This window comes from Saccoglossus kowalevskii, chromosome 4 (assembly GCF_978046115.1).
Source record: "Saccoglossus kowalevskii chromosome 4, keSacKowa6.1, whole genome shotgun sequence".
Taxonomy (NCBI): domain Eukaryota; kingdom Metazoa; phylum Hemichordata; class Enteropneusta; family Harrimaniidae; genus Saccoglossus; species Saccoglossus kowalevskii.
The window spans coordinates 37,828,227-37,900,315 of record NC_140644.1 but is presented as its reverse complement, the minus strand read 5'-3'; the positions used below and the strand labels follow the sequence as shown (position 1 = coordinate 37,900,315).

The following is a 72,089-nucleotide window of genomic DNA, read 5'->3' as shown; positions in this document are numbered from 1 at the left end:
ACTGACAACGAGAACTGCACGGAAATCGTCGAAAATATACTGATTGGTGTTTTCAAGATGGCGCCCGGTGTTCCTCGTGTCGAAAATGCACATCGTGCTCGCAGTAAGAAAAATAAGAAGACACCAAACCATATAATTGCTAAATTCTACAGCAGACCAATAAAAGAATCCGTGATTAGAAACGCAAGATCGGCGCTAAAGGAATCTCATGTTTATGTTACTCGCGATCTCATCAAAGAAAATTTTGAAGCAAAACAATCGTTCAAAGACGTAATGAAAACCGCGTATGAAGAAGGGAAGAAGCCGTCCTTCCGTGAAGGTAAATTATATATAGATGGATCGCTTTATAAACCCCCTGACATTATATAATTATTAGACTTTTGTCTTGCACCACTTCTCAATGTGGGTAGTTTTGTGCATGTTACTTTGCTTTAGGTTATAGAATGTTTAAAGGTGAGCCGGGAAATTTATATTTATAAAAACAAAAACAAAAAGTTGTACGTGTGAGACGTGAACTTTAATTCTGGAAAAAAGGGATAAAAGCTGCACGTGTGAAACGTGGATTTTTTTTTTATTTTTTTTTAAATATATATAAAAAAAGGCAAATTCCATAGCGGCCTTTACCACTCATGTTCCGCACCTGTTAGTAGGTGAACATTGTCACCGTGTATTATTTAGGTTACATATGAGTGAAAGGGTGCTGTGTGTGGTATTGGAAATTGCTTCCATGAGCACGTGCACTTTGTTTAATTACGTTGGGGTGCAACTTATTCTTTTTTCTGATAAACATGGCATTTATTGACTGTTTTTTACCTTTAAAATAGCATATTGTGAATCGTAAATATTTACTTTTTTTTGGATTTTTTGGAGCAGCAGCTTTTATTTACTGTTATCCAGGTATGTGGGTAGTTTTGTGCATGTTACTTTGCTTTAGGTTATAGAATGTTTAAAGGTGAGCCGGGAAATTTATATTTATAAAAACAAAAACAAAAAGTTGTACGTGTGAGACGTGAAATTTAATTCTGGAAAAAAGGGAAAAAAGCTGCACGTGTGAAACGTGGATTTTTTTTTTTTATTTTTTTTTTAAATATATATATATAAAAAGGCAAATTCCATAGCGGCCTTTACCACTCATGTTCCGCACCTGTTAGTAGGTGAACATTGTCACCGTGTATTATTTAGGTTACATATGAGTGAAAGGGTGCTGTGTGTGGTATTGGAAATTGCTTCCATGTGCACGTGCACTTTGTTTAATTACGTTGGGGTGCAACTTATTCTTTTTTCTGATAAACATGGCATTTATTGACTGTTTTTACCTTTAAAATAGCATATTGTGAATCGTAAATATTTACTTTTTTTTGGATTTTTTGGAGCAGCAGCTTTTGTTTACTGTTATCCAGGTATTTTTTTCTTTTTTTGAACTTGAGCTTTTATGTATGCGTGTTTTATACGTTTTGTGTTTGTAGTACATGTATTCATTAAATGTTATTAGTTTAAATGTAAGAGATGCACAGAAGCGTAAGGCTATTTTTCATTTTTGTAGGAGGCAGAAAGCTGATATAATTTTACTGCAAGAAATCCACAGTAGTTCAGAGGATGAATACAAATGGAAGGTTGACTGGGGAGGGGACATTTTCTTTTCGCATGGAACCCGGGAAAGCTGTGGGACAGCAGTTTTATTACACAAAAATACAACTATAAAACACTCTTAAATTGTCAAAGATGCATCTGGTAGATTTATTTTTCTGGAAATATATATTGATAGCTTTAAGGCAGTGATTGCAAATAAATATATCCCGAATAGAGAAGAAGAACAGATTCTTTTTTTAAAAGTTGTTAAGACATCAATCAATTGTAATTTTCCTTACAGTATATTGATTATGGGAGGTGATTTTAATATACCAATAAATCCAGTAATGGATAAACGAGGTGAAAATATTGATCCAAGATCAACTTTCAGAAAGGAAATGTTATCTTTTATGAAATGTTATAATCTTATTGATATTTATAGAGAACTCAATCCTAATACATAAAGGTTTACATGGAGAAGGGGAAATGCTGCAACGCGTTTGGATTACTTTTTGATTTCTAAACATCTGAATAATCAGGTAAAACTTTGTGATATTCGTCCTTGTACAAAATCAGACCATGATGCAATTGTGATTTCGATTTCTGTTGGAGGTGGTTCCCGTAGAGGCCCTGGTTTTTGGAAATTCAACTGTAGCCTGTTAGAGGACAATACTTATACGGAAAGTATTAATAAAACCATTGACGATATACTGCGTGATACTTTATACCTTGACCACCAAACTCGTTTTGAATTCTTGAAGTACAAGATTCGTCAGGCTACTGTTGAATTCTCAAAGCGACAAGCAAAAGAAAGAAGGGATAGAGAAATTGAATTGGAAAAAGAGTTGTATAATTTAGAAAAAGAAATCGATGACAATTTGGATGAGGATGTTTTGATGCAGTATGAAGCTTTGAAAAAAGAACTTGATGGCATTATTTATCACAAGATTCAGGTCTCTGCTATCCGTTCACGCATACAATGGTATCAGGAGGGTGAAAAATCTACCAAATATTTTTTGAACTTGGAAAAACGTAATTTTAAAAAGAAAACTGTAACCAAATTGATGGTCGATCATAACGAAATTACTGGTGAACGGGACATTCTTATGCAAATCAGAAATTATTATACTGCGTTTATGCATCGACCTCTACAAATTTGAATTCAAATGATAAATATGGGTTCTTTAATAATAATAATATCCCACATGTTGACCCACGAAAAATGAACAAATGTGAAGGTATTCTGACTAAAGAGGAAGTATTTTCTGCCTTAAAAAAATCCCCAAAAAATAAATCACCCCCTGAATTTTATTTATTTTTCTGGGAAAAAAAATGGGGATGCATTGGTGGCCTCACTAAATTACAGTCTCAATCATGGTTTCATGTCTACCACACAAAAACAAGCAGTTATAACTTTATTTCCAAAACCTGATAAAGCATTGACTGATTTGCATAATTGGAGACCAGTATCGCTGCTCAATGCAGATTACAAAATTGCAAGTAGATGCATGGCTAAACTTCTTGAAAATATTTTACCCTCCATTCATGAAAACCAGTCTGCTTTTATACCAGGTAGAAAAATTGTTGACAATATCAGACTTATTACAGATATTATTGATTACTGTGAAAATAGTGGTCAACCGGGAGCACTTTTGTTTGTTGACTTTACAAAAGCTTTTGATACCCTAGAATGGGATTTCTTGCATAAAGCTCTTGACTTGTTCAATTTGGGCGATTCTTTTAAGAAATGGGTTTCTGTATTTTATAACAACATTGAAAACTGTGTACTTAATAATGGGCATTCATCAGGTTGGTTCAAGTTATATCGGGGCATCTGACAGGGCTGTCCGTTGTCCACAGCTCTCTTTGTAATTGCCATAGAGTTGTTGGCTATTGTCATTCGATCATGTGACCAAATAGATGGTATTATGTTGCCATATGAGCATGAACAAAAAATATCTGGTTTTGCAGATGATACAACCCTTTGCATGAGAAACCAAAATTCTGTTCATACTGCTCTATCCATTCTAAAACAGTTTCATGATTTTTCTGGTCTAGAAATCAATATGGGTAAAACAGAACTACTTGTGTTGGGTAAACTTAAACATAATTGGCAAAAGATGGATGTAATAGCCCCCACCCAAAAAACAATCCGTTACTTGGGAATTTATATAGGTCACGATGTTAAGAAAAATTTAGAGCTTAACTTCCACCAAAAAATTGAAAAAATGAATATAAAACTTGGCATATGGAAGTCACGTGACTTGACTATTGGTGGCAGAGTTACACTTGCAAATGTTTTTGGGGCTACTAATCTGCTCTTTGTAATGAACTTCATTTCTATTCCGCCAAAATATGTGTCCGAAGCCCGGGCTAGGTTATTTGATTTTCTGTGGAACGGGAAAAGACACCATATAAAAAACAACACTTTAATTGGGGATGTTGAATATGGTGGTTTGCGCATGACTGATTTGGAGTTGTTAAACAAAGCATTCAAATTAGCTTGGGCTATAAGGATAATGGAAACAAATGCATCATGGGGAGTTATTCCAAGGAGCTATTTTAGCAGATATGGGGGTTTGAATTTTTTATTGAGCTGTAATTATGACCCTGACAAAATGCATTTTTCTTTACCAGCTTTTTATTCTGACATTTTAAGTTTTTGGTATGAACTATTCTGTCATGGCCCACCCATTAATTCAAATGAGGTCAAATCAGAAATACTGTGGAATAATAGATACATTTTAATTGGTGGAAAAACAGTGTGTTATTTACACTGGCTAAATAATGGGGTAAAGTGCATACAACATTTATTAAATACAGATGGTACTTTTATGTCATATGAACAATTTATAGAGAAATACACAATTAAGACAGATTTTGTAACTTTTAATGGTATTCTGCACGCAATTCAAGTTTATTGGAAGTCCAAATTAGTTGCTGAAAATATCAATGCGAATTTAACTAAAAAAAATAAATGATACAGTTGTTAGTGGTAAAACAAGAGATTTTTATAAGTTATTAGTTGAAAAACGTTATGAAACGCCAACATCCATGTCTAAATATGAAGCAACTGTATATGTGAGTGATGCAATTGATTGGAGATGTATCTGGAAATTGGCGTACGTTACCACAATGGAAGAAAAACTGCGCATTTTTCAGTTCAAAATATTGCATCGAATTTTGGAAACCAACAATTATCTTTTCCAAAATAAATAATGTGTGAAATGGAACCCTCGCTCACTTAAATTACACTCGTACAGTAGAAAACTACATGTAATTGTACAAATGTCTAAATGTCTAAATGGCCACATTTCCCTGTGCATTATCACTTAATTATTTCATAAGTAGTTTTTTTGGATGTGCCAAATATACTTATGAGGTAATAAGAACCAATTGAATAATAATCTTTGCATTGCATTGTTCTGTCCTTCCCTACACTATGTGGATTACCCCACACACTATTTTGGGAAAAGTGAAATAACCCCAATATCCAGAGAAAGGTCATCTTTGTCTGATTTCCTGGGTGTCTGTTATACGCGGCTTTAATTGTAGTGCAAATGTTTCTGTACTGTATTGGTCATCAGCAAAACTACAAATCAAGCCATGCCAACCCTACTCCCAGATATCTGAAACCGCACAAAATATGATTCTCTTATAAAAATGTATGACATATTTTTAAATCTTTCCCCTTACCATTTCTGACACAGGAATCATGTTCTCATTCGCCATGATGCATAGACAGCCTTGTCCTTTAAGGGAAATCACATCAGGTGCATTCCTTTTGAAATGTCTGTAATTTCTTCCTTCCATGAATAAGGCTGGAATTTCAAGAGAGATAACTTTTTTTTACATAAAAGGCAAAGATTATAATGCAAATGTAGAAGTTGAAAGATGAGAAACAAATGAATGAATGATAAAACAAGCATTGAAAATCAGTCTCTGTTCTGCATTTAAGGCAAAATCCCATCATTAGCAGTGAGGTATATATTTGGCTAAATAGTGATGTGATATGATCAGTCGTTGCTGGCAATGTAACTGAGCATATTTGCTTGAATTTCATAAAATGTAATGTGCAACCAAAATTCAATGTGTAAAATCATTGTAAAGAATTTTGAATGAAATCATCCAATCTCAGTGAAATATTTGTTAAAATTTGTTTCCATCTGTAACCCAGTATTTATGAACCTGATACAATGTAGAAGTTGAAGGATGGGAAACAAATGAATGAATGATAAAACAAGCATTGACAATCAGACTTTGTTGTGCATTTAAGGCAAAATTCTATCACTAGCAGTGATCTATATGTGGAGGTATACATTTGGCTAAATAGTGATGTGATATAATCAGTCGTTGCCGGCAATGTAACTGAGCATATTTGCTTGAATTTCAAAAAATATAATGTACAACCAAAATTCAGTATGTAAAATCATTGTAAAGAGTTTGAATGAAATCATCTAATCTCAGTGAAATATTTGTTAAAATTGTTTTCCATCTGTAACCCAGTATTTATGAACCTGATACAAGTAAAGCCCTGTTCATATCTGAGAAACTGTTCTGAACTGATTTCAAATGGCAGTCATTTTGACAAATTTGATTGAATCACAAAATAACAAGTGCAGTAGTTGTATGCAAACTTCGTACTGAATCGCGCAATATGTTAGTGAGGAATCTTCATGGACATTAAAACAAAGCATTATGATTTGTCTTTGTACCAACTTGAACAACATTGGTTCAGGCATCCCAGCATACCGCCGGTAAAGCGAAACAATTCAGCCAGACTTTCCTGACTTTTTTGTCCTGTGTTTATTTTTTACTGACTGTGAATTCAATACTTCATTTTGCTTTTCATTAAAACAATGACCCATCCTCACATTTGGGGGGGCTGTTTTGGGGGCCAGGGGCATATTTGCAGGTCAAATAGTGCAAAAAACATTACTTTAGGGGAAATTACTTTGCATCAAGAGTACAGTTTTCATACAATCTAATGATAAAGCTCTTGACTTGACAATATTTCACCAGCCTCTGATATGTTTTACACCATTAATTCTGACGGTAAGTAAATATTATTGTAATAACATAGATTTTCGTGTGATAATTTCTGTTTCGTCATTATAAAAGTGATTTGGAAATGACAACCTAACTCACCTCACAGTTTAGTTTAAATCTGGCACATGGTGAATGAAAATTGTCTCTTGGACAATTATGTGGGGGAAGGATATTGCGAAATAGAATCGTGTGCATCAGTAACCTTATATGACAATCACTGTGCCAAATTTTAATGACATCAGTCAAATGTGCAAGTTCCTTGCTTACCCATATGACTTTAAGTAATGCATATCGGTACTTTCCCGATTAAGCCCAGGCGAGCCAATGATCCTCTTTTATCCCCCCCCCCTTGGGATTGCTAATATAGGTTTGGTTGAGAAGGAAGACATAAAATATCTTTAGTAAACTACTTGCCTTTAGTAGTACGAGTCCTCCGTCTCGAATGAAAAGAAGGCATTCGGGGTCTCTGTTGAAAAAAAAACACGCATGCAATCCTCGTTGAGATAGCAATCCTCGTTAAGATTTCTGAACTTCAGAAGCTAAAAAAATATGAATATGCAAGTTACATGTAGCTAATGACACAGTTCCAGAAGCCGATATGGTACCTACACACTAATTGGTGACGTCACAAAATTCATGACCTTCAATCGGGGTCGTTTGTTCGGTATATACTAATTGGTATATACAAATTACAATAAAGATACTTAAGACGTTACACATTAGGTGGAACAAATCACATGATAATATAGTAGTAACATTAATAAATAATAGCTTAACGGATGAACAGAACGATCATATAGTCAGTTCAACTAATTGGAACATTGAAGTAGTTAGCAAAATGAACACTACTCAACGACCAGCCTCGTGGCGTGGTACACAAGCTTGTCATCGATATAAAACAAAATTAGCTTGAAAAGCCAGTTGGTTCGAGTCCCGCTCAGAGCTACCGAATTCTATCAAACCGTAACAAGTAAAAAGAAAACATAGCGAAAAAAATATAAAGGTCAAAAAACTCCACAATGCAAAACTGAACGATTAATTAATTAATAAAATAACTTGCCTCTCAAACTGAACAACGCGCAATTTGTTCAACAGTTACATGATCGTGACAAGAGATAAACAGAATGCGCAATTAAAGGTAAGTTTTGCTAAATATTAGTGTCATGATGGCGTTTTCTATATTACGAAAACAATTCAAGCAACAAATGAATATCTTCTGTGGTGTTGTGGTATTTATACGGAGTATGTGGAATTGTTGATTGAGGGTTCGAATTTAGCAGTTAAATCAGAGATCCAATAAAACCAGTATATTTTCTTCCTTATTTAAACAACCTGTAATGGTGGAAGTTGATCAAACACGAGTTCTTTACACCTAAATAAGTAACAAATATTTGTCTATACATTTTTTCTCTCAATTTAACAAATTGTAATGGTGGGAAATTATCAAACGCGAGTGGTTTACACCAAAAAAGTATTAAATATTTGTTGAGACATTTGTTCTCTCAATTTAACAATTTGTAATAGTGGAAAATAATTAAACGAAAGTTGTTTACACTAAAAAAAGTATTAAATATTTGTTGAGACATTTGTTCGCTCAATTTAACAATTTGTAATAGTGGAAAATAAGTAAACGAGAGATGTTTACACCAAAATTTGTCTCGAATATTTGTTGAAACATTTGTTCTCTCAATTAACAACTGGTAATGGTGGAAAATAATTAAATGAGAGTTGTTTACACCAAAATAAGTATCACATATTCGCCCATACATTTGTTTTTCACAACAACTTGGAAATAATAAAAACACAACTTGTCTACACCAAAATAAGTCTTAAATCCTTGTCTCCAAAAATAATATATCGCCCCTGAATTGACCCTCAAAGAACTTAGTCTGGTAATGAACTGACCACAAACTACAATGCGTATAAAGGTTCAACATGACTTAACATAGTTGGGGCACGAACTAGTCTTTTCTGGCTACATGCCCCGGGGTCATCGCCGTTTACGTCTGCAAGAGCTGATTTACGTCGGAGATGGCGCATTGATCGGTTACTGTCCCCAGGAAATGAGAACGATGCATTTAAGGCTCTGGCGATTACCTGTGACACAACTTCCGCTATTTCAGAACTCGAACGTTCCATCACTATTCGATATTGGTTCAGCCAGTCACCTGGGTCGCTGTCGTTTAGGTTATCAACTTCCGGTTCACGACGGGTCAGAGGGCGTCATGGCGTTGAAGTCGTCGTGTTTTTTATGTGAATAATAATCGCGCGCACGTTGTTTTATTATATAATTCACGGACGAAATAATGGCGGAACAATAATAATGAACGGAACAATTAGCAATTGCAAAAGGGTTTCAGCGCTTAGGGCTCGAAACCTTAATGAAGTACTATTTAGTTAGTAAAATGAACACATATTGTATGAGTATGACGGAATCAACATGTGCGTTAATGGTAAAATAGTGAGATGTGTGGAGTAGGGGTGCTTATTATTTATCTTTATCTATATATCTTGACCACCCAGTTTGCATTTCACAGTGACCACTCTATATATGCAAATTGTCCTGCAAATATCATACTTAATTCTTATATCTATAGTGCGACACTTGGAAATAACGAAATAACTTGTGAGGCATACACTGCATGAAAATTCAAATTTCCTTGTTGTTCTACGTTCAACCTATTTAACGGAAACTATGCAACGTGAACTGCAGGCTCCCGGTTTAACATGTTAGATATCATTCACTTTTCATATGAACCTGCTTCTGTGGCCTGGTTTAAAGACTAACCAGTTTAATTTACTAGTCTATGGTCATCGTCTCAACACCAAATGATATATGTTAATGCGTCCTCACCGAACACATGTCTTGTTACACTTTACAATTAATTCGAAGCTAAAGTAGCTGCTTATCATGGCTTACACGAGCAAATGGTTTTACGCATTCTACATTCCTTATCTCTTTATATGTAAATTGTGTATGTTTGTCTATTTAATTAACACTTTAGCAACTATTGACATTTTGTAAAGTGGCCTTGGATATTTATTGGGTTTACTCCTATGACAACTAAATATGTCTTGAGGGTTATCTGAATTTGAGATTTACTGGATCGATCCATGTCAACCCGCTGCCGACGTCTGTGGACGAAATCTCAGGAGAGCAAGAACACTGCGGACATTATCTCAGGAAAAATGTGTTTATTTTATGTATCTATTTTTAACAGACTTACTGCCAACATATTACAATAGAACAGGGACGATAAGGAACGTTGATGTAGATCTTAAAGTCACATATTTCAATCTTTGTTTGGAAATACGACATGACTTCATAAAGCACGGAACATAAAAAGTAGTATATAGCAAAAATATATATGGTTGAACTATATTTTATATGAACGTGATAATCTCATATTAAACGACGTTGTCTGGATGCGATTGTGTGGGAGTTTGTTCTACCCAGATTTGTTTTACCGGGAATGGTTTTTGCCTGAGTTTGTTCGTAGGGAATTTGCCTCTGAGATTTTGTTCTACATCCTGTGCATGAGAGACCTTTATACAATTATCACATAATCTGGAAGGACAAGACGGACACGGGTTATAGATATATATCATTGTGAAAGAATTGCTTTCGAAACATCAGTTTATATTCAATAAATTTATATAGTATATGAGATCATGGAGGTAAAAAGAGACTCTTTTTAACTCCATGAAAACCGTATTTTGGGATAGGTGTTGTGACTCTCGTGAACAGTGTATACAATATTATCCCTGCACATGCAACATATAAATTTGGTAGAATGATCGTACATAGAGGGACTGTGTATAAAAAAACATGGGTTTCATTTTACTCTCGTGAATATGAAACTGTTTCTTTTGTTACACAAATAGCGAGAAACGCCATAACCATCTCAAATAGGTCTAAGAAGGTCTAAGCAGGCAGAGTGAATGAGCATGGTCTTATTGCAGTATTACCGACACGTTCGCGCAAAGGACACCGGAACCAGTGAAGGTCAAAAAACAGATCCACAAATAAGGACGTGATTATTACGAGCCGAGTGGCTCATTCAAAACTCGTATGATACCTAAAATATCATCAGTTTAATAAAGAATAGAACATTCTTCTGCAAAATATTTACGTTGATGTTAATTATAGATTAAAACTATGCATAATGACTTTATTAACTGTTCATCAACTTGACATTGCTATTAAGTTACTGTTTGTTTGGGGGGGGATTCGGAATGTAAATTTACTACATTTGGGCTAACAACATATTCAACATTTGACATTATTTTCGCATGGCACATTCAAAACACAACTTTTGGCTGAAAAGAAAAAAATAGCCCTTGAAATACTTCTCCAATAATACTACATCACGGTGCATGCGTCATGATAGCATGCTTGCACTGAAACCGATTGCGGGTGTTAGATTTTATTGAACGATCTTCGCAGAAATACATTTGGGAACAGAAAGTTTTTCAGCGTGACAATATAAATAGTGTTCACGCTATATATTGGTATATCGGATAGATAAATTGGCGCCCACGCACAGAAGGGAGCAGTGGTTAGCACGGAAACGACGAACGAAATGAATAGATATGAATATAGTAGTAAATCGTCCAAATAAAAATTTAATATACATGTTAGACCGTGCTAAGTGTTGGGCCAGGTTTAATCTATACTAGCATTACTTAGCATTTGTTAATATTATGTTAATGTATATTGCTGACCGTATAGCAAAACGGGAACGTAACCAACGTATGATGTATCTGGTACTTGTATTTTAGTTGGCAGAGAAAGGACACACTTCGTACGTATGATGAAACATAGTATCTACACGGGAATATATCTCTAGATTTATAGTACTGCAAAAGGTGTCACAATAATATTATGTTTTTTGAATCTGTCTTTCTATAATAAAAGGACCAATTGTCAATGCAAATCCGCAGGTTCTTGGTACGTATTCTTGTATGACTCAATAGGACCTTTGGACCTACACTAACTAGATCATTTAGTTTTATGACCAAATCCATCGGACTCTGACTTTGATAGCAGCTATCTTAGAAGACGATTATTGAATAACAAACGCTCTCCAGCGTTTTGAACTCGGTGAACAACGGTACAATCTTTCAGAAAACTGTTCATTTGAAGGTCAATGAATGAGCTGTTGAACATATTCCACGCCTGCCGAAACGTCGGATCTGGTTCAACAACTATGTATTTAAATTTTAATAAAACATAAATAAGCTAGTTTTCCATCCTTCCTATCACAGTACTCTCTTACATAACCATAGCTACCAATCGACAGCTTATTATGCAAGTGGTTTATCTTTACTATCAAAATAATACAAGGGTCAAATCACCACTTCAATCACAGTCTCCATAGAGGGACTGTGCTTCAACAAAGTATATCACGAAATGAGTACCCATATGATTTTTTACTACAACCATGGAGGACAAAAAAGGTTTCATGCAACAACTCCGTAGCTGAAACTAATAATGAAGGATTTATCCCAGCCACAAGAGTTTAAAAATACGTATTCGATGGCCACAGTATTAGGTCGCCCTGAATATTATCGGACGGAAGTAGAATTATTAAAACATATTGAGGAAATAAACAAATTCCCCCAAAGTCTGGCAACAACTGACTTTCTTAGATGTTTCACACTTTAATAGAATAGCTTGTCAACAGTTGGCTGCACCTAAGATTAATCTACTATTATTAATAATAAAAATTGTGTATAAACGCAATAGGCGTGGATAAATAACTCGAGTGAAATTATTTAACAAAAAATATTTTTCTTTTCTTTTTTTACCATATTTCCACGATAGCCCTCATCACGAAACTGTTACCTAACTTAGACAAGTTGTCAGCAGTTTATTTGATGTGTTCGTTTCAGTTTCACAACTCCTTGAATTACCAAAGTTACTCGATATAGAAACGGTTATTGTCCAAAGTGTGAATTTACTCCAGTGCTCGGACAGCCCTTGAAATAGTATTCCGAGAAGCATAGTCTCTTGATAGCACAGCATTCCACAGAAACGATCGATTTATTGTTCCCTGTATATTCTAGTTTTCACAACCAAAAAGACCATATATTTAGTGCACGGTCACTGAATAGTTACTGTGTATAGTAGCATATTGACAATATTATCTGTAAATATCGCACTTAAATTTGAGGATCGCAAATTCGAACATTCCAACAAACTTGAAAGATCGATGTGTTTTTTTTCATTTATTGGTTAGCTTAAAACTAGTTATAGTTGGTGGATTGGTTTATTGTGCTTGTTTTATTTTATTACATATAGTATACGTATCATATTTAGTCATTCACTTTTTCCGCTGAAAATAAAGAACGCACACACCTTTTTACTATGATTACAAAGTTCAGCAATGTCCTAACGCAAGCTGGGCTACAATATTCTAATCGTTTTATTATTAAATGCCCCTTTTACGAAAAATCGCGGAATGCAAAATTTGAAAAGACTACTAAACAATTTCTAAACTTCATGAATATGAGCGACTATACAAAAATTTTCAAAATTTATAGGGGATACTTGAACTTGAAGGTAGTTGCCAGTTGCCAAGGTTATCAAAAAAACAAACCTTCAGGCAATTGTTACTCTTTTAATACATTTTTTTCATTCCTTTTCGATGTTTCATTGATTTAGTGTATATTGTGCTTATATGTTTTATTATTATCACCATTTTTATTTGTATTTTTTTAAATCGTTATGCTTTAGATATTATTTTGTTGTAAAATGTTTATTTTTAAATTTGTGTTCTAATAGTATAACCATCTGAAGAAGTTCTAAGTGTTTCAATAAACGGTCTAATGAGCAGTAAACAATAACGGCATATTAGCTTGATGCGATGTCACTACTTTCGTATTGAACTACAAGTTTCCATAAACGAGTCGTTTTCTGTCCGGAATACGCATTATTCAAACACGCAATTATTCTCGAGACCGTGGTTCACTAGAAAATATTCTTATTAATATATATTTTCAAGTTTAATTGAATAAATTTTTTCTCTGACTCGCATTTTTTTAGTTTAAATATAGTTTGAATCTGTCGTTCGTTTTAACATATGTCGCCATCTCAACGACACGATCAGTCTTTCAATCAGAACACACGTTTGTACCACGCTTTCATTAATAATTTCGAAAAAAACGAATACTGGTGTTTAAATGAGACAAGATTTTCTTTATTTAGATATTTTTACTGATGCTATATTCGTTTTTTGTTTGTTAGAATTTTTTGTTTCAAAGGGTTTCTTTTAAGTGACGATCAAGAAAACGCAAATCTCTTACTTTCCAGGTTGATGCTCGGGCTCTGAATTAAACATAGGGTTAACATGAATGAATGTGCCAACTGCGTTTGGATCTCCTTCACTATCATTTTCCCCGTCATCAAAATCCGAAAATAAACATCGAGCAAAACAACAACCGCCATTTTGCAATATATTCGCAAAGACTTCTGGAATACCTTAGGCGACTCTCGTCAACGAAATCATGCATTTCGCGAGAAGTCACGGCTCTCGTCGCTTAAAAACACGCATTTAACGAGAGATCGAAATAAATATTTATTTTATGTTAACGGTTAGTTTAAATCAGCTCAACTATTTCCAAGCCCATCCTGTTACAAGTTGTTGTCCATAATTTAACTGTGTATAATTTACCTGAAGATAAGTAAACAAATGTCGAACTCGCATGATCAACTTGAATCATGATGCTTCATCGGCCAATCCGGATTTTATTAGGATGTTTCGTTTGATTTTAGTCACTTACAACGTTTTTTTGGGGGGCGCACATTTGCAATTTTTGGATTTAAATTAGAAAACATAAATTCCTACATTGTTGAATTTGTTCATGGAACTTACTGCATAAAAACAGAAACAAATATGCAGACCAATCTCTAAACCATAGGCCTTTTTTTGCTCTATGCAACAACAAAACACAAATATGTATTTGAATTCTAACCGAAATTAAATATATTCGACGTCTATTCTGTGTCAGCGGGCCGTCTACGTGCATAGGTGTAAATCAACCTCCAGGGGAGGTATAGTGTTTAGTAAAAAAGCGGCGGTGAGTGAATAAACAAACATTTACCGCATTTGTTTCAAACCACAGTCTATCTATCACGCGATAGAAGGACTGCAGTCAAACATGTTGTATCATGACAAATACTTCAGAAAAGCACTCATTCGTTGCGAATGGACTGCAGTCAAACATGTTAAATCATGAAAATACTTCAGAAAACCACTCATTGGTTGCACATTTAATATATTAACACTAGATATGAACTTCGAACTTCAGAACCGAACAGAACAGCGCTGCAAAATAATAAAAAAACATGGCTGAAAACTATTTTTATGTCGTATTTGTGTTTCTGATTCCTTATATGGCTCGATGTTCTTGAGCTAGAAGTCTGAGACAAAATGCGTTAAATGCTACAGCCCCTTCACACAAGTTGTCATGCAAAATTGCCATATCGTTATGGTGAACTTATGTGATATGTGTGTAACGCAGAAAATATGACACCAGGCAGATGTGAAGTCACCATGCGTTCTTTTAATTTCCAATATGAGCAACTATGAAAGTTAACACGACTGGAACCTATATAAATACAATAAATAGTCAAGATTAATACAATGTCATAGGAGGTATGGAGATCATAATTCCAAGTAGAAACCATGATATCAAAATGGAATAGTTTAGCCACTATGTAAGTACTGAATGTACGAAATACACAATAAACTGAATCATGCCTCTCAATAGACTTAAGTCGACGCATAGAGACTTTTACTTTTCATGAATATAAATAAACAACATAATGCGAGTCAAAAGAAATAATATTGCAATAGAGTAGCGTATATAAACTCACCCCAACCAGTACAATTCAGTGACGCCCTATATGATTACATAGTTTCTTTTTACACGCAAACACACCTACAATAATTTATAACAAATAAACGAGTCGTGATAACTGCTAAACTTAAATCCTAACAATTCGCACATTTAAACAGTGCCACAAACTCTGACAGTTCTCATTTAGAAAAAAAACTACGATTCCACAAATATATACATAAATATTACATAAATATTACATAAATATTACGCAAATACAATAGAAAAATGAACAATTCATAATAAGTTTATGTATCCCGAATAACTAATTACCACTATGAACAAGTGTAATGGGCTTTCAACGTTGTTCCGTGCAAACAACGGGTACACGTGGCATACACGCTCCTACTCGTGTTTTACAAGTTAACGAAATATACAATGTTTACACTAAATTTGCTACAAAATACGTTTGAAATATTAGCTATCCTCTTACCGAAAGTGAATTCATAAACGTGGAAAGTAGATGGGAAAGTACTGCACGGGTTGTCGTCCCTCAGTGGTTTCAAAGCGATGTTCACGCCGCAAATCTCAGTGACCAACTGACTGGATGTCAAGTTGAGCACCACTGCGCATGCGCAAAGTAAATTACAAGGCTAATTAGAATGTGAATACATTTGACCTGTCACATGTGTAACAGTTATCAACCTAAATCTTGTAAGAGCAGGTGGCCGAGGTGACCGCTACGGTTTATATCCTCGATGTCTTTAAAAAGTTTCCTCAATTTCCATTGGATGAGTTCTTTCGTTCTTTCAAGTTTTTGTCGCATAATTCCGTACGCCATTTTTTGTGTTTCCCGTTGAGCTATCTTTCTATCACAGTAATTATTTACTCTGTCAAATAGATATTAGGGCTAAATACCTCGTTGTCAAGCAAAAAATACGCGACATTACAAACGATGTTGTCTTCGCCATTGATGAAATGAGTGGGTAATTGGAGAAGATGATTAAGAACGTGATTTCGGCCAGTTCGGCCTAATCATATGGGACGTCAACTCAAAGATTTTATTCAAAATGAACTTTGCTTGAGCAGAACGCGCATAAACGGCAATTTTTGCTGGCTCGAGCCGTAGCACCGTGATAAAATGCTGTCGTGAAAACGTAGCAAGATTCTCAACAGAGAGAGACTGTAAATCTGATAGGAGATGTCAGTGAAATTATCAAAACATGTAAACATCGATGTGTACTTAAAAGTGACTTAGCTGAGAAGGGATTACGTACAACACAAACTAACACACAACCATCAAACACTGACATTCTTTTTCAAACTTCCATTGTTTGTTTTGAACACAGGTTAATCAACAGTGTGTTTATAAGTTCAGTCACTCAGAGGAAACAAATCTCATTTGGCGCAACAGTCGTAACACCTCTTTTGTTATAGAAATAATGAACAAGATTAAAAACATTATATCAACAATAAAGTTTGAAAAGTTCAAGTGTCCCTTACGAAATTTTTCGAAAACGTAAAATATTGTTCTATAGCCCAACTAGATTTTACACGTAAAATGTCACAATATTTATCTTACAAAGATAGAAGTTATTAGATCTAAGCCCGTCTGTGGTACACGACATCTTCAAACATTGACACTGTTTTTGTCGTTGGTGGCGGTATTTAGAAGCTTGAGTAATGGTACTCAACGGACGATTTAGAAAACGTACTGGAAAAAGGGCGCTATATACGATTTATTTATTGCTCCATTCCTAAATTTGGGTTTAATTACTTATAATCATAGTTTCCAGACAACGTCAAAATAAATGTAATTTCTGTTCATTTACGTTGAACTTAATGGACGACAAAGGAAGTCATTCCGCCGATGGTTACACGATGGTTAATCCATTGAATAATCTGACGGTTTCACAGTGGTTACACACGGGTATTCTTCATAACCGCCATGTAGCTATTGTGTAACCGGACCAGAAACACGTGACTTCAAGCAGTGAGATATGAACATGCAACCACTGGTATGATAAAGGTAAGGGACAATTAATGTGTCTGAAATATCATATGACCATATACGGTCATGTGACCTCCTTAATATGCATAACTGTCATATGTCAAGCACTGTTGCAGATAGGAACATGCAACCACTGTTACAGTAATGGAAAGGAAAAAGTGATACGTCTAAAATACCAGACGACAATATATGGTCATGTGACTTTATTAATATGCATAACAGTCATATATCAAGCACTGTTGCAGATAGGGACATATAGCCCAGTGTTATGGTAATGGAAAGAGACAAGTGATATGTCTGAAAGACCAGACGACCAAATATGGTCATGTAACCTCATTAATAGGCATGACTGTCACACCTGAAGCACTGTTGCACATAGGTACATGCAAGTAATGTTATAGAACCGAGAATGGACGTGAGATGACCATATATGTTTATGTGACCTCACTAATATACATTACCGTCATATATCAAGCACAGCTTCTGATATAGACTTGCAACCAACACTACAATGAAGGCATTGGACAACAACTTTGATTAATATATTGGATGACCATATATGGTCATGTAACCTCAGTATTATGTCTCAGTAGAATAACTCAAGCACTGCTGTAGATATGGACATGCAAACAGTGCTATAGTGAAGTAAAGGGTAATGGGATCTGACTGAAATATCAGATGATCATATATGTTCATGTGACCTCCTTAAGGTAGCAGGATAGTTTTTTGGCATGAAAAATGTAAACACCTATAATCGGAATAATTTTTACAAGAAACTATACAACCTGTATATGTTTAGAAAGCCTTTGACTTTTACTTTTCTAATGTCACTATTTTGTGAATATTGTGTTTGTTTTAGCATGATTCTGAAAATAAGTGGTACTGATAATTGACTAGCGTGAATAATATTTTAAATGTCTTCTCTACAGTCATTCATACCATCAAAAACTTTACACTGTAAAGCAAAGGTCATGAAATTTAAATCCGTATTTCCATTTTTTTACATTAAGTTTGTTTTTCCTTTCTGAAAATAACAAATTTCTACCACGTTTTTTGGTGTTAAAACTAGTGTATACCTGTGGTTTGCTTGAGGTTTGTGAAAAAACGAAATAGAATTTCGCAAAAACGTAAATACGTACATGAAGCCAACATATTCGAGAGTAAATAAAGCCAAACAGCGACATCGTAACGCTACTCACTGAAACGCCATTTAAAATTAGGTCAACGATAATTTCCAGAAACCGAACACTGAGAAATCGGGGCACATTTATGATTTTAAACGTCAATCAACGTTGACTCCCGGTTTAGCAGCAGAATTTACATGGGCTACTAGTAAATGAATTACTTTAAAAGTTGTTCTCGAGAAAAATTATGAACCGACATTTATATCTATAAAAAAACTTTTTTCTGGCCGTTTTCTTTCACGAGTTTTGTGACGGCCTGTGCTGATAATAAACGGTGACGTCATTCGTTACCGCTTGGATTATGCAAAGTGGGCGGTTGCTGTTTGCAAGCAACAAACAACACAGAAACTACACTTGGCAGTTGAAGTGTTTGCAAATACAATGTAGTTATGTTTGGGCCGTTTTATTTGCAAACTTATTATTTAAAGCATGCCACGAGTTTCGAAGTCTTCTAAAGGCAGAAGAACACCTTCCGACACCAATTGCCAGACTTTGGCGAGAAAAATTGTGATTGATTTAGTGGATGTGTTCTGCGATTCAATTTGTGCATAGACATTTTGCCTTTTTATTTTAAATTACCGAACAACCAATTTCACTGTAACGCATAAATGGTTTTCAGTATTTTTAAAGTGTGTTTCAATTTGAGTTAGTTTTTTTGTTCTAGCTTTAAGGGCTTCTTGAGTTACGATGAAATTTTGTGATTTGTGTGTTTTAATTCCGATGAATGTATAGGTTTTTGTATTTTCAAGTTCTCCCCCATCAACAAAAAATTTCACTTCATAAAAATGGAATTTGCACGAGAGGGAACATAAAAAAAATCTGTCTACACAGATCTGTCTAGACCAATGGAAAATGTGAAAATATATTACTGCAGATACCTTCTAAAAGTGAATAGCAAAACAATTGCAATGTAATTTGCAAGCCTGCTAGAAAACATCCTTCTCAGCAACTAGGTTGAAATATGTGATCAAATATTGAATCAAAATAAATAATTTTACCTCAACTCGCTAGTTCACAAGGCTCACAAACTTGGATTAAATCTTGTCGAAAAGGGAAAAGATAACTGGGTAACAGACATGAATCAGATTTTAGAAAATGTGACTATAAACAAATATTTGGAATACACATAAATCCCAGGATGACAAAAAGAGATCATTGAAACAGTGACAGGTAAATTAGAACAATCCTTTGAAATCCATGGCACAGAAACATTACATTATGCCAATAAAAGTACAAACCATAAAACAAGTTACGAACCTACAGAAAAATTAAAACATAATTTGCATATGAAAAATATCCCACCACAATCAAAAATCAAAATCATAGTGCTGCTAAGACGAAACTAAGAATAAGGGCTCATACCCTTCAAATCGAAAGGGGCAGATATAATAACCATATAGCTGAAGACTAAATTTGCCCAGTTTCTGACAACTAGAAAATTGAGACCGAAAAAAAACAATTTCTTCTCAATTGTAATCTATACAAGGAGGAACGAAAAAAATCATGATTAAAATATTAAATAAAATAATTTTCTCGTTGTTACATTTGCTTATTTTTGTTGCTTTATTGTATATAACCTCAAATCTGAAGACAGAATTTGCCCATTTTGGGCTCAGACTAGTAGTCTGAGGTTTGGGACAACCAGGAAATTGAAAAGGAACAACAATTTCTTCTCGCTTGTAATATATACAGGGAAGAACTGGAATTCATGATTTAAAATATTACATTAAATAAAATATATAAAACAGATATACTAAGAGGTAAAGAATAAAAACACTATCATTGAACTAGGAAAATTCATTCATACTTGTTTCAAGTTACGACAAGAAAAATTCTGAAATGGCTGTTGCCTAAACCAACCACCATATAATTTGTGTTTGCTTTACATTCAAATGTTTGTGATTTTCTTGTTGTTACATTTTGCTTGTTTCTTGTTACTTTAATGTAATTCCAACCAAGATTCCACGAAGGAATAAGGTCTCAATTTTAATTATTATTAAGATTGTGCAAATTAGGTTGTTGAATATTGAAAGCATGGTTAGTTTACCACCTCGGTTATCACATAGTTCTTTGTTAATATTTTGACAAGCTCAGTGGTCAAAGACAGTGTTGCTAAAGCAACACACGCGCGCATTCGAAGGAAAACAACCCATGTTGTGTACGGCCGCAGAGAGTTGAATTGAAAAACCTGCTGCAAATTGTGTACGCGGAGGAATGATTATAATACTTAGAGATAATCGCAATCAAGAAGCAGATTTTTCCTCACCGATACAAAAGCTACTTATAAATATCTTGCTTATTATGTAGCTGATTAGATAACTATATAGTTGAGTCATCAATTATTATGTCAAAGTCGAATCTCATTTACGTACACACTATAAACTTTACATTCGGTAACATCGGTGTAAAAGTATTTATTTCGAGAGCACTGTTCATAATGTAAGAATCGACAAAATAGCAAAATAAAAGTATTATCATTCGATCTACAAGATGCATACATACAGTATTCTGAGAATCGTCGATTGATATTATAGTGTAGGCTCATTTGTCATGAACTAAACATTCGTGTATTAAGTTTGGTAAAAGCAAAATCTCACCCGATTATGTTAGAATATTATATAGACATACGAAAAAAATAGGGTGTCATTTTTTTTCCTCTTTCTGACACCCTGGAATCCAAGATGGCTTCCACACTACAAAAAGGCGGTAAATTGGACATTACGAGCGAACTAAATCTGATTCTAATATGTTTTTCACCATCTATTTCTTGTAAAAGAGCAGGTAGAGATTCCCACATGGATGTCAACTTCCATATAACTACTAATCTTATATTTTGTGAAGATTGAGCCAGACCTACCATCTAAAATTAAATATGGCATCCTGAAAATCAATGTTTAAGTTAGTTTGCTACCATTTCTAAAGGTCAAAATCTTATCACAATATTTTATTTGCAAATTAATATAAAATTATTAATTACGGCACTAGTGATCAATAAATTATTTTTTTTAGTGCAGAGAAGAAATATTTTCATAGATAAACTACATAAAATATAAAAAAAAAATTAAATTTTAAATTTTAAAAATATCTCCATAGGAAACCATTGTAAAGCATTATTTGATAAAAAAAACAACATATTTTGAATCTAGAAATTGTTTTAATATTTCATGACAATAATTCGTATACCCAAGGTTATTATATATGATTTTTTCATCCCATGTCACCGTGCAAATCTTGAGATATGATGAAATATCATTTCCATAGGATTCAATGGTAAATTTTTCTTTATGAATTCATAAGTACTGTAGGAAATGTAATGGAAATCTGACATTAAATTCAAATGGTAGCAAACTACCTTCAATGCAGTTGCTGGATGCAGTTGTTCCATATTAGATATATAAGGTTGTTTCATATATGCATATAAAATATATTTTCATTGTATTTGCAGGAAAAATGTGTCCACAGGAAACACAATGTAACTTAGAATCCATAATTAACCAACATGGCAGAATGTTCATCTAAAAAGAAGTCGAAAACTGTGGATTTTAAACTTTGCTTCATTTGTCAAGTGAGCAGCAGACAAACAGATTATACAAACTATGTGCTTCATCCTTTTTTGTCCTCAGTAGAAAAACTAATTAATACAACTGATGTTCGATGCTCATATGGGGAAACAGAATTCTCTGCATTAAAGGATCGCTTAAGTGGTTTGTCTGTTGATGATCTGCTACAGAAAAGTGTTTCGTACCACAAGACTTGTTACAAAGATCTCACAAATAAAACATATATTAAACGAGCAAAAATCAGATATGAAAAAGGACAATCAACAGGAAATGCAAGTGCTGTAAAACAAAAGAAAAGAGGACGACCATCAAAATCTACACCTACATGTACTTCCAAGTCACAACCTACATGTACCAGGAGTAGCACTTTTGACAAGGAGATGTGTGTTATTTGCCAAGAAGACAAATCAGACAAATTGCATGATGTCTCAACTGAAAACATGGGAGCTCAGCTCAAGGCAATTGGCCAACAGACAGTTGAAATGAACAGTTGACAGTCAGAATGAGCAATGTTGTTGCATCATCCGATCTTTTAACAGCAGTTGCAGAGGACATGAAGTATCACCTGCTGTGCTTAAGCCATGCAAAGCGAGACATAGAAAAAGGCAACTATCAAAAGATCCTATTCAGTTTGCACAGTTAGTGTCCGATCTTGAGATGCTTGACATGGTAGAAACGGAAATTAACAACGCAACTCATGAATCTGTTTTGAATATGAATGACATTGAAAAATCATATGTGCTTTTGCTAGATGCAAACAGGTTTCCTTTGCCTGATCATCCATGATACAAACCATACCTAAAGCAACTAATTTTGGACAATATCCCTGACGTGCATTTCACCAGTACTCCAGACAAAACCAAACCAGAACAAGTACTTTCAACAAAGTCCAAGGAAACCCTGTTAGCCGGTGCTCTTGACAATGACCCGAATAACCTAAGGGAAGATGTGAAGGTCCTTATGGAAGCAGCTAAAATTCTAAAAAGAGACATTGCAACTGCAACTCCGTGGACATTTCAAGGAACATTATATAATTATGAACCACCTGCTTTGCTCCAACTATTCTGCAAACATGCTATCCAAGGCTTGCATGAAGTTAAAACTACCATCAGGGCAGAGTCTATGAACCAAAGTGTATCTGTGCTGGCACAGCATTTCGTGAGTGTATACAAAAGTGAGCGGCAGGTTACATATGAAACACAACACGAACACAGCACTTTCAAACAACGAACTGAAACTCCCCTCAATGTTGGATTAGCTCTAGATATACACAAAAGCACCAGATCAAAGTCTCCTGTAGAGAAACTGCACCTACTAGATCTAGCTATCCCATACAAAAAAGTTATGGAAATAGAGACTGCCATCGCAAATGCTGTTCTTGGGCGAATGAAATCCATGGGGTAGTTTATCATCCACCTTGGTTGGTCCATAAAATGTTTGTTTGGTTTGCCCTGGACAACATAGATTTTCTTGAATCCACACCTTCTGGCATGAATACACTCCATGGCACTGCCACTGCAGTGTATCAGACTGGTAAATGCTCAACAACAGCAATTGATATTGACTGTTCATCACGCTCTCAAACGCTTCAGGATGTAGTTCCCTGTGAAATCTTACCATGTGACAAACCCATACCAACAAGCAAAAAGTGTGCTTGCACATTGAGTTCTGGTACATCTCGTACAGATATGAACAAGAAGGACCTTGCTTGGATTATTGGATGCTTGGACTTCAAAGAAAGTGAAGTACAGGTCAAACCTACCTCTTGTACAGGAACATGGGGGGCTTTCAACTTTTTGTTGTCTCCCTCTGGTCCAAAGACAAACATTGCTCTCATACCGCCACTGATACGCTTACCTCCAACTGAGTATAGTACCCTCTATACAGGGCTGATGAGAGCACGTTCTATCGCCACTCATGTCATGGGACCAGAATCAATCACAGTCGTGACTCTTGATCTTCAGATATACGACATGGCCATGAAGTTGTGGATGGAGCGTGCGGACATCAAGAAGCAGTTCCTGTTTCGGCCTGGTGAGCTGCACATCATCTTCTGGGCACTATCTGCCCTGGGTAAATATGTGGAAGGGAGTGGTATTGACCAAGCATGGGTCGAAGCTGGACTATACTCACCAACAACAGTAACACAGATCTTCAATGGCAAACACATGTATCGGGCATTGGAAGCTCATACAGTTACCTTGCTCGCTTTGTACAGCTTATACTTCCGAAATTTCCTACAACTTCAGCCGGAGGAAGAAGTCTTCTTGAAAGAAAACTCCACCTCAATCTGGGACCAGGAAGCAGACATAACCTTAGCGATGCTGTTACAAAAACAATTGAAATGTTTGAATCTAGGGAAATCTTCAAAAAAATAAAACAATTTGAAGGTAGTGCAAACAAGATTCAGCGTTTCATAAGCAACTACATGAAGCAGTTTGTGACCATTTCTCAATTTGTTCGAGCAACCAGGCAATGAGACATATTGCTACATATGCAGAGTCTTGAAGCACTCATAAAGTACTTCTTTGCCCATGATCATTTAAATTATACACGTCTGCTGCCACTGTACATATTTACAATGCAAGATACAGAAAAAGATCATCCCGAAATATGGGCAGAGTTTGTAAAAGGCAACTTCAGTGTCACCAAAGGCATTGCTGGATTCACATCCATAGGTCCAGACCATGGGATCGAACAAGAGAATCGTGAACTCAAAGTTGTTGGTGGGATAGTAGGAATCACGCAAAATGAAAAATCACTGGACAAATATTTTCTCATTGCACCCAAACTGTCAAATTTACAACGGGAGTTTGAAAAAACATACTGCACTGACAACAATGAGAAAAGAACACGGCATCATGAACTCACAGGCGGAAAACTCTCTCGTGTAACACAAAACGCCATCAAACTCAGTGCTGTATTTCATCAACATGGAAATCCATTTGAATCAACTAATGAGGATGAAATTTACAACCTGCTCACCAAGGAAGTTATGAATGAAACTGCTTCCAATGACATCATTTGCCGTGACCACATTGGTCAACATATGTTTGAAGGTTTTGTCACAGAACGCCTGACAGAAGGTAAACTTGCTGTGTGGGACAAAATGACTAAAAGAAAACTTGGAACATACAAAAGCGCTAATGCATCAACAGAAATCAGAGTAGGAGATAAGATAGTCAAGATCAAGGAAGAGCGAGGACTCTTGCAACGCTTCATCATTATCCCCAGAAGTCGACCAGAACTTGACCTGAAGGAGTGCATTGGAACTTATGAGTTTGGTGTGATACCACGATCATTATTTGGGTCTCTTCTGCTAGCCTATGATAAGGTTTCAATACTGCATCATCTTGAGAAACTCATTAGTAATGCACAACAGGCTGAAACTGACAGCAACGAGGCAACTGAAAGTGAGTCATCAGGCAATCAAGCAACACATCTACCACAAACAGTATCAGCTACAACAGTAGAACATACAGATGTGGTGACGTCAGCATACCGAGTAGTCATAATCGACGGAATGGCTGTAGTAAACTCAGTTTCCAAGACTGACCAAATGAAGAGACATGTCAAGGATTTGCAGACTCCTTTCTTGCGATAATCTGTAACATAGCTGAAAACTATGATGAGGTTAGATTGGTGTTCGACAGATACATGAACACATCACTCAAGGAACAGATGAGGACAAAGAGAACCAAGGGAAAGTCAACATATTACCATGTGAAGGACACCACTTTAATCAAGAACATTTTCCTGTAGGACTTTCTGTCGGATATCCGAACCAAAGCAGAGCTCACAGAGTATTTGGCTGACAAGGTTGTATGCCACAGTCGCAGCCCAAACAACAGACTAAAAACATTTATGGTGACCTCAGGAACACAAACCAGAGGCAATGTTTATATTCAAGATTCGCTTCTTAGTCACAGCCAAGAAGAGGCAGACACATTGCTGATATTGCATGCTGTAAGTGTTTCCCATGAGGCAGAGCTTGTGGTAAGTTCTCCGGACACGGACGTCTTATTGCTACTTGTCTACATGTATCCAAACTTGCCAGTTTCTACATTATTCCTCACTGGAAAGGGCAGGATGAAGAGGAACAATTCTGTGCGTGACATATACAACAAGTTGGGACAAAAGCGTGCTTCTGCACTGTTGGGTTTTCACGCTCTGACAGGCTCTGACATGTCTGGTAGATTTGCTGGCAGAACCAAAGACTGGTGCTTCAAGGCATTCATGTCTTGTGAAGATCAAATCTTGGAATCATTATCAATGCTAGGAAATGACAATAATCTTTCCCCTGATGCATGCTCCCAACTAGAACGCTTTGTTTGTGTGCTGTATCGATCAAAATTCCACACAAAAGTAAATGAGCTTCGTTGGTTCCTCTACTCAAATCGTGCAGCCGAAGGAGAAAACCTTCCACCAACTTCAGGTTCACTGGAATTGCATATTCGTCGCGCACACTACATAGCCATGATTTGGAAGAAAGCAAATGAAAATCACCCAAGCCTCCCAGCACCTACTGCATTTGGTTGGACACTTGACGCAGGTTCAAGACACTTCCCTCCTGTTTGATGTATGAATCCACCAGCTCCTGAGGCAGTACTGTACCTAATAAAGTGAGGATGCAAACGTGGATGTGAAGGAAGGTGTAGTTGTCGCAAAAACAATATCCCCTGTACAGAAGTATGTGGATGTTGGGCATTCACTTGCAACAACAAAACAAGTCAACCAGGGATAAATGAGTGTGAAGTCGATTGATGTATATTTCTAAATCTACACTTATACTGGTGTATATGTGACTTTGTGACATTTTTTGATTAATACAATAACTGAACAATAACTAACGTTGTTTTAAAATAATTTTGTAGATTTGTTTTTTGACTTTATCATGCAATACATTAGTTTAATCAAACAGCTATTTTGTTTGTATATTTATTTCCAACATCATTGTATAGATTACGGTGTTCAATTCAATATAATTCAGAATGGAAGCCATCTTGACCATAGGCATGTAAATCATAATTTTAGCCTAAATTTGAATATAGCATTGCTTTCCTCGTGTCCAAAAACCTATATCTAGACACTTTGTTTGTAGTCTTAACATGTGTATGAGTCAATATATTCAATTATTGCTAAACGGCGGCCATTTTGGACGCCATCTTGGATTTCAGACCCTTAGGAAGTGACCAAAAAATGACACCCTAATTTCTTTCAAAATCAAGTGAGTTTTTGCTTTTACCAAAAAAAATACACGAAATTACAAATGATCCTAGACTATTACGTCATATTGCAAATGATACTATTATCAATGAAAGTGTCGACGAATTGTTACGTGTATGCACACTGATTGAAAGTACCGATTATTCACGTTCCCTCGTCCACTGGCGTCTCAGTCTCGTTAAAACAACCGGTTTATGAGAGTGTAAACAATACGGTCAGGGTATTATAATTGCATACTGCATGGAATTTGCCTAATGGATAATGTATAATAAATTCTGCCTAATGGATAAGCGAGTGCTCCCTGTACATCTTGGCATTAACTTATTAATCGTATTTCATTAAACATGAATTAGCAAACAACGTGTATGGCATTATTACTGGTCGATGTTCGTCGAAAAGACTTTGTATGCAAATGCGTTTATCTGTGTGTACGAATTAATCTGAACCTGGTCAATCGAATCATGAATGATGGGTGGGGTAATGATTGGTAATGATTGGTAAAGACATAATCGGAATTTGGCAATGAGATACGAAATTATATGTACAGTGATTCAGTAGTTTGATGGTAAAAAATAGTAAGTTTAGTATTAAAATATCGGTTAGATATCCCGTTTCTAAGTCTTCAATTTGGCGAGCTAGTAACTTCAATTGTCTCTCTGTAGCCAAACCCGTTACTTCGAAAAGGAGATCGCCTATGATATTTTGTTTTTGTCGTTGATCGTGGAAATTCCAACCTGGTGGTGAGGTTATTCGAATGGTTTCTTTTGCCAAGCTGCGAAGGATATCAGCGTAATTTGTGAAGAATAATAGTGCTTCATCAGATTTGGTTTCCAGGCATTGGAAGAGAAACTCGTTTTTGAAGCATCGGCTATGGTTTCCAGTGTTTCGAGGTTGGCTCTGTCGTTCAAATGGGTCAAAACTAAAAAAGCGAAATATTGAATATGATTGTATTTAATATATTATGTTGCACATTCAAGCGGGGTCAGCCCCTTGTCATTTGACCACTCAAATGTAACGTTTGTTCTTGCCTCTTCTAGAATTTCGAAATCGTGGATATTCGAAATCATGTTAAAAAACGACGAATGGTAGTTTAAATTTGCTGAGTACTTCCATTTTAATAATGAGGAGAAAATGAACTGAATAGACTTGATGGTCAACATAATGTCGAGTCTTGTTATCAGTGAATTTCAACTCTTTAGTAATTCACACAGCTACGAAAAGAACAGTATACAACCATAAACGATATTCCGTGTGTCTGCTTTATTGATCGATGTTTTTTTTTATTTCCAGGCGCGATACAATATACGGAGGTCGAAGTTCACGTATATTGGTAACACTTTCAACATGAAACCATATTCGATATCTCTGTTTGCGAGCGTTCACGTTTTAGATAACATAAACATACAAATACACAAACATCTGTTGTTTAACATCTATTGGGGAGGTATATTTCATGTTGGGAACACTTATGACGAGTTTTAAATAACCCTATACGCTTACACTTAATCTTGTGATTCAGTTCAGACTTCACGGAGAGTGTTTCGGAGTAACACGCATCGCTCGTATCAAAAACCGATGATATTCGCGGAGTGGAACGGCCACTTTCTGTCTGAAATACCCATACCATGAAGAATGTTTTGACTCGCATAGTAGTCATCCCACGGAATTTAAGAAATTTCTACTACGTGGATCTACAATCTTTGAATACTTTGATTTCAAGCAATGTGTGGTCAATACGTCCTGGATTACTCATTGTGTAGATGTCGATGAGAAAGGTCAAACTTAGTCTACCGCCGTTGAATTATCGGCAAGAAGGCGAGGATGTATCTTCTAAGCCGGGGAAAACGAAAATCGCTACTTTACCCCCATAAACTCATTCCGTGTGATTATTTATGTCAAAGTTATTCTGTGAAACGACCAGGTAAATATATAACATGTAATATTTATCTCATCATACCGTAGTCCACCATTTAAATAAAACGCCCGTACGTGGATCAACCATACTTAATCATGCTATACATTTACACGTTACGCAACTATTTTCCTTACTTACACTGTCTGTTTTTTTTCGTGGCGTTAAAAAATACCATAAATGTATACTCCATGTAAATATTTCATTCTTTCTTACTTCTTTTGCGTAATAAACTCGTTAGTTTTCAAAATGCCGTGCATTTATTAGCATGTGTATATGTGTATGTACGTGTATGTTAGCGCCCTCTACGATATATTCAAAAAAATCTTTCGTGACGTCAATGCTCGTTCAAATTAAAAATAATGAAAAAATATGTTAATTTATTCACGATGACCTTGTTACGACCTCATATTCAAATATACTTTATTTATGCAATTGTATTCACAGTATCCCATTGTGACGTCATCCTCATTCAAATTACCCCTTCATGACCTTGTACGATCATTTATGCTAATTTATGCACGGATCCACATTGTGATAAAATCATTTATGCTAATGTATGGACAGTCCCCCATTATGACGTCATCGAAGCCAGTATGACGACATCACACCCCATGGTTACCAGCGTCCTCATGGTCGTACCTATAGTGCGACGTAAACTTCAGTCCTTCTCCATCTTTTTGGCCGAACCAACATGGTTTTCCCTGCAGCTGGGCTCATTCTCAATGTACCACTTCATGTTGTCTGCATATTTGGGCTTATCTTCCCACGATCTACACTATGGACATGTTGGGCACATGGGGTGCTTGTCAAAGAATTTACCTGAAATAAAACGTGATTTCCGGTTATTTCAAAGATCGCTTTGTCCACTGCTAGTGTAAATTTTGGTTGGTTAACACGGAATGAAATTTATAAAACAAACCAGGAGTGATTGGTTTGCCGGCTTCTAAAACTGTATAACTGGGGATATCAGCGGGCCTCGGGTATGAATAAAAATTTGTAAACACAGGAAATGTTACTTACAACTCTGACGGACGCAAAGTTATAACATGCAAAAATCTACAGTGAACTGTTTTACTAATACAAACAACACAAATAACGTAAACTGTCAAACCAGTATCCAAAGACATTACAGATGCAATGCCATGCAGAGCGGAAAATCCACGACTACCCCAACTACCATCAACCGTCACTGCCACGTCAGCCGTCTCTTCTTCGTTTTCAATTTCTTTTAGATTGAAGTTGATTTCCCGCAATTGCTGGGTTGCATCATTGAACTCGTCTACCAGTAGTAACTCTGTATTTTCGGCCGCAGCTCGTACATTCTGGCAAAAGGGCGCTCCCGTTACTGGTTGAGGTAACTACAAAAATCTTGACAGGTCAACAGAGCGCGCCGTCCCTTTCCAATCGCTCGAATTTCAATGGCAGCCTTTCTATTTCTTTCAAAAACGGCTCCTTTCTTTCGGATTTATGGGAAGCTAGGTTGGCTAAGTTTCAATCAAATACAATCTTCTTGCGTGCATAGAATTTCAAACTGGCTGCCCAGACCTTGACGACTGCGCTCCACTATTGCGATATTGCCTACTATGCAAAATTGACAAATGTCTTTTTATAGGGCGCCATTCTACAATGCCATGTCAACCAGACAAAGGATCGGCAGTGACATTCACTCTCGCTTTCTTCTTCTACGTCGGAAGGTAACAGTATTTTCCAGCAAGATACAGAACTCGCTTGAACGTCTTGGACAGAAGTATTACCCACGATATAGAAGTCTGATTCATCTGACACTGTAAACAAAAAAATGACCACTTCATGGCTGACACTGGTTTCGACGGGGAAATCCCGTCTGTATGAACACAGCATCGTCTCTTTCAAAATCTTTGTGACAGGAGTTGTCATTCTTTTGGCGTTCTTCTTCTTCTCTTTCTTTATCTTGAAAATTTCCGCGTGCCTACTATCTCGTCCTTAATTAGTGAATGACAACTAAATTATGGAATTATGGACAATCCTCTCCTTCTTTGCATATTTTGCACATTAATGAAGGGAGCTACACTGCTTTTTAATCGGTTTTAATGGAATAATTGTAAAATGTGGCCATGTGTTGTATGTCGGCATGTAGCATTTACTTTAGTATTAAAAATTATATCTAGCAAAACAGAGTTACCGTTATTCATCCCCTTGAAGTTTAGTCGTAGTAACCCCGGGTCTTATACTTGTAGATGAATCTCTTCAAAATTTAATTGTAACGGGACTCAGGGTTATCGTCTTTAATAACTTCTTAGTATTTAGATGATACTTTTATTTTTTACCGAAATCGTACGAAAAAGTCAACCCTTGCCTTGCGTGAAACACTTGCCCATATCCTATGTCAAGATGGCGGCCAGGGGGCGCCACTTTTTCGTTGCCGTGCATTTTGTTCTCATGAGTTCATTAGATTTATCAGACAAATTTATTACATGTAACAAAATTGAGAAATTTAGAATTTAGAAAAACCAAATCATACATACTCATACAGGGATCATATAAACCCAATGCTCATGAGCAGCCCAGGGTTGAAATCAGGTCCAAGCATATTTTTATCAATGCTCAACCTCTATATATAGTTTGTGGCCTGTTATTAGAATTGTCATGCAATGAATATCCACCACAGATGGCTGTAATGTATTGTTTGCAACCGTGTGTTATAAAAAAGGAGCCCCTCAATGTAACTGCATTAATGTACTTTTTTGTTTATTCAAAAATTGTTGTGTTTCAAAAGCGATATTTTTTGTTTTTGCTGTACTTCCTCATCTTCAAAGGCAGCCGTGCACACATCTTATCAGCTGTGTGTAAACTACAAACATATATCTTATCAGTTGTTTGTAAATAAAGAAAATGGCCTAACTTAAAACTATTTACCCTCAGTTCAGTTATGTTTGTTAACCATGAATATTAATGAAAAGCACTAGTAGGGTGTAAACTGGGTAAACATAAACTTGGGTATTTGTTTGCACACAAGAAAAAAAAACAGTTTACTTGTGCAAGATATTGTTTTGTCAATAAAATAAATACACCAATGTATGTAGCTATTATTGTGATTTTCAAAAATAAGTGAAAAGGACCCTTTTCACCCTTCTGCTACCTTAATGCATTACCGTCGTATCTCAAGCACTAATACAGATATGAATTATCGCTATCCTGAAGGCATTGGACAGCAGATATGATAAACATATCGAATGACCATATATGGTCACGTCACTTCATTAATATGCTTAACTGTTGTTATTGTTGTTGCCCTAGAAATAGAGGCTATATTGACTAGATTTTAGAGTCCATAAGTTGATGTACAATTTGTCATATTTGTTGGCTAGTAATTAGACGCCACACGTGTAATATTCTTGCCTAGATAGGGACTATGTTTAATGACCTGGCATTGGAGGTCATACTGGCAATATCGTTGCGTATCTTTTTGTGGTATATTTTTTCTTTTAATTGTTTATCCAATCAAGGTCGTGATTACATGTATTGTTTTTTTTTTTCTAGAAGGCTAGCAGTTTCGCTACATAGATTTGTTTCAACGTAAAACACCATTCCCGGCTTCTTGATCATAATTGCTTTGGAACTCCTGACTAAGCATTAAACTATGATTCAACTTTGTTTTGGTCGACACATAAATGGTCATCTACATGTTTGCTTTCTTTGTCTATATGCAAACGTGTTTGTTTCGAGAGGGCATATGGTTTGGCAACGCGAAATTATTTGAAGGTAACACACCATTCAGGCATAAAATGAGTTTCTTGTTGGAAATGTTTGCTTTACACATACCGTATTAGAAACTGGTCACAATATTCTAAAAAAAAAAACATTTTTGTCCGTGCTTATAAAAGCTTGTTTTCAAAGGTAAAGGAACATTTACGTGTTTTGTACTACATATTTGTTCATTGAATATGTGGTACACTATTTGTGATTTGCACAACAACCCCGAATACAATTATAGTCGCTGTTGTGGACTTTCTGTTTCAATCTTGCAAATTAAGACAAATGGGTGGCTATAGCGACATCTAACATTATGGAGATTGTCTTTGTTTGGAATTATTTCACTGCATGACAGTTTGAATATAGAATGAAAATTACAAGGACACAGTTATTACATTTTTTATTTATTGTGCATTTTACATTAATTTCATATTTATATCTCTATTAAAGAAAATAACATAGTACTAAAAATCTTGAAGTTTGCATCAATTTAATAATTATTTCAAACAACCATCAGTTATTGTTGATTCTGACATCACTAATATTGTTGATGTGAATTAGACATTTGTGACAGCTGATTTAAACATTCCAAACAACATAACAATTACGATTAACAATTATGTACCTATGATAATATTTGGACTAATTTAAACAAACGGCTTTTATATTATTTGTATTACAATAAACACAATTAGAAAGGATTTCAGCACACTAAATAAATGTTAACGAATTATTTTAAATCCATATGTTATTTTTTCAGCTGAATAGCAATTACAAACATATGTGATCGAATTATTTACCGCGAACCAAAAACAATGCATTACGACATTCAAGTTCAATGAATAAGTTTTCTTATTGGTAAATGCATTGGTAATTTCACAGCTGAAGAATGTTTTAGTGTTTGAAATCAATCCCGACACGGCATGCAATATCAAATCGTTTTTGTTTATATTGAAAGCATAATAAACTATAAGCAACAACCAATAAAACAACCAATTAACCAGGTAACGTCATTATTTTTTTTACAGAAGATTTGACTACATTGTATGTAGGTAATTCAAATGTCACAATAGGACGGCAACATTGACTATGTTTTTTTTTATTTCTGCAATGGTGATTTGAATAACAAATCGTAGTATCCCCAATTAGACTTCACCTATTAACATTACAACTACAGATGTGCCTGAATTTGCATTACGGCGGTAATGTGTATTTTGCTAGAATCGGTGATTAATTTTACTTGAAGAGTTTAATATCATCAGCTATTTCATCAAAAACATAAGTTACATTGTCTATCACAAGTTTATCATATCGGAGAGCAGCTTTCTTTCCTTCTTCGCGAGCTTTGCAGAGAAACAGACCAAGTGTTCTTCTTTTATAGCGTACACGAGCCGTAAAGTCCTCAGCAATGCGATAATCTGTGCCCTTCAGTTTCTTGCCAGATTGTAGGACACGTTCTTTATCTTTGTATCTTGAGAATTTTACAATAATCGGATGGGGTCTGTTTTTTGAGGGTAAGCGATGAGCTCTTTCAATGTCAATATGTTTTTCGTCGATATCAAGTTCATTATGCATGAACTCACGTACCTTATATTCGGTTTCCTGCCACGATTCTTTTCCAACATTACTCTGCTGTAATCCATGAACAATTATATTGTTGCGCCTAAGCTGACCTTCTTGGCGGTCTTGATCATATTTTGTTATCTCGATCATATTCCGTAATTTTTTGTTTTCGATCTGCAACTCACTATTATGTTGCTTTAGCTTTTGAAGATCCGTACTGACTCTCTGCAACTCAGACATGATTACGTCAATATTTTTGACCGATTTTACTTCAAGCTGATCGAATCTGGCATCCATCGATTGTTCTAAATTATTAATTTTTGTATCAATGAAAGGCTTTATCTGCGTAACTGTTTGGCTGCTGACCGACTGGTCCACTACTGTGATATGAGCTTTGTCAGAATTCTCACGTCGATGAATTGATTGAGGATTCTGGTTCGGACCTGGATTTGATTCCACGTCACCACATCTCAGTAAACATAGCATGAACGTTATATGTACTATACAGTTGTTGCCACACATCGACGAGAAAGGCTGTCTAAAATAACTATTTTGTTGACGCCGTGCTTCCATTGAGTTGCTCATACTGTGTTTTTAAATGAGAATGTACCTTAATAGCAGTGTCTTTGCTATATGGTTTAAATTGAGATACTCAACATTGTATGCAGCTCGACGAGACGACCTTCTACATGTTGACTATACAGTGTATCTGCTCTTACACGTTTTGTATTCTAATACACACCTTAAATAATTATTCGCATTATGAAACTCACACAGCTGTGAAGGATCACTGACATTCCAAAAGCAATAACCTTCAGAGAATATTATACTGAGGACTCATAACTGGAATGGTTTTACATATACCAAGATCATAAATTCATGTATATTTTATTCAAACTGTATTGAATTAGAATATGAAATTTAAAATGAATATACAAGTCAATATACCCATTTCTGTTTGTTCTTCGGAGAGTAATAAATATATATTCCAAATGGAAATGTTAGTATTACATGTATCTATAACCTTACATAATCGATTTTGAGTGTATAGCACAACAAGGTTATGATGGTATCATTAATACAGCTTAGTTTAGCAATCTTTAGTTGCAATAAACTGAATTTCGTTTAAAATGTTGACAAGTTTATTTTACAATATTTGACAAATCAGTTCGACCGCGTCTACATAAGAGGCCAGGGTTTTACACATTAAATAAAAAAATCATGATGTAATGGGTGAATATTTCACACATGAGTCTGTATCAAGCAACCCTGACACTATAGTGATCTGTGAGTCTGTCCATGGGTGATTGCCCGAATTGTTGGTATTTCCCGACCTTCAAGTATACCAAATACGGTATAAACAAATATACCCAAACCCATGACATACATTGTAAGTCCGATTTGTTATGGTTATTTGGATGTTTCCACTCGGCTACCATAAAACTTAATCTACATGCATCATTCACACATAATTGGTTTATTCACTAAAGGGTTCCTTGGTGCTTGTCAACGCCTATTATCACAACTGAGGGAGACAATGTGTGTAATCATTTGTTTTTAAATTCTACCCAAAAGGCCATAGTCAGAGTAGAGTAGGACTAGTAAATAAGCAACAATCAAACAACTAGAAGCTATATAAAAATAAAACCAGAAATGCGTCAGATAGCAATGGGCAGGTGGCGATGTGAATCACACTACTGCCATCTTAAAAGTGGATAATCTACTCGCACATGTCATAAAAACCAACAAGAGGAATAGTGAGCCATCGGTAATTGGTAACATCCAAACAAGAACTACATAACTTTATTCCAAATGAATGGCAAGTACATTTTATGTAAAGGCGAACAGTGGATGTGGTTCTTATTGATAAAAGTATAATCTTAATATTATTTACAATATTTATTCATCTCATTAGAACAAACTGTACTGTAGTTACAGATAATGTAAGTTCTTTGAGACAGAATGGTTAGTGAAATTTCCATGGGCAGCCAAAGTGCATACAGCAGAATGACTGTTGTAGATAACCCAATCGATGGTTCATAGAAGATGGAAACACTGATAATAATTGCGGGGTGATCTATTTTATAAAGTTACAATTGAAATTAAAAGATGAAATCAGGTCATGCAATGTTTGGGCAGATATGGCCATCGGTCCATCATCTACATCAGAGGCGATCAGGGGTATGGTTGAACAGATGACAAAACATGAAATAAAATAATTGTTAGAAAGGATAAGCTAAATACCAATATTCGCAGAGAACAGAGCTATCGCCTACTACTTTGAAATTTGATCAGTGCGTCATGGCAAGTTAGGAATTATTGACAGAGTATGCAGATTTGTTTCTGCAGCCAATTCAAATATGGGACATACACCATTGGTGCAACATAATATTTATATTCATCACATATTCATCCCGCTCAGCAGTTGTCCTCTTGAAAGGGTGGAGGCTGGTCAGATGTTTGAAGAGATGTTACAAAAAGGAATGATAATGTATGACAACTCAACCAGATTCTGAGTGGATTATTGTAAGCTAAATGAAAAAAAGAGAAAGGACTCATACACCTTGCTTTGTATAGATGATTAGGTAGATATTCTCATGGGTGCAAAAAAATAACCACCCTTGTTCTAGCCACTGGAACTCAGCGACTGTAACTCAGATTTGCTCATTTCACAGTCTGTTGTGTCAGTGTTGATGTTACGTCCATCGAGTGGTATGGTCACACCAGAAATAATAATTTGCAGGGAATAATGCATGTGATAAGACAAATTTAACATTGTGAAAACATTTGTAATCAAACCTATGTGTCATACCGTGTAGTTGCATGGTTTATATTAGTCACATATGCTAGTGACCATGGCCTGTGTTTGATGCTTTACCATTATCAAGATGGAGGTGCGAAAATCTTAGCATATGCATGTTGAGCCTTTTCCTTGACAGAACGTAACTGTTACGAAAAAGAAAAAATAAGCATAGTCTGTCAACAGTCACGAATGTCAGAACAAAAAACACTTTCAAATTATACCCTAATGAGTGAGGATAGTTAGCAAGAAATTCATTTATTCAAGAGTGTCACCTGCATTTAAAGCATATTGATCCAGCTGGAAATCATTAGAAGTTGTAGATAGAGTGAATTTCATAAAGAATGCTGGTGAGCATGTCGAATATAAATTAATAGTACCACAGTAACAAAATGAGGATGATACTGTCAAATCAAAACTCAATAAGATTGATATTATCTGATCAGATATGTGAGAGAAAATGGTGTCAAATGTACATAGCCTGTACAAAACACGCAACCACAGAGCTGCACGAGTCGCTTAGTCGGTCTACCATTGAAAAGAGTTGATGTAGCTTGACTATAAAATGCTCATGATTGGCAATAAGATTAGAAAGCAATAGGATATGACCCATGTCATCCCTAAAAACAGAAAAGTGTATTTAAATAAGTGGGGAATTTGTGCCAAAGAAAAAGCAGAATTAAGGTGGGATGATATGCTTTGGACGAAATAGCTTAGTAGAGAGTCCGCTTACGTTAAATGTGATGTAGCGATTCTACAAGCAAACCAGAAAAATAGTGCTGAGAAACTGAACAATATAACCAGCAAAAAATGTGTATATCAAGTAGACCCATCGAATTAGTTTGATTGGCAATGTAGTAGATCCTCTGAGTAAATATGCTTAGCAGATACATAATATTTTAAGATAATCGAGCTTGTGTTCCTATGCCTATCTAGGGCGGAATTCGTGAAAATGCAAAATGATTGTCAAAACAAACCTGAAGATATTTCCATATAATGGCGTAGGATGGAGAAGATGGGGATAACTGACAACAAACTCAAGCATAAATAGGTAAAGATGAACGATGGTGAAATTGATTGTCTCTTAATGTCCTTATTTTTTCAAGTTTCAGTAAGTAGGCATCTAAAAGATGATATTGCAAGAAAACTGCTGGAGGACCTTGTTTAATATGTAGACACGTAATGAGAAGTACGATGGACTATGCTACACATATTGCCACAGCTCATTCACTAGTAGTTGCTTTCCTGATGAATAAAAAGAATGCTATGAATCATATTTTCATGCTGGACCCAGATTGCAGCTTGGCCCATAGGCAGCTGATAATAGCAACTTATTCATCCTGCCAAAGAAACTACTATCTGACTGAGCAGCGATAACAGAATTATGTCACAGTGTAAGGCCTGACTATTGCTATTGAGCATATACCAGAGCATTTGCATGCATATCAGACGCATATGACTCATCCGCCAACATCTATCTGAGCGTACCTGTCTTTATGTCATTCACTCTATTATAAACGCTAAACTGGGTTATGGAAATGCCTTACTCTATGGCTTACCAAATTCACAGATAGACCTGCTTCAGTGGGCTTAAAACTGTGCTACTCGTCTAATTACCAAAAAGTACCAACAAATTTGTTCATATCACTCATTCGTAAATTACATTGGCTGCTAGTTTACTATAGAATACACTATAGGATAACATTTTACTATTCACTTACAAGTCACTACATGGATTGACACCACACTACATATCGGACCTAATTCACAAAAATCAAAACCAGAGAACTCTTCACTTAAGTGAGAAAAATACCCTTGCCGTACCTAGAACTCAACTTAAGAATTATGATGACCAGTCACTCGCAAATTCACCGTCTTTATGGAATCAATTACCAAATGACATTTGTTCTGCTCCAAATGTGAACATCGTTAAAACCAAACCCAAATCTTACCAGTTTTAGCAAGCATATATGTGAAACTAAGCGTCAATGAACATCACTGCGATGGATACTAGGCGCTATATAAACTTGTATTTATTATTATTTATTATTGAGATTGCCACCCACAGAATTTACACTGGACAGAAATATCAAGTTAAAGTACCTGATTTTAATATATTATAATATGATTATAAGAACGAAAGCAAATAAAGTACAATGAATAAATTCACTAAAATAGAAGATTGCCTAGGGTAGAGTGAATTGGTGATAACTCGGAGTTCTAGAATTTAGAAATGAATGACAGACAATGGCTTTTGCAACACAACGACAAAGAAGTACAGGAGTCAAGGTTGCAGAGGAACGTTGTTATTCTGTTCTGTTGGTCAAAATTTGAACCAGATGACCAGCAAAATATAACATAACAAAAAAACATCCCAGTACTGAAAAACAAGCAGCCTGTCAGAAGACAAAGTTCTGCAGAACAGTTGGTAAAAATATGCTGTCACCTGATAGTGTACAGGTTACCTAGTAAACTTATGCTTTCACCTGATAGTGTATAGTTAACTTGGTAAACCTATGCTGTCACCATTATTTGGTAAACATTACGCTGTCACCTGATAGTGTACAACATAGTTCGTAAATCTATAGTGTCAACTGATAGTGTTCAGTTTACTCAGTAAGCTTATGCTCTCACAAGATTAAGTAAAGTTTACACAGTCTTTTCATGCTTTCTCCTGATGTGTACAGTTTCTCAATAAACATTTGCCATCACCCATTGGTGTACAGTTTACTCAGTAAACCTATGATGATACCTGATAGTTCATAGTTTTTCACTAATACTTTGCTGACACCTATTAATACACAGATTACCCATTATACCTATGCTGTCAACCGATTGTGCACAGTTAATGCTGTAAAACTATGCTGTCATCTGATAGTATATAGTTTTCTCAGTAAATCCATGCTGTCACCGGTTAGTTCGGAGTTTGCTCAGTAAATATATGCTTTCACCTGATTGTGTAAAGATAACACTGTAATTCTATACACCCACATGATAGTGTACATTTTCAATAACCTATGCTGCCATATGATAGTGTATCGTTTACTCAGTAAACGTATGCTGTCACATCATAGTGTACAGTTTTCTCATTTTACATATACTGTCACCTGATAGTGTACATTTTACTAGGTAAATATATGCTGTCACCTTTACTTAGTAAACTTCATGCTGTTACCTGATAGTGTAAAGTATAGTGTTTAAATCTTTGCTATTGCCTGATAGTGTACAGTTTACTCAGTAAATTTATTCTGGCACCTGATAGTGCACAGTTTATGCAGTAAAACTATGATGTCACCTGATAGTGTTCAGTTTTATGCAATACATAACAATAACAGGTCTTTTTTATCTTGATTTTGAAATGTGCCTGCATTAAGGTAGCGGGACTATTGTTTGCATACTTGTTTTCATCTTCTAATTGTGACCAAATAACTACAAATAGACCCAAGAAAGTATATATTTTTGGAATCGCCAGACTTCAAGCTTTTCAAATGTGTGTTTGCCATGCCCGTATCTGTATTCCACGGTGTGTTACTTAATCAAAAGTGAAAAATTACTTTTTTTGTAAAAAAAAAATAATTACGCATTTATGCTGGTGATAAGAAGTTTTTTTTCCACTTTTCCTAGTTGTTCAATAGTCTGGTAAATTGAATGTGTCTGGTCAGTTTTATTCAAGCAACGCGTTTTGAAAAGTAGTGTCCTGAATTTTCATTTCTGTTTTAGTCGCTGTGCCCCCAACTCAAACCACAACACATTGGTAAATAATCCATGAAATAGTTTGTCTGGACACATTCAAGTTCCACTCATTGTCACCTTAAAGCTGTGAAAATTTGGTGTTAATCTGACGACAATAAGTATACGTTATTTTTTGTTAAAGACCTTGTATTTTGAAAAACATAAACTCCTAGAAAACGTTGATGAAGTCACAGCAAAGATTTTCAAGCTTGTTTATCTGCACAAGCGATTTGTTTTCCCATCAAGGTCTGTTTTAACATGTGTAGGGGCATCCAAATGTGTAAGGCTATTGGAAACCAAAAAAATAAAGAAATGGGTTAGCTATAGTTCGATAAAATCGGCAGATGAAAACACTAAAATCAATGATTTTTTTCAGTGGCTGTGTGACCTTGTGTCTGACACATTCATATGGAAATGACTAATCTGTGAAATAAACAGGGGCGGAGACAAACCACTCAAATGTTTGGAAACACTAATTGTGTGTCAGATAGCTACTGATAACACATCCTAACATTGCTTTGTCTTGAGTTAATCTTTGAAACTTATAGGCACACAAATTAAACCTGTGTTGTTGATTTTGGAAAACACTACTGAAGCTGCCTTGCTTCCCTTCAGAAAATCAACATTTTAACCAACTTACATGGACATTCTATGTTACGTTAAGTATAAATTATGTAATAATTAATGACGTGATTTTTTGTAAAATTAAATATACTATAAACTATGTAATAAAGATGTTTTTCGTACATTCGTTTCATGGGTGCGTTTTTCCCTCAGGGGTATGTTTTTTATGAATTTAAACACATTTGCTGTTCAACACTAGGAGAGAATCAAGGTCATCACTGGCAGGATTGCCAGAATGATATTCCCTTTCAATCTGATTCAGCCGCATTTCTAAGTTTGGGTTTAAGTTTGCACTGAAATTCTATGTGAACTTATTATGCTAGCTATTGGCATAACAGAAAGATTGTAATGATACAGTTGTCCAAATGTCCGCTACAAATTCGCGGGCTTCGACGTTCTTCGATGTAAGTTGTATTTTGAGTACATTAATAAACTACTCAGCTGCACACGCTTTCCAGGCATTCCCTGCTACATATTATTAGCTAATGCTGTAAACTAATTATATTATTGTATAAAATTACGGGTAGATTAACTACGTTTACTATATTCTCAGAATTTCCCGTCAATTTACGCTGGAAATATATAACGGGCAACGTAGTATATCAGTTCTTTGAGTTCAACTTGTTTAGCGGAAATCATGCACCTTGAACTGCTGTGCTACTGGTTTGACATGATATTAACCATTCACTTATCATTTAAACCTGCTTCCGTGGCCCGGTCTAAAGACATAACCCAAGAAAACGTGTTTAGATAATGTACTTTATATGTTACTGCCAACACATTACAGGAGAATCGGAGCGACAAGCAACGACGATGTAGATCTAAAAGGTCACCAATTTCAATCTTTATTTTAAATACAAATACAAATGTAGTTCTGTTGGACTACAGTACTCCTGAGTTACTGTAGCACACTTCAGGATTGAACAGTATCGTTCGGTGGACGGACGTTTCGGCCAATGGTTTCAACCAGGGCGGACGTTTCGGCCCGCGGCTCTCTTCTGTAAAATAAACGATCTTCCTTATGTGAAAGTCACACCTATCGTTATATGTGTTGGTATCAGTTATGTCATATCAATAAGTATAGGTTTATATATATTCGGTTTAATCTGGAGTGAAAAATAGTGATTTTTTGGCAATTGGAAAAATGGTGTATGCTTGTATTTTGTGCATGTATTTATAAACAATTTCAAGTGTAAGAGTCGTAACTTTCGAAGGTACAAGTAGCGTGACTCGTCCATACATTTCACTTACGTTTAGTACACTTGAATAAAGTCTCCGTTTGAAAAGAATGCTATTTACGAAGTTTAAAATAGCCAAGCCTTCCTGATTCGAGCCTCTTGCTTGATTTGACAACGGTGGGCATCGTTTATTGTAAAAAGTTCAAGATCGGTAGACATGAAATGGGCGAACTAATGTCTCCTGTGTTTCACGTGTGAAATGTTTATTACAAAAGCAGAGTTAAGCAAATTGATTCAGATATTAGTGTGTGAACTCTGGAGGTCATTGCCCATTGCCGCACATAATTCAAACACGTTGTTAATAGTGTTCATATTTATATACACTCCCTTTCAAATAAACTAATACACCATTGGGATATCATCCCAAAATGATGACGCTGATCACCCCGTTTCGACTTTTGTAAAATGCGACTGTAAAAATATAACAGTTTCACTTGCTATCACATTACGGTAAAGCTGTGGAGTGGGCGCTAAACGGCAGGATAGTACATACTCATAAACATGCAATTAAAATTACGTGTATACGGAACATTCTAATGTTATTATTCGTCGCAAATAAAACAATACTACAAATAAGTATTATTTCGTGATTTCGGCGTACAGTTTAGTTGTTTACATACATATTTAGTATATAGTCTATTACGTGACGTCGGAATACAGTTGTGTACCATATATTTTTTGCATAGTCATTCTGTGTTAAAGGTTATCTTGCCATTAAACTGTAGTTAGGCCGTAACGTCCGCCCTGGTCGAAACCCTTGGCCGAAACATTCGGGCCGAAACGTCCGGAGCCGAAACGTCCGGCATTCGGGCGTTCCTTAGCCCATGCTAACCACTGCTTCCTTCCGTGCGTGACACAATCGGGTCTATGCGATATGCAAACATACGAAATTATCTTAATTTTTAGCCCGTACGTCGTGTAGTGTGAACACTGATAAAGCGAATTAAATTGTAGTCATGTTTATTCAGTCTTTGTTTTTATTAATTTAAGCCAAACTATCGCATTTTCATTTTGACACGGCGGCGAAAGCATATTACTTAGTTCTAGTTTATTTAAATAACGATTTGTGAGATGGGGCATACCTGCCAAACGTTTTTTTACATTTTGATTTGTTGGCTGTATTCAGTTAATAAATGAAGTTTTTTGTTACCTCCACGATTAATGCAAGAATTATACGAGAGAATATAAATGGTGTGATTCACCACTGGGAGGTTATTTTTACATTTGTCAAAGTTTCAAACAGCAGGAACAGCAATTGAAGGGCGGTGGTCCCGTGGCTCGTATGTTCTAAATATGGAACCCAACATTGACAACATTTTATCACTAATCAATGTGCATGGTTCGTTCCGATACTAGAAAAAAGTAGTGTACTAGACAACAGATAGTGTCAAGGTTTATATTGGTAAATTATGATCTGCGAAATAACGTTTTTAAAAAGTTATTTTCCAACGTCCTTGAAAATAGTATGATACAGGCACAAATTTGAAGGGCGCTGGTCGTTGAGCAGTACGTTTTCGAACTGCATGTAAGCAAACAATGTTTACACGCAATGATATATGGAACATAATATTTGGTAATCGTAGTCCTAAATAACTATTAAAAATAGCTAGACGTTTTCAGCAATGGCTCTTTATCGATAGCATAGAAGAAAATGTTCACACGTGTTGTGTTCGTCGCTATGAGTCCCATACCCAACATGGCGCATTGACCACCGCTCTTTAAACAAACATTTTTTTTATTTTACATGCTGACCAACAAATTTCAGAGTAACAATGTTTTAAATATTTGCAAAACTAACAACGTCAATCTTACTAAAAATAGTACGATTTGTAAAAAAATTGAGAATGTGTTCAAGAGATGCCACGGTGTAAATAAACATTGCAAACAAGGTCTGTTTCGGACTAGCAATTGTTGTTTTGTTTATTTTGGCTCATTAAAAAAATAAGTAATGCATATATTTTCTGTGTTTGGCGTACTTAAGAATGATAGATCTTGTCCGGTCATATTTCTGTTTATACCTCCCGACCACGTGTACAGTATTGATTCCACACAACCTGTCACTTGCTTCCGCTTTTCAATCATTTTGTTTCGCTTACTTCTGTAACCGCACATTGAAATCGACCAGATAACTTCCGCTTTATTTTCAAAATATCGCCCACCGAATCGTTATTTTGGGGGAAAAAACATCAATATTTTCTTCGTTTCTGTGCCCTCGATAATCATTGATGAAAAGAGAGAGCAGTTCTGGATTCAAATGGAACACCGCCCCGCTCCTTCAGCGTGTAGAACAAGTGACTGTAGTTCAAGCACAGGGAGCCCAGGAACTATGATCAACTGTACGCACTTCCTATGAGCGGGGGGGGGGTATCGGCTGGTATCTAGTGTAAGAAATAGACAAGGGATGAAGGCTCCAGCCAGCTCATATTTTTTAATCTGGCAAAAACAGACGGACAGAATAAAAAATAAAATCTATAAAAAATACCAGGTTGAAGATTATTAGTTGCTCTTTCAAATTTCGCCAAAGCCTTACCTATATTCTACTATATGTGCCGAATAAACCAAGAAAACTACAAAATTGACTCCATTTACGAATACTTAACGGTTTGCCGCACGGCACAGTTTGGAGGCGTGGCCTGTTCAGCATTTGTCAACAACCAATCATAAGACTGGTTACGAACCACATCGATTTTAGCCTTGCTAAACTGGTTCGTAACAAGTATTGTGATTGGTTCTTCGCCTCCAATTGTACCGTGCGTTCGGGCAATCCGTATTGTGGGAAACGTCGTGGGAAGGGAGGAAAATTCATTGTCGGTTCTCAAGGATTGTGGCTAGGTCTGAAAATTGATTTTACTCAAAGGTTTTCCCCAAATTGAATTTTTTTGTTTTTAAATTTATGGTACAGGATTGTGTATTCTTATTGCACGAGCAATTTGTTGGTTTTATGATGTCCAACAAGCATCGGCTTTATTGTCGCCCAGCAATTGAATTAAAGTTGGATTAAACAAAAAGTTGTATGTACGTTGGTTTCTGTAACTTGATATATGCAAGTACACGTACATCAATTCTAAAGAGTTTCTTGATGTTTAATTTACATTTTTGTTGATGACATGCTTTTAAATGACCATTCTCTCAGAATTCATGGTTCAAAACTAATTTTCAATTGGCGACTGGCAATTATTATCAGGAGCCCAGCCGTTAATATAAACCAAATGAATTTTGTTGAGTGGTTTTGTAACTAAAATAAAATGTTACAACTTTTCTGATGCATTTTGTGTACTTTTTTTCATTATCCAGATAAATGTTACATCAATGCCATCATCAAGTGATGAGATTCAAATAGTGTTCAGGTTGTACAAAAACAAATAGGTGCACAAAGATGTTGATGAGGAAGAATGTCAGTGAAAGGTGGTGAGGAAGTCAGAAGAAAATCATGTCGAGAGAGAGAGAATGAAGGGAACAGTAAGGAATAGTGAATAATGCAATCATTTATCATACATACAATCATACAAAAAATGTAAAAAATATAGGTCTTTGGTAACAAATGAAAATATATGTAAATGTTAAAATGTGCATTATTCTTTGCAATGGTAGACAACCTGTGAAGCCATGCCAAGAGAACAGCTATTGACTTTAGTGAAGTGATTATTTAGTCGTTAACCAAGCATGAAGTACCAAACTGCTGCATCTGTCGACAGATGCCAACACTGCCAGAATGCATCTGTTGTGGATGCCACAAACAAGAGTAAGTTCAAATTCTTATTTCACGCTGTCTGGGATTGATCATTAGAAACTTGGCGTGGTAGCTATTGAACCGTATTTCGTTGTGTGTGACTTATTTGACTGTAAAGTATAAGTGACTTACCCGATCCCGTACTTCAAGGGGACGAGATAAAGAGACGAGACGAGATTCCCCCCTGGGGCGTGTGGAGAACCCAGAGAGAAGAGATTACCCCCTCATAGCAGCATGGTCAATTAGGAGCTGGCTTCAGTTTCTTAAGGAAGAGATGCAGGTTCGTGGGCACTTGGGAGTGAATTTTTTTTTTTTGCTTTTTATTACCCAAACAGTCTTGGCTATAAACTGTTAAAATTTTGTAGAATTGTGAATAGTGGAACATACTCAAAAAACGATTTTAAAATATAGATAACAGAGACAAACATTCTCTCCTTTGAATGCTTAGCAAGATTTAGCAAGGCTGTACATAAATAATAAAAAAGAAACATGGTGAAAAAAGAAATGACGGGATCTTCATATTATGCACTATATTTAACTTTTAACAAAACGATAATACATTTAAATTTGGAACTTTTACAGCCATTTTAATTATGAGCATTAGCAAACTTCTTACTGAGTGAATTGTTATGCAAATTAGCAATTATCTCAGCTTCTTTTTAGTGCACATCCCAGAAAATAGCTTCTAGACGCTTTGTTTTGACATTTTCACAAATGATTGACAATGTGTTTATCTTCAAAACGCCGTCGGGGCATTGTATTTGGTTGAACAGTGTTACAACAATCGTACAGACAACTAGCCTGGGTGTTAATTTATGCATACACTTGAAGTAGTGAAATTTGGGCTGCTGCCCTGCAAAATTGACAACTGGTAGACAGTTTTCAAGACGGCGCTTTCTTCATAGTAAATATATGTACCTATAAACCAATTTTGACAGGGAAAAGAAGCATGGTTTAGGAGCAATTTTTTTTAATCGCTTTTGACAAAAAAAGCACATTTTGTGCATATTTCAAACTACAGTGTCCATAAAAAAAATACTAACCAAATTTTAAAATTCATACAATAAGCTTTCCGAAAATATATAGTTTTGTGGACAAGTGAGGTCATCTTGGTTTTCTAATTAACTAATCAAAATACCTGTCAGGTAAACTGCATCTCTACCTTAATCATTATGACTAATACAACAGTTTTATTCTGGGATAAGATGTATTACAACTACAAACTACAACAACTGAACAATTTGCAGGAAAATGTATGATTTGTGTGTATAATGCCATAGGATGTTACTGTTTTACATAACACTTGCTCCTCTACCAATGTAGCTATGTGTCTCTGGTTATCAGGTTCATGTACCATTGGTCTATACATCCCCCATCTGTCAGTCATTCTGAGATCCAGACTGCTGGTTTTTAAGGTGTAATATTAGAATAGGTCTTGTCAGTTTTGATTGGTGCTACCAGCCATCGACCACTTTGCTTATTATAGATACTTTTGTACCTAGATATAATAAAAATATATTATATATCTGGCAGTGTTACCACATCAGACTGATCAACATACATACTTTGTAATATTGTAATATTATAAAGTTTTGGTTCGAATCCTATTATTTATATCTGTACAAGGTTTATCCATTAATATACAATCCTTAGAAAATAAAGCTAATTTTGTACTCACCATTCAGTTTTCTCCTGATTTCTCTATTATAATGTACATTGCAGTATATTGCTGAAAGACGGTTCCTAGCTCTATAAACTGGGAGGATGTATACATGCAAACCATTTACTGGCATACTGCAATATCCGCTGTTGAAATGTTTCAAGCTCACTTATCTCCCTGTAAATGTAGTAAAAAACGTGATTTTCTATCTTCATACTTTCATCAATACAATTTCCTTCTAATAATATAGAGACATGTTCAAAATATCCTGATTGTTAAGCTCACCTAGCATTCAAGTAGTAAGATGTGTTCTTCAGAAAGTGTTTATCAAACACAATATGAACGCAATGCATCAAGTGCCTTAGTTCCTCTCTGCAACCACTAGCCATCACCGCTAGCTTCTTCTGTTAAAGGGACATGCCAGCACTGGCCAGTTCCATCCTGGTCCACAATCAAGGTTCACTCATGCTCATTGACAACATGGCATAATAAGCTACTCCATATTCCCTGTAACGAGAATAAATATAAAACTGTCTGCAATTCATGCCTTTATTTGCATTTCCATTTCGGGACACAAAAAAGAGAAGTAGTAATGTCCAATAGAAGTCATTGAAACAAAGTATTACCATGCACATTAATCTAATATTGAACAAAAACCATTTAGGATGGACAGGTCATAGTACATGATGGGAGGATGGAGATTACACCGATCATAGCACAGGGTGGGTAAGGTCGGCTATGTATATAGATATATCTGTAAAATTTTAATAGTAATCACCTAATTAGCAATGACTTTTTAAAGGAATTCAAAAGCAGGTGTAATGTAAGTGTGTAATATGCACAGACACAAGAGTTGAAGTTATCCATGTTGTTTATTTAAATTGAATGATCTGGCCTTTTTATTCACATTTAAAATTTGTCAAAATTATTGTGAATTTGTTTATCATAATCTACAACAAATTTTAAACGCCAAATCCATTCTTGTGATGTTCATGTGGGGATGAGAAAACATTCCGTCGCTAATAAAGGTGCCAGTGAATAATATTATACTCAAACATCGCTCAATTCAAACAAAGAAAAGTGTTTTATCTATTTTACCAACACAACAATCTCAAAATAAATAGATTAATTGTAAATTCATGTACTTTGACAATGTAAATTCAAAATTAAACAAAAATACAACACCAGCAAATGCCTACAAGATTTGGTGGCATTTAAATCGCCTACACACTCATGGACGGGCAGACAGACAGCCATTTGTACAAGACTACTTACTTTGATAATTTTCGTGGGAGGATTTTAGCAGTATGTCATATGTCCAAGGAATGTTTCATTTCTGAATATATATTGTTTTCAAAAAGTAAATGAAGACGTGATGAGGCCATCATTCAAATCATCTATCAATAACAAAGTAGGATTTAAAAATGAGTTGTATAGAAAAATATTGTCCATGAAAAGCATTGTGTCTTAAAAGCAATACTATATTTTTCATAATAATGTTACCAGGTAACAATATCATACATACTATGGCTTGCCAGTTCATTTATTCAGCTTTGACTAGATTGCTTTGAATCTGGACAGAATTTGTGGATGACCATCAGTCACAATCAAGCAGCTGCAAGCCACCTGGAAACTGACCACGCCAACCCATGTAAAAGCACATGAATAACAAAATGCACCCGTGATGGTAGACAATACAAATAATACTACGATCAACAATCAGTTACTTGAAAATACAAAAAGCAAAAACAGAATATTCCCAACTCAAACACCGAAATTAACACAGATCCATGCTTTAAACTTCGAAAGCATGTCAGTTTACGTTCGGCTTGAGCAGTCACTCAAAAGACAGCTACTGTACTGTCCTGTCGGTGTGCATATTTCGGTGACGATATGCAACTGGCTGACGACCGACTGTTGCCACTGGATTGTCATCAGTAACGATAAATGTAAACAACGAAATATTAAAGTGAATGTGAAATATCAATGAGTGGTGGTCTGCCACCACCGAGACTCCTAGTCCACATGGAATACGGTGTGATAAAATTGAATTCATAATGCAAAAACAAAACAAATACCATGTACCAGTCAACTTACCGATCCATAAAAAACTTCCACTACCACATTGGTTTGCAAATTCACTTCTGACTTATTCGTCAACGTCTATATCCTCAACAATTTTCATTTTCCTGGCATTTCTCCTCTCAATGGTACGTTTTTTTTAACAGAATTTGTAACGTAAGATCCTTTACTTTTCTGCAGCGCCATATTTGCTCCGAATTTGTAGTGACGCATGCGCATTATCAATCTATGACGTTGCAATTTCTGTGTTTACATTGTTTTGCCTGTACGTACAATAACAAACCATAGAAACGTGTTTTATTGTTTCACTGAACGAATATTATTTAGTGCGTTACAAGAGTTTTGCTTTTAGATTCTGGTAAATCACATTACAATCTCTTCTGTAGCATGTAGAATCAAACGACTGTGATTAAAATTTCAATTTCTCGTCCATATTGAATCTTTAACACCTTTGCTACTCTATTGGCAATGGCTGTTTATCCTGGTTTTGCACGTGGGGTAACCGATAAACAGTGACCGAAACGTTCTCTTACGAATTAAAAATGTTCATATGTGAGGAAATCCTAATTACCAGTCGTAAGCTTGAGATGTTTGGTTTTCGTTTGCTGGGTTACAGAGTTTCATTTTTAACAATTGCTTTTCTGGAATACATTGTATATTGTATATATTTTTGTCTTATTCTTTCAACTATGATGTGGTATTTTATCTGATCTGAATACAACACTTAACTTAGCAAATCTTGTTATTTTTATTGTGATAATAAAGAACAGAAATTTGGACGAAGTTGAACTGTTAATAAAGATAAGAATTAGATAGAAATCAGTACAGTCCCTTTATAGTGTGACTATTTAGACAGTAAAATGAGTGTATTCTTATTTTCCACTTGAGCGACCCGGTCAGTTTTTATCGCTCCTTTTCGCAGTGCCAGGGGTTTTAGAGCTCTGGTCTGTTTATAAATATTCATGAAGCAATTACAGCCGTTCTGAGAATTATTCGGACAGTCAGTTAACAATATATCTTGGAGCTTTGCAAAACATTCTATTCTTGATGGCGCCGTTGTATTGGCACGCCCACAATTGGGATAATTTCATAATGTTGTTAGATGCGGGTAAAACGCCAAAACAACACGCTCGGGTTACAATACAATAACAGGTTATATGTTTCATATGCATTGAATGTGTTATATTTTAATTTTAAATTGTTATAACCATCTGAGTCCACCTAACATTGCGCAATTTACAAATCAACTCTCCAGTGCAACACAAACCACATTTCTCGAAACACAAATTTAATTCATAAGCCAAATTCCACTTCCAGTAACACCAAATTATTTTCTCCCATGAACAACATTATTTTACGAAACAAAACTTGTATTTACAAATCAATGCTTTAAATACTCGCGATGAAATCTTAATTTTTTACAACACCAAATCCTATTTATCGTAACACAACTTCATTTTCACAAAACAAAACTTGTATTTACAAAACAAAATTTAAAATTCTCGCAATAGTAGCCTAATCTTTTACAACACAATACATTTTGCAGCACAATTTTATTTTACAAAACAACACTCTAATTTACAAAGCAACAGAAACTTAATTTTTTACATCACAAATTTACTTTCTCAGACCACAACTTTTCTAAATTTTCTAAAACAAAACTTCCATTTCACGAAACAAAACTTTAATTTTCCAAAACAAAACTTTGTTTATGAAAACGGAAGTTGGCAATATATCCCAGAATTCCCCGAGCAAATTTACCGCCATTTTTGTATCGACTGCTAGTATTTCTATATATGGCCAAAATGTCAATGTATTTGAAAGATGCTGATAAAGAAAACGGCGAATAAATTGAATTGCCTCTAGAGCACAATATAACCTTGCTCTTAAGCACTTTACATGCACAATTTTCCGGTGCATCTGGTTTACGGTACAGGCCAAGAACAACTGCAAGTGACGACCGCGGATGTTTCCGTGGCATCAAACTGGATTGTGGAGTTATGTGTCCTCCAAGAAACGGATGGGATGAAACGTGCCCACTATTTGTAGTGTAGGCTGAAAATAAAAATGCCGGTAAGTACACTATGTTTTCAAATTCAAGCTGGTTTTAAAATATATACGGGCTACTGGGGGATTCGGGTAATTTGTTGGCGCTCGGGCCGTTTCTTGAATAATTAGAAGGGTTGACACATTTAGTCAGTCGCCGGTACCTTCGAGTGTGTCGGGGAATGTACCGGCGACTGACTAAGTATACCGACCGACTTTTTACAATCCAAGAAAAGTACCAAGCGCCTGTGACAGGACGCTACGATCATGAATATAGGTGCGTTGTCGTCCGCATGGCCACAGAGTTACCGAACTGTACCGAACTTAGCGTTAAAATATCATTAATAGGATGGTTACTAGCCTACTGTAAGCGAGTATAGAACCGAGAGAAGGGGAGGTAGTATTATGTTGTATCTTTTGATGTGGATCAAAATCACAGCGGGTTGGGTCGAACAAACTATTTTATTTGTTATATCCAAATATATATTATGAGGTTATACATGATATAACTTGTTATCATGGTTGCGTGTTGATACAAGTGAATTCATGGGCCAGTATTATTCAAAACCTAAACCGTCATTATTTTGTTGTGGTCATTGCATTGTTTGAACAATCCCATATCACACAACTTTTCTCTGCATACTGTTCAGCAAACATGGACTAATTACTTTCACTGTGCATAACACCATGTTTAGTGTGAAATACCAGTTACGGATATTTCACACTAAACATCACTACTGTGAATACACACACCATAGTAATGTGATAAGATAAGTGATATTAAGGAACGCAATGTGTATGCATGAAGTCCAACATAATTTATTAATATAAAAAAATATATCAAAATTATATAAACATGAACATTGGTTAAAGTAATGCAATGAGTTGACAAGTAAGTCATATCTTAGAACCACTCAGTAGATTAGAATGCTATATAATTCATGTAATATTTATATCCACATTTTTATACTAAATACCCATTTTTTGAATATTTTATACAATTTATAAAGTAGCGTATACTGGTTATATAACATAATATTCTATTTTCAATGACCAAAAAAAGATATTCATTTTATCTTTTTGACAATATATTTCATGTTTGTGTCTTTGCTACATACATATATTAAAAATTGTTATATACATTAATAATTATATAATTTGCTACAACAGTGGGGGTAGTGTTGTATTTTACTCATAATTTCTTGCTATGAAAATCAAAATGGTGGACAACATATTCCAATTAAAAAGGGGAATATCTAGAAAGCGAAAAGTGATGTAGAATAGCTGTACACTGCATTTGCGGGACTTCTTCATACGGGGGCATGATGTTGTTAGGCCAGACTTTTCTTTCAATGTCAGCATTTTCCATGTTTACAACTATTTGCATTAATGCAATGACACATGGGTGTTTTTGCGTTTAGTGTGTCTGTTTGTATGTATGTCTGTCTGTTCCACAGATATCTCAAGAACCAATTAATAAAACTTGGTACATAGATGCTCTGAAATAATGCTCAGACCTGAATAGTTTGTGGGTGAAATCCGTGCATAATAATGACCTAATTTACATATTAGTTTGCCAATATTTGGCATTTCCACCAATATCTCAATTACTTACAAGATTTCAATGAAACTTGGTACATATATGCTCTGAGATAAACCATATACACGTTCCGTTTAGGGTTAAATTGTATGCTCACTAATTACCCAATTTGTATAAATTAACCAATGTATAGGTGCTCCACATATAATTTGAGTACCACTCATCAACTTTCAATAAAACTAGCTACATATGTGCTTTTGAATAATCCCCAGAGCTGATTACTTCAGGGTGGAAATCCATTAAATAGTCTTCATTAAATTGTTATACCATAGCTACTTGAAACCACCCTGGCTTGCAGTTACATTTTTAAATGCCACATTTGCTCTATTAGAAGCACATGTACTTACTGTAAATAGCAATGAAAAGACAAGTCTATTTAAACAAAATAAGACAATTCAATGATTTTGCATGCAATAAACACAATTTCTGCATTATGAGTATTGAAGATGTGTTTGCAATATAAATATAGTAAATACAGTATTCCTTATTTGTACTCCATGCCTCCAATACATTCAGCACACGTGCATCATCTTGTGTTTTTCTGTCAGGATAAAATTTATATTTACTCTAGTATTTGTATTTATATGCATTACCTCATATTTATACACAAATACTGTGTGTTTAACTTCAGCTGTAGTGCTGCCTGTGTTTATGCATATAAGATGTAGGCATACAAAGCTTGTTTCTGTGATATCTTTAAAACATCAGTACTAGTCACAAATATTAAACTACACAATTTCCATACTAATTAAACCATTTGTAAAAGACATAAACGTTTGCATATTTAGTTAAAACTATTATACCTCATCATTTCACTTATTTCTAATATTATTTCAGATGATAAAGTAAATGAAAAGCCACAGTTTGGAAAAATCAAGTCTTTTGAGACATTCAAACGAGAAAAAACACCAACAGCTTTTCGGAAAATATCATCCAAAAGGGAGAAAAGGAAAAAGAAGTGTGAGTTGAAGCCTAGGTAGGGTAAGCGGCTACCAATTGAAATAGAGAGAGATGCTAATTATTATTCAATTCTTGAACATGGATTGAACAAATTAAAATCTTTCAAAAGAAGTGACATCCAGGAAGACCATGATGCAATATCAAAGTTAAACATTTCTAGAAACCAGCTATTTGATTGTGTCAAAAGAGGACTCAAGGCAAATCATTCGGTCCGTTTAACAAACTCTCTGTTAAATTCACTGATGATGAGGGCTCTTCGATGGCGCTGTTGATGAAGGTGGCCCAATGCGGGAAATGTTGACTTTGACTATGAACCATATTGTAGGATCCCATCTTTTAGATGGTACTTCAACTACAAACGTTCTTAGATGCATTAGTAAATCTCTTTATGGAAATGAATATTATTTGGTAGGCCAAATAATTGCTATGTCATTGGTTCATTGAGGTCCTGCACCCCGCTGTTTTGCAGACCATTTGTTCAATGTAATAGTACATGGAACTGAGTCAGTAAAACCTACAACAGAAGATCTTCCTGTAGGTTCTGCAGTGAAAGAAGATTTGCTCAAACTGAGGAATGTTAATGTTGAAGAAGCAAACAGTGTTATAAGCGGAACGTTAGAAAATCTACTAGAACTTGCAGGTATATGGAAGCACATTCAAAGTGAAGATGACAAGGAAAACGTTATTCGGGACACTATCAAATGGTATCTATTTGGGAGAACAAAAACAGCTCTAGACCAATTCAAGAATGGTCTCTCTACCTTTGGTGTATTGGCAGCAATACAAGAGTATCCCTCTGTCGTCAAGCCAACATTTTGTTATGAGGCTGTACCACTCACTGCTGCGACATTTGCAATATCCGTGAAGGTTGTAATTACAAGAAGTGAAATTGGATCAAACGCATATAATGTAGAAAGCAGAGTACTTGCCCACTGGGCAGATTTTCCACAAGATGTTGAAGAAAGTGAATCTCAGCTAACTCTCGCCCAAATTCTTATGTTCAGCACAGGCTGTTGTGAGTTTGCTTTCGGTTTGCAACTGGAAGTACTATTCCTTCATGAAAAAGAAGCAAATTAAATGCATTCAAAGTTTCCAAAAGACCAATACTTGTGCTGGTATTCTTAGCTTACCAGTTGGTTACAATACATACGATGAATTCAAGAATGCTATGGAATTTGGTATTGCAAACGCCAAAGGTTTTGGTTATGCCTAATATATTTACATGTAGTGTACATGGTAAAACATATAGTTATATTGTATATTTGTTATAGTAGTTAGTAGTTAAATGTTATATTTCAAGAGTCCATGTTATATCTTTTTGTTGGTTTACATAGACCTTTATTTTAAGTGATAGACCGAAAATGTTATTTGTTAACACTTTGATTGTGCCTTTATTCAATTACATAATTACAGTTGCACATGTTTACGGGTTTGTGTCTTAGTATACAAATACATGTATATTAAGTATTCACTGCTTGAATAAAACATTGTCTTTAGTGTGTGGGCAAACAACCTTTCTTATTTTCTTTTGGTAAAATAATTGTAAACACATGTCAGTGGAAAGAGTGGAATGACACCAATATAAACAAATTATGTGCTTTCTGAAATACGATTCACCTTCCATGATGATCACTACATGTCCTACAGTTGAAGTATATGATCATATAATCAGGTTTGCATGTAGTAGATAATGTATACACTATGATGTTAAGACATCATCATCTAACATTTATAAAGTGGGAATTATGTGGATGCATATTTCTCGTACACAATGAATTCATGATTCATGCTAAAACTCATTATTAAATAAAACGTGTTAATAATGATTGAGGAGACTTAATCTCTTCCTCAACACATATAAAAATATAAATGTATGGTGATTCAGATACACAAAATGGTATATCTGTATAAACTATGAAACATAACGTTCTATGTAAACTACAAAATCAAATTCCATTATATGCACAGTGAACTAAATGTTTATACAATTCTAGTACTTTTTTCCAGTCATTAGGTTTAGCAAAATTACATGTGTTTACTACATATTGAAAATGTTCCTGGTATTCACAGTCTTCCTCCACATCAATAATCTGGGTATTTGTATACTCTATCTCTGTATCTTGCACAGGTAGTGCCAAGTGTTCTGCTCCCATGTGGTATTAAGGCAAATAATATAGTGAATCTGGTCTTCCGCTTACAGTGTCGTTCCTTGACCTTCTAACGTAGTGTGTATTCCAGTGCTGTAATACATGATCAAAATCTGTGTGAAGCAAACTTGCGAAGCAAAACCACAAACACTCTTTTTGTAATTTGCTGTTGATAATTCGTTGAGCCTACAAGTCTTTGAACAGATTAATCCACCATGTAGAGCGATTTCTTCTTAAGAAGAACCACCATCCTTCACTTCTTTGATTATGCTGAGATGTAACGTATCTTGAGAATCGGCATCATCTCTGAAAAAGCGATGAATGGCAGCCACTGTGCCATTCTCAGTGTCTAGGTCGGTATCTAGTTGTATTTGATATCCACTGAACATCCTAACTGCATCCACATAATACCTGGCTATATTGTCTGGTAAATTATTGGAACGTGTAACAACGAGCCATAGCATTTTTCTACTGTAACACTCTTCTTTTAAATCGGTGTGCTTTTCGCAAATCTGTACCTTCGGAGTCGAACTCGCACAGGAGTTCCTGCACTACAATTCGTGGAACTCGGATACCTTGCAGCTGAAGTGTATGCCATACTGTTCTGTATCCGCCAATACAATCAGGGCCGTCTAACATTTGTGCAATTGTTCTTCTTATAAAATTTATATCGTAGTCGGGGGTTCTTCTCCTCACTTATATTGTACTTTTGAACTAAATTTTGAAAGTAATGTTTTTAGAAAAATTCATTGTGTGTTTTAATCGTAGGTTAATCGACGGTATGTTTATAGATTCAGTCACCTCAGACGGAACAAATTTCACTTGGTGCCACAGTGGTAACACCTCCTTTGTTGTAGAAGTAACACACGTGATTAGAAACAATATATTAACAAACAAGTGTGAACTGTCTCGACTGAAATGTGGATCAAGTTCAAGGGCAGCCTCTTACACTAATAATGTAAAATATGATGTAACTTCGCTCTGTCATTGAACAACTAGATTTTGTTAGGTTTTTGAAATGTCACAAAAAAGACGTACAAGAAGAGTGATGTATTGGAGCTAAGCACGTCTGGGGTACATCACTCGTCAAGCCTCGACTGTATTTGTCGTTGATGGCGGGCTCATGACGCGTGAGTAATTGTACTTAATGAGCAATTTGAAAACAAACTATATACGAATCTGGACTAATTTTATTTATTTCTCTAGTCCTCAATGGAAACTGTCAATGCTCAACTTAAAATAATAGCTAATACCTATTTTAAATTGTAAACGGTTATGCACACTGTGTACGGATAAATATTATAATGCACTACCCGGACAACGTCAAAATAAATGTAATTTACAATGGGCATAATCTGCGTACAGGACGTGGAAGAACACAAGAATACGCAATTTACTATTAACGTAAAGATTTACCCAGCTGTATATGCCGTTTCAGTTTCGATGTAAATTGGCGTGTATTTCAGCATTTATGTTTCTTCTGTCAAATTTAATCAGCGGTTATTTAGAAGTATACGTTATCAACGTTGAACGTAAATCTGCGTTTTTTTCAGAAATGCCTAAATCTAATATTGCGGTGTAAGTTGTAATCCATTCACAATTCTGAGAGCATATTTTTATAGATCACATAGCACCTATGCATGGACCAAGTATTCAAAAATACAATGCAGCATTATTGGATCCTTTAAGTAGGCGCCATTGAATTCTCTTTTTCGTAAAGAATATAACGAGAGTTAAAATTGATCTTGATGTCAGTGGGTATATAATCTATCCCCACTATCGAACGTAGCATTATCCGAAGCTATTGTCTAAATCAATAACTGATATATAGCACCTTTCTCAAATGTTAAAGACAACTTGATCTGTTTTACAGTGCAAAGTGACATTCGGTGATTCTGTTTCTTCATAGACATATTACAGATCCATATCATCAATTTTTTTAAATACAGTTATAAATAATGTTGAGCTTTTGATTCAAAATTCAATAGAACTGCTGGCGCAATTCATCTACATTTTTCAGCGGTGGTGGATTTGATCATTTAAATCCGCAATTGTAGATAACCCTGCTTCCGACAAGCAGTACAAGTCAAAAGAAAGCTTGGTAACAAGATGTAAAACGAGATGTTATTGAACATAGGATCATAGAAAAGCACTCCTGGTGTTGAATTGTGGTTAAATTACGCAGACTTACATGCATTAGGCTACTCACGCTAAATGAATAGCAAGTAGTTATTATCAAAGAAATTAATGGCAACAAATTATTAACTGTAATCCGAATTTCCGATTTGTTTGAGATAAATGTCTGCAAGAAAAAAACTTGGTAAGTTAACGAGAGAATCTGTAATCTAAAGGCAGTTACACGCTATACTAGGTGCAAGAGACCCTGTTCGCCGTATTTGACAGGTTGGTAGATGATATCTTTTGCAACCCGGCCTTGCCAGACGAAATTATTAAATACTCATAGGCCGATAACTGTGATTTCATTTGTCTAGAACTTGGCAGTTCAAGACCACGCGTTCCATTTTCATGACGCATTTTACTGAGGAACAGTTTGATACACAGTGAATGAAGTTGTGCAGACAGGGAACAATCCTGAAGTATACCACGCTTAAATTCGAGAGGCGAATTGAGGGCGTCATTAACTTTCACTAAGTCCTGCTTGTTTGTATACAATGTCATAATGCACTAAAAATAGTCGCCAAATCCAAACGCCTGTAAGGTGCTCAGTAAATAATTAGGATGAATACGATCAAATATTTGTTCGTGATCAAGTGAAAGAATTGCGAGTGGAATATTATGCTGGTTGGCATAACTAATTACGTCGTGTAATAAATTAAAGTCTTAAAAAATATTCTGTTCTGGCTTTGAATAACTTAGATCTATGTAAATTACTTCCCCGAGAACACAACGCAGCCACAGAGACAATGTTTTTGTAAGATATGTGTTAACACTGCACAGAAGTGAGACCGGTCTCCAATGTTTTTATCAAGTTTGAATTAACCATTTTTTGTAATAGCGACATGACAGCTTTGCAACAAGATAGTGGTAATTTACCTGCATTAAAATAGGTGAGAATACGTTAAACAAAGCATGTCCACAAAAACGACCAGAAGGTTTTCCAGAACTCACCCGGGGGCCATAAATACCAGGCGATGCATTATTATTTCATTTATTAACAGCTACGGTAATTTCCGTAGTATTTCTACTCGAGTCACTAATTTGAGGTTAGCCATATGCAATTTTATTTTGCGCTTCCATGGAATCCGGGGCTGGCGTATACAAGTGTGAATAGAAAGCTTTAACAATGTCAGTTTTTCATGGTTTTCCGTGAGTTTTCTTATCTTAGGGCAATTGTTCAATATAGATGCCTTCTTCTGCAGTGTTCATATACAGTGAGTCAATGACAGTCAATGACGCAAGTTGTGTCATAATTTTTTTTTCTTCTCTTTATGACGTTCGAGGTCGAAACAAAGATGGTAACCGTGTGAATAAGTTTCTGTAGTAGTAATTTGTTATTGATGCGAATTTCTACATTCATATTTGCACCAGAGGATCGGCTGTTCTCGAGATTACACAGTTCATTTTCGAGAATATTGCTAGATTTTTTAAGTGGTGTCTCTTTGAAACTGCTGTACTGTTGCAAAAAAAAGTTAGTTTGATTTTCAGTTTGTAACTAGTCATATTTACATTGCACTTGTTGTTTCCATTAAATTGATATTACCTCATGGTATTGTTCGTCATCGATGGTTGAGTATTGAGGCACCAGATGGAATTGTGAGTATTTATTGATGACGCGAAAGTTCCAAATCGACTGGTGTGTTCTCCGATTTCTGCAAGTTGAATCAGATTGGCCACATTTTTAGAAGGTCGGGAATGTAGACACGATCTAGTCGTCCTGCACTGTTGTTTTTTGACCAATTGACACTTACCATAGAAAAGACGCCACGCATAAATAAATTTGTACCGTTTCGAAAAAAAGTCAATAAATGTTGCATTAAGTCTATCATGGGCGGGATCGATTTTGTGGCATAAGTATAAAACCAAAATGGCGAGCAAAGGGGGTGACGAATCATGACAATTGTTTCATACATTTTGCGTCATATAGGCACTAAATATCATATTTGAGGGCATTTTGCTTGAAGGTTCTGAATAAGAAGATTTTCAGCTGTTTTTTTTCCTTTTTTGAGAGAGAAAACATGGCGGAACAAGTCACTTGAGCATTTAAGTTTTTACACACGAGTTGTACTACATGCCATAAAAATCTGACCTACACCCTCAAAAGGTATTGAAATGACCACTAAATGTTTACTATCTAACCAACATGGTTGCCCAACCAATTGACCAAGAACAACTCCAAATCTCTTATGCACCAGTTCACATTACGTACTATAAATATAGATTCCCAGACTATTCTGTTTAACGTTATTTTTTTCAAAGGCGTCGACAAAATAAAAGTTACAAAACAATAAAGACCGTAACCACTGCGTAGGTGAAACCACCAAACTTATATATATCTTGGTAGATCCTGGTTTAAGTTTCGAAAAATATTATATTTTCAATATTGTGTTTGTTTATGGCCACATGACCTTCAAAAACAATACGACTGTTAAATTTGTAACATGAAGAAAATTAAAAATGGCGGCTCCACTATGATGCCAATGACCCCGAAAGTCATGTCATCGTGAAAAGAAGGTCATGAAGTTCTACCCCGTATTTCTAATTTGTCCCATTGTTTTATTTAGTTTTCTTGAGCAAGCGATTCATATTTTCAACATTATGCGATCTTATAGTTATGCAGTCCGTTTTTTGTGCAACAACAGTGAAAAGGTGCCTCATATTTCAGTTAAAATGTAAAATACGGAAATGAAGCTTACGTCTCATAGAATCCATGCCACATACCTCAACTCAGTGACGATGGCCGAAAGGATGTCATTTTCGATCGTTCACATCGATGTTCTCCAGAAACAAACAAAAATAAGACAACTGTGAATTCTCACTTAAGGGGCGTGTTTAGCACATTTGTTTAGCCTAACAACTCAGTAATTTGGAACCTCGGCATAAAAACATGACATCGGTTGCTGTTTTGTTGTTGTTATAACTCGTTTTAACTAGGGTTTACCATGACCATGTGAAGTTTTTCGACTTCCCACTTGATAACCTTTAGTGACGTAACTAATTATATCCCGCGACTATGCAAAGGGGCAGTATTTTTGTCATATCGCAAACAGTTCTTATCTCCCATTTGAGGTTAATTGTTTATCATAACGGTGTATTTGTTTTTCGTCCGTATATTCTAGGCTCAGTTTACTTCAGTTCAGGACTTCAGTATGCCGCGAGTTTCAGAAGGGCAAACAAAAAACGACAACGTTCCGAGTCGTCGGCAAATTCTATAACCCCGGCAGTGATTGCGCTCATGCCAGTGATTGCGCTCAGAATGCTATGGAAACCGCGATGGCATATATTGGGTAAGTCCCCATAATTTGCTCAAGTGTATTGAGAAGAAATTGTCGCCGATGTTTCGCGGAATCGATACAAAAAACTAAATTACGTGTACACTAAATTAAGTGGTTTTCCGTCTACTATGCATGAATAGATAGACTGCTTACCGGCATAACAACAAACACACCGATGTGCAGGACTCTACATTTTATCCACGAATTTACGAAATTATTTACATATAGGCCTACTTTACCTTCTACGTTACAGGTATGACTTACAAGTATGACGGCAAATGTTTTTGCTGACAATGGTAAACATGAGATTGAAAAGATAAATTCCTTCACAAGAAAAATCAGGTTTATGGTTTATACATCGTGGTGGTGAGAATTAAAAGTACTGTATGTTCGCCGTTAACGTAATTTTCTATAAATATGACGTGTTTTGTTGGTTTCTATGTTCATGTAAGCATCTTGGAATAAAAACATTGGCAATTAAAATAGAGCTGTGAACATTTCATCGATTTACGCGAGGATGTGTTTCTTTTGTTTAACGCAGAAAAAAAAATAACCCAAAGACAGCGACGTGCGTAGTTATCTCCCAGGTAATGAGAGGTAAATAGTTAGACAGTCATTTCAGGGGTACTTCTTTATTGTAAATGTTTTGTTCATTTCGCCAATTTTCATAGACTTGTCCGTCGTCATGTAGCTATTTTTTTATAGTACAAGTATTTTGAATGAACCTTCGCCCCCCAAATAACATAATATTAGATATCAAATTTATCATGGATTTTTTTTTATTCACAACGGTTATACTTGTAAATAATTTGCATTGTAGGTAGCTGAAATATTTCTGGAACATTGAAGACAAATAAATATAAATGTTGTTATTTCTTTTTTATTTGGTAGAAAGAGTCCTGTTCTGCATTGGAATTAATGCAAATCTGATGATAGAAGATACACTGCGATTTTTATGTACTCGCCATTGATAACATTGCTTTACATGTAACTTGTATTGACATTTTCTTGAATTTTTTGGTTATTGTATTACTGTGGCAATAAAACATATACTGATGTGTTAGTTTTGTGCCTCTGTTTTTAGTTGTGAATGTGACTTCAGACATCAGACAAAGAATGTTTGAATGACAAATTATAAATTCTGAATTAGTCTGTATTTTCTTAGGTTTAGCAAAAGAAGACATTTTCATGACATGTAAAAAGGGAGAGGGTCATCAATTCACCAGATTGAATTTACCTGCCAACATATCCTCAAGCAATTGCAATTTATTTTTCTATGGAGCAGATAAGAATGTGAAAGCTAAACATATAACGAATCCAAGTACAAAATATGAATTGTTTCAGGACTGTATGTAAAATCTATTGACATAATTGTGTTCAATCACTTAGTAAATGTCAGACAAATCTTTTACTCTGTGTGACAGTCGCCACGCTTGTATCCTTTCTACATGTTTTACAGTGTCGTTTTTTTAATTCCACTGTCCCCGCTCAATTTCTTTGACTCGTATTTTGGCCCCTCTTCATATTCGAAGTGGTCTAGTTTCGAAAGTTCGTTTTGTTTACGTTTGTCTGTCTATCTGTGCTTTGTAGTCAGCATTATGAATTCTGGCATGTTGTGTTGTCGACATTTCCATGTCATTAAAAAACTTTGAATTGAATTTCATCAACCCACTGTTGAAGTGTGCTATTGCTAAACAAAATCCTAGAATAATTTCATTTGCGCCGTGGTTTTGCTCTTTTGATAATTATCTCAAAATTTATTCTGATTCTGCATGTAGCAGTTCGCAGAATATGACAACTTGTCAATGATTGGTCGAAGCACACTAATCACTGTCCCCGGTATTGGTATTTTTATAGGTCGGTATGTGTCTGTTTCCAAAACTTTGTCGTTCTTCCAATTACATCAACTAATAGGTCCAGTTGGACAGTCGTCATGTATTGGTTTCTCAAATGTACTCGAGTAATGCTTGAGAAATGCCCTGGTGGCTCTCTGCATTTCTGGAACATTGCCTACAATAAAATAAAAATAATCAAATTTATTCAATATTTATATAATAACCCATGTGTATTTCCCAACTATAAGATAATCAAGGTCTTTCTATATTATAAATTCCAGAACATGACACATACTTGTAGTTTAGAATAACAATAAAAAGAACATGCAGGTTTGACAATAAACTGGTAATAATCACTTTCGTTTCCTAGGATGGCGATACCATAGAATACCTGAAATGCGTTGATCATTTTCTTTGTTAACAGTCTTCTTCAAGTTAATGATTTTCTATCATCAACTTTAGTTCCTGGAAGGTAAAAAATTACATTACCGAATGAAATAGTTTCAATAGATGCTCCTATGTCATACACACAACCTGAGTCTGTGATTTGATTGTATTTTTATTCAGCTCGGAGATGTGTATATTACACCCCCATAAAAAGATGCCTGATATTACTGTCAGACAAAAATGTAATCTGAAATACAATCAATCGCATTAGAATATGATCTTATTAGACATTTTATTTATGTATTATTATTTTCATATTTATATTATTTTTTTTCGCAAGTGTAATTATTTCATTAGTTTGATCATAAAACCCAATAGATCTGATAAACCTCAAAAACGTAAACTACAACAACCATTCACAAAAAAAGTTTGATACGACATGCAAACACATGTCCTCATCACAGTATACATGGCCTGCTCTGGTTGGTTGACTAGTTATTTGAGATCTCGTCTTATGGAGGTTGGTCAGATTTATGGTGTTTGGGGATAAGACTAGAATTAGAAATAATTATACTTGCGAAAAAAAGTATATGTAAAAATTAATAAAAAATAATTTTTAAAATGCCCAATAGGACCTTACATTTTGACATGAATGTAGGAGAGACAGAGAGAGGAATTAAGTTCACCTTTCTTTGTTTGCCATAAGTTGTTGAGATAAGTGCCCATCCTTTTTGGATGTGTCCAAGACACTCTTATTTCGTTATTACAATTCCTTTATCTATATACGTGTCTCTAGCGGCCCTGTATGCAGATGAATCGCCATCACCAATGTACGTTGTATACCTACAATTGATAGCCACGTATATATAGGTTATTAGCTGCAGAAAGCAAGACTTATTACAAGAGTGTTTTACAAACACACAAAATAAAAATTACAGCAATTCACAAATTCAGCAAACAATCCTTGCAAAAAAAAAACACACCCAATGACAGACATAATAGCCAATCAATTGATTAACCTTCCATTACTCTTATATTCCAGCAAAACACCATCAAGAGTAAAAAGTTGTTGGACTATTTTAAAATGACATTTTGTTCACATACATACCTCATGTTGTATTTTTCCTGAGATCTTTATAATAAAACAACGGCCCAATCCTCCAACATCCGCTTTGCTGACCCAACATGGTTCATCCTACAGTTGGGTTTATGCTCCTATTACCACTGCATATATCCATGTAAATCGGTTTGTCATCTCACTTGCTACATTGTGGACATGTTGCACACATGTGGTGTTTGTCCGAAACTTTACCTGAAATATACGTTTTTTTTAAAAAACAGGTCAGACAATAAATAAAACGTACGGACGATTTTTATCACCAACTTATAAATTATTCGGCAATTTGAATTTATTTTGCCTGTGGAACATCATCCCACAACTTTCGGTTTGAATCTGATCGTAAATTAAACATACCGAGAAATATGTGAATCTATAAATTATGTAATTTAGGGTTGGTTGATGATGTCTACGTTATGAAAATCTTATAAGTCAAATCAGACTTACGAAAATTTCTTCGTTTAATGCAATTTGACAACTTATATGTACTTCAAATTTCAAAATTGGTATTCTACGCTTCTAAATGCAATCTACTTAACCAGTTGTGACTAGTACATTCAACAATTATTTAAAGGAATCCCTCTGTATGTATTTTTCTATTTTTGATTTATTGTACCAAAGACCTAAGGCCATTGTACTAAATAAAATTCATATCATATCATTTTGCCTGTTTAACATATAAACGTTGGCGATTGAATACAAGATTGAGAAATCATCATGAAAAGATTTTTGATTTTGAAGTGCGAACACACAACAGCTTGGCCCGACAAGTAAAAACGTTTCAGCCCATGTGATTGGCGTGCGCCAAGTGACAAAATAAGATCCAACCAAAATATTTGTTATAGGAATAAACTTTCGCTTTGGTGAAATTACCACTCGGACATCAGGGTCTTGAAAACGGTGGCATGATTTTGACGACTAATGTTATTTTTTTTCAATGTAATTTTAATGTTTTTGCACGATTTCACTGTAAATTAGTTGGCCGAAGCCTTAGGCGATAATCATTCAACACAAGTTATCGGCGGCGCCACAACAGGAAATGATATCGAAACCACAACAGGAAATGAAACATATGCATATACATGTACATGTATACATGTATAATTCGTTAACAAAGACTGTAATTTTTATTCATCTCATTGGAATTTGTAACCATGTTGGATTTATTTCACATTCTTTGTTATACTTTTCATACAAAATATATACTACGAAATGATTTACCTGTATCTAAAGACACCATCTATCACTACACCATGTAACCTACCATCAACGGTTACTGCGAAGTTTGCAGTTTCCTCATCATTTTCAATTTCTTCCATTTCAATTTCAGAGCACGCAATTCGCGGGCCGCGTCCTGAAATTCGTCTTCTAATAATTTCTCGGCTGAACCTTCAATATATTTTTGGAAAGGTGGCCCTGTTACAGGTGCTTGCAATCCAAAATAACAGTTGGGAATTAATTTCTTGAAATGTGCAACATCTTCTATTTCCAATCTTCGTTTTGTAGACATATAGTTGGAAGAATGGCGTCATAATAGAGGGGATGATAAACTGTCGGTGCCGTTTGCTCCCAGCGCACGTAAAAAAACAGCATATTTTCGTAAGAGCAGTGGATTACCGAGGGATGACTATATATAATCAGAATAAGAAATGTTGTGTGAGAGTATTGTCTGTCAATCGTCCCGTAACCTGTTTACGTGTATAATGACACGTACGAGTGAGTAAAAATGACAATGTTCGTTGTAAAATCGCAAATAAATAAATTATGATTCATATGGCATTTTTTTGTCGTCATTGTTAATGCAACGTGTGCTAAAATCCGTATATCCAATTTATATTAGAGACTTAAATATCAAAGTGTGATATTTGTTCTTCGTTTTAAAGATTAGAGTGGGTTTTTTTTTTAAACAGAAGAACGAAGAAATAAGAATATATATGCTATGATTAAACAGTATGAACGATGACTGCATGTAAATGTATCAAACTGTATGAAAGATGATTGCATGTAAATATATATATTTGAATATTAATGTGTAGTCTTTGTTCTTCCTTTTAAAGATAAGGGTGGGGGTTTCTTTAAACAGAAGAACGAAGAATATATATGTTATGATTAAACTGTATGAACGATGACTGCTTGTAAATATATTTATTTGAATATTAATGTGTGGTCTATGTTGTTCGTTCTTTGTTTTAAAGATTAGTATGGGTGTTACTTTAAACAGAAGAACGAAGAGCGAAGAATATATATGTCATGATTAAACAGTATGAACGTTCTTCGTTCTTTGTTCATCGGTTTAAACACACCCATCAAACACTTGACCTTTATTTTTAGATGAAAGAAAGCTGGGCCGACTTTTTGCTGTTCTGCTGCAGCCTTCATTTGTATATTGGATTTCGAGATATCTACCCAGCCCGTGTCCATTTCGCTCGGCTACTGAAAATGTTCTTCTCTATAACATTGTTCAACATCGACATATCAATCAAACGCAACTCGCCGTTTCATATAAATCACCTCTTTTTTTATTAGTTTCGTCAGATGACAATTTTATATTTTCTTACGCGAAGCCGATACAGGAATACCGTGAAACTCGTCGATACATGCGTTCTCACAGATGTTGTAGTCTGACTCTTCCGATTCACTAACCTGGCGACCTGGTTCATGGCTGTCGTGACTATCTTTTTGTTCTCTGTTACCTTCCTCCTGGAATTGTTTTATCAGATCGTCTTCTTGGCAATGCCACGCACCTCGCATTGTTTCTTTTCACATTGACGTTGTTATTCTCTTGATGTTCTATTTTTTCTATCACGTTTTCTCTTTGAGGTAAACAACATGTGTCTTTTTGAAAGGTGCAGAGGAAGTGATCCTTTACGTAAAATTGGGAGGTTAAAAATAACAGCTCTTGTCAGCTATTATGACATTTAATTAAAAGCACTGCTATTTACATAGACTAACCAAGCATTTTTTAAAGTTACAGCAAAGGAAACATTATTTCAATTTGGTAGATTATTGTATTGAGCACAGCCATGACCACAGATGGCAGTTAATATTTAGAATTATTTCACACAGTGTTTTTATGAATATTTAATTCTGAAGGGTTTTTGAATTGTAAAAGCCACACTACAATTCTACCCACAAATTCATAGTAATTTATTCAACAAAATACGGACGAGAATAATTAGAGCATTATGACTATCCACAATGCACATATAATCCAAAATGAGGTAAACACATATGTTTCCTACAAGAAAGGCAAAGATGATTTCAACAAAAAGATATGTCTATCACAGAGTCTATTTGGGACATACAAATAAATGCCAAATACGGACATTATTACACAATTTATGTAGGCCATATACTTAGCAAATACAGGGTTGAAGCAGCATGTGTCCATGTTGGCAAATACTTGGTAAATACAGGCGTTTAGACTGCACATAATTACGCCAACTATTTACATGAATTTGTCATGTATTTAAAAGAGTGTAATATACACAATATTCAGTTTTATCTTCTATATTGATATGTGTCATAGAATATTGTTTTTTGTGTTTTTTTATAAAGTACTTTTTGACACTCTTATGTCAGTTAAAACAAAAGCTAAACTAATAAGAGTATTAAAACTGCACATTCACACATCCAAGCCTGAGCCGTGTAATGTGCTTGTTTTTGTTTTGTTTTTCGAATCTGATTCAATGTTTTCGAAAAATTTCAATTATAATTATAACATGATACTTGGAGTCCGAGAAGAAAAAATATCAAAAGCCATCACTTAACACCAACTGTCTGGTATGGTGGTTTGGAAATCAAACAAATAAATCCATTTCACATATGATTATTTCAATCGTGTTTCCTGTATTTAAACGCCCATCATGGTTTCTATGCCATAGACACATAGACAACGTCAGTCAAAGAAACACACAGTGATCATTCTTAAAGCAAATAGAAAGATACATATAGCATAATCGAACTGATATGCTGTATTGATTGGAACTTGGTGAAAACATTAAATATAAGTTTTATATGTGTATCAATCTACCCCATATATACAATTACATGAGTCAACTAATCCAGACAACATAACATTGTTTATAATGCTCTGTAATTGAACTATATCATTAATCGTAACTTTTAAAGTAGGATCTTATGACTTTGTTAAATGGAATACAGTTATTCGCCTAGATGGAACAGAGAACTAGAGAACCTATGGTAATCCTATCAACAAGGATTTTCTTCAAATTAATATAACTATGCATAGTAATCAGACGCTATCAACGTTATAAAGAAGATCGCCAACTAAAGACGTGGTATTATCCAATAACTGCTTTTCATTAGCAACTGAGATATAGCTGAACATTTTGAAGATGTCACTGGAACACACCTCTTGAATTCGTACTACTTCTTCCATTTTCAATTTGTGTCTCCATTGTTCACTGTTATCTGTCAGGTCATATTGTTCAAATTGTTCTCCATCACCAAAGATCGAATTCAAGACATCAAACCGCATTTTAAGTCCAATAAAATTATAAATCTTGGTAACTGTTTCTTTGCGTTTTCTCTCCAAGTCTTCATATCTTATCATCATATATTTATGTTTTAACCAGACCGGGTGCTCTAAGGGTGTGAAGTAATTAACTTTAAGCCAATGACAATAATCTGAGACAACTTCTTCCATTTTTGGATGGAGTTTAAATTCACCATAAATAACTTGGTTGAAGTGTTCATTTGGTGTGGTTATGTTAGTAAACCTCATTCTTGAAGCAGCCATGCCCCGTGGATCCCGAACAAGAAATATTATTCGAATATCATCACGTTTGATTAAATCTTCAGCTTCGAGTAATGAATATAGTCGACAAACTTTTATTAATCTATGCGATTTTGATAGACAAACTGATGTAATAACATCATTGTTTATAGGATGTGGTAAATAGTTTAAATATGTCCGCGTTAAATAATACTCCATTTTGTTCAAACTATGGAAAAAGTAGTTATATGCACTAAAATTGCAATTAAAGATATCGTGCATAAAATCTAAAAGTTCTTCCCTTATGGTACTTAGCTTCCAGATACTTTCCTCCATAATATGCCGGCCTCTGCCTCGCTGCACCATACCACCTGGTTCATGGACGCCAAAAACATCAGGATGTTTCGTTATATAACGTTCTGTAATTGTTGATCCAGTTCTAAAGCGAGATTGAATCCACACATTTACTCGTGGTTGAGTAACTAGCTGCGAGGTAGCAGTTGTGGCTTGTATGTTTGCACGATGTTTTTGTTTTAATCTAGATATTCCTCGTATTGGCACATGATGAGTTATGCGGTTTAAAGGTGCTATGCTATTTGAAACATAACTTATAACACTAGGCGCCCTAAATAAGAGGTTCACATATATTGTGTAACAAACACAATATACAGAAAATGCAATACATAGTAGGCGGAGATACGTACGCATGTTATACCTTTTCATCTTGATAATAGACTGAATATTTGTTTGAACTGTTGTTGTTTCATTGTTTCAGAGTGGTAACAGCTTGGAGACTAACACATGGTGAGATTATGGTGACATCTACATACATATTATTCAATAATATCACAAACATGGCTATACTACATTTGTTATCTTTCTTGGTTATAACAGTATATTGATTGATGTATGGTATACATAAGTATATCCTTTCATCATAAGGAATATTGTGGTTTTTGACTTACATGGTCGGCTACTCACTAAGCAGTACAATAATAGCACATTCTGTCCACTCCCAAGCCCAAGAAATGAGCTTATAAATGGGTGATATGCACCTCCAATACAATGTATACAGACAATATAAATAAATTGACTAACTGTTAGCACACAATCTCTTAATAGTACTCCAATACATTGCTTCATCTGATTACTGGTTGGTTATAAGTCTAAATCATTACTACTAGTGTTGGGATATCCTTGTCTGAAATGCTAAGATATGTATGTGTTGATGATGTGTATTTATTTGTTTAAAAAAAGCATTTGAAAGTATCAATCATAGATGTTTGC

General features: G+C 35.3%; 1 protein-coding gene and 1 pseudogene across 1 annotated transcript; both read right to left on the bottom strand.

Annotated features, from left to right (window-relative positions):
• Positions 1–48,187: 48,187 nt before the first annotated feature.
• Positions 48,188–52,286, bottom strand: LOC146747381 (uncharacterized; annotated as a pseudogene).
• An 18,033-nt stretch (positions 52,287–70,319) lies between these two features.
• Positions 70,320–71,021, bottom strand: LOC102806029 (carbohydrate sulfotransferase 1-like). The gene has a single exon (XM_006812659.1). The coding sequence runs from the start codon at positions 71,019–71,021 to the stop codon at positions 70,320–70,322; it is 702 nt and encodes a 233-aa protein (XP_006812722.1).
• Positions 71,022–72,089: the final 1,068 nt, after the last annotated feature.

Excerpts from the sequence above, each read along its gene's own strand:
- LOC102806029 (XM_006812659.1), bottom strand. The coding sequence starts at position 71,021 with ATGGAGTATTATTTAACGCGGACATATTTAAACTATTTACCACATCCT.